Here is a 72089-nt window from a genome sequence, read left to right as displayed (position 1 = left end):
GGGGACCACTGAGTAAGAGTAGGGAGGTGATTTTTCCCCTCTGTAAATGGCATTGGTGAGGCTGATATTGGAATACTACCTACAGTCCTAAAGTCATATAGCCAGCTGGTCTGGTTGTCAGGCAGTGGCTTCACAGTTTTTTAGTTTGTCCATCCTCAAGTGGGCCCTGCCAGGTTATATACAGAAGGCTTTATTCTCCCCTATGTGTCCTTTGTCAAAACAGAGGGAGGATAAGCAGGATACGGGAACCCAGGGCCTCCCATTCCACCAGGTCCTGACCCGGGCCTAAAAGGGGTGTTGCAATGTCCAGACCACTCAGTGGCCTACCCCAAGTTACATCCCTCCCCCGTCACTTCTGACCAGGCTATGGCATCCCCATTTGGGACATTGGCAGAGTCTTAGTAGTGTCTCCCAGTGAACAACATCCCATTCTTCAGTGCCCCTCATGGGTTCTCTGCTCCAAAGAGGGTTGGGGAATATGGATCACTGATTCTGGAGTGGCCTTACCAAGACTGCAGCTGCTGTTCTCACAACTCCAGGCATCAGCCATACTTCCTGGTGCAACCCATAACTCCTTTCCCCTCTCAGTGGGCTACCGGTGCCTGCTATAAACTGTCCCTCTACCTGGAGCATGCCGTACAGCTATGTCTTAGTCTGGTATAGTGTGGGGGCTGTAAACCCCATCATGTTCATATTTGAGACCCAGATATTTAAAAATTGTGAGTTGAGAAAAGAGCCACAAAAATTATTTTAAGGTTGAAGAAAATGTCTTACAGTAAGAGATTTAAAGAGTTCAATCTGTTTAGTTTATGAAGAGGTAACTTAATTACACTATCCAAGTAGAATCATAGAATATCAGGGTTGGAAGGGACCTCTGGAGGTCATCCTTGGCTTAACCACGAGATCTTGCATGATCTAAAAAATAAAAAGGAGTCATAAAAAATGGAAACTAGGACAGATTACAAAGGATGAATATAGGCAAACATGAATGCAGGGGCAAGATTAGAAAGGCAAAGGCACAAAATGAGCTCAAACTGGTTACGGGAATAAAGGGAAACAAGACGACTTTTTATCAATACATTAGAAGCAAGAGGAAGACCAAGGACAGGGTAGGCCCACTGCTCAGTGAGGAGGGAGATACAGTAACAGGAAACTTGGAAATGGCAGAGATGCTTAATGAGTTCTTTGTTTCGGTCTTCACAGAGAAGTCTGAAGGAATGACTAACATGGTGAATGCTAATGGGAAGGGGGTAGGTTTAGAAGATAAAATAAAAAAAGAAGCAGTTAAACATCACTTAGAAAAGTTAGATGCCTGCAAGTCATCAGGGCCTGATGAAATGCATCCTAGAATACTCAAGGAGCTAATAGAGGAGGTATCTGAGTCTCTAGCTATTATCTTTGGAAAATCATGGGAGACAGGAGAGGTTCCAGAAGACTGGAAAAGGGCAAATATAGTGCCCATCTATAAATAGGGAAATAAAAACAACCCAGGAAACTACAGACCAGTTAGTTTAACTTCTGTGCCAGGGAAGATAATGGAGCAAGTAATTAAGGAAATCTGCAAACACTTGGAAGGTGTTAAGGTGATAGGGAATAGCCAGCATGGATTTGTAAAGAACAAATCATGTCAAACCAATCTGATAGCTTTCTTTAATAGGATAACGAGCCTTGTGGATAAGGGAGAAGCAGTAGATGTGGTATACCTAGACTTTAGTAAGGCATTTGATACAGTCTCGCATTATATTCTTATCAATAAACTAGGCAAATACAACTTAGATGGGGCTACTATAAGGTGGGTGCATAACTGGCTGGATAACCATACTCAGAGAGTTGTTATTAATGGTTCCCAATCCTGCTGGAAAGGTATAACAAGTGGGGTTCCACAGGGGTCTGTTTTGGGACCGGCTCTGTTCAATATCTTCATCAACAACTTAGATATTGGCATAGAAAGTACGCTTAAGTTTGGAGAGGATACCAAACTGGAAGGGATTGCAACTGCTTTGGAGCATAGGGTCATAATTCAAAATGATCTGGACAAATTGGAGAAATGGTCTGAGGTAAACAGGATGAAGTTTAACAAAGACAAATGCAAAGTGTTCCACTTAGGAAGGAACAATTAGTTTCACGCATACAGAATGGGAAGAGACTGTCTAGGAAGGAGTACGGCAGAAAGGGATCTAGGGGTTATAGTAGACCACAAGCTAAATATGAGTCAACAGTGTGATGCTGTTGCAAAAAAAGCAAACATGATTCTGGGATGTTGTGAGCAAGACATGAGAAGTCATTCTTCCACTCTACTCTACACTGGTTAGGCCTCAACTGGAGTATTGTATCCAATTCTGGGCACCGCATTTCAAGAAAGATGTGGAGAAATTGGAGAGAGTACAGAGAAGAGCAACAAGAATGATTAAAGGTCTAGAGAACATGACCTATGAAGGAAGGCTGAAAGAATTGGGTTTGTTTAGTTTGGAAAAGAGAAGACAGAGGGGACATGATAACAGTTTTCAGGTATCTAAAAGGGTGTCATAAGGAGGAGGGAGAAAACTTGTTCACCTTAGCCTCTAAAGATAGAACAAGAAACAATGGGCTTAAACTGCAGCATGGAAGGTTTAGGTTGGCCATTAGGAAAAAGTTCCTAACTGTCAGGGTGGTTAAACACTGGAATAAACTGCCTAGGGAGGTTGTGGAATTTACATCTCTGGAGATATTTAAGAGTAGGTGTAAGAGGGTCCAGACTCACCCCTGCGGTGCCTCCTGCTGGTCATCCAGGGAATTAGCTCTCCAGCCTCTGGAGCACCCTCTGCAGGCCAGTGATCCACCTGTCCTCTGCACTGGCCCCCCATATCCCTCCCAGGACCCTGGTGCCCCTTGCTCTGGGTGCTGCCCCCTGGCAATACCCACACATGATGGGTCTCCCCTCCCAGGGGAGCCCCCAGCCACTATCCCCACCTTACCTCAGGATAAGGCTACTGCCAGTCCCCATCTAGCCCCCACTCTCTGGGGCAGACTGCAGTATAGGCCACTCATCATCAGCAAGGTTGGGTTTGGACCTGCTGCCTTGGCCTAGCCCTGGGCTGCAACCCCCCAGTACCCCTTGACCTATTACCAGGCTGCAGCCTGGGGCTATCCAGGCTGGAGCTCCCCAGCCTTTCCCCAGCCCTGCACCACTACAGGTACCCTGTCTAGCTCCCTACAGCCAAGCCCTTCTCTCTCTGAAGGCAGAAAAAGACTCTTGAGTTCCTGGCTCCCAGCCTCTTTATACAGGCCATCTGGGCTCTGATTAGGGTGTGGCCCAGCTGCAGCTACTTCCCCAAATCAGCCAGGGTTTTACCTTGCCCAGCCCCAGCCCTCTGCAGGGCTTTTCCAACCCCTCAGGGCAGGAGCGAGTGTCCACCCCTCTACAGAGCGTGCTCAGTGTCCTCTGTGGCTGCCCTCCTGGCTGGAGCTCTCCCTTCCCCTTCTCCTTCTTCTCTCCACCTGCCCTGCTAGTTGGAGCTCTCCCTTACTCCCTGGGCTGCTGCTGCTGCTGCTGGCTAGAGCTCCCTCCCTAGACTGCTGCTGCTGCTACCACTGCTGCTGAGTCAGGGGTGGGGGGGCCTTGCCGGCCAGCCCCCCCTCCCCACCATCTCTGGAGGGAGAAACTAAGACCCCCCCCCTTCACCATCACCACTACCACCTGTGGGGGTCCTTCCTGCCTGGCTGCCAGGGTTGCTGGAGCTGCTGCTGCCGCCGGTGCTGTGCGTGTCCTGGGGAGCTGCTGGAGGTGGAGGAAGAGGACTGCGCGGTCCATCGGCTGCTGGGGGAGCGCTTGAGACTCTGGAGACCACTGTGGAGGGGGCTGTTTTGGACTGAGTAATTTTCGAACTGTGCTCTAGTGGTGGGGGTCTAGACTGTGTTTGTGGGGACACAGGGGGTGTGGCGTGGAGCCTGCCCCCTGGTCCATCTGTGTGTCCCCCCCCAAACCCCCACCACCACCGTTGCCCCCTCCACCACCAACCCCACAGCCCATTTCCCATCTGCCTCCGCTCCTGCCTCTGGGACTCTGCTGCTTTCCTGGCCTGCCACGCCCTACTGACAGCGTTTGGGCCTGCAGCGGCGGGCAGGCGGCCCGCACATTGACTTTTCGCAAGCGCTCGTGAGCGCACCTACCCCCCCCTTGGACTGACCCTTTCCCCTTTTGCAACAGCTTTGCCCCTTGCTGCCTACCCCCTTTGCCCTCTGTAGCTTTTTGCCCTTCCCCAGCTTCAGTTTGTTTGCCTGCCCCGCCCCTTTCCCACTGTAGTTTGATTTCGTTGTCCCACCCCAGCCCTGCGGTTAGCCCCTTGGTTCCTCTGCCCCATTCCCAGCCTCGTTACTTCCTTGCGCCCCCCTTGCCCTGATTGACCTTTCCCCTCGTGTGCCCATGCCCCCTCCCGTGCGCTTGTGCCCCCCATCACATTTTGGTTACTCACTGCACCCCCTTCTGTTATTGTGACCTTCCCTCCCTTAGTGTAACTAGAGGAGCCGGTGTCGGTGACTGTCCCCCCTTAGCCCTTGCTACTCCCGCATCTCCCTGCGTTTTGGTGCCCTCCTCCCCTGCCTGCAGCCTAGCGGGGAGGAGTGGTTGACCTGCCTTTCCTTTAGCCGCCCCCCCCTTTTTTTTTCTCCAGTGTGTTTTTCCCTCCCTCCCTGCTCAATATGGAGGAGAACACGGCGGGCGAGCCCCCCCAAGTAGGCCCCGCCACCCCTCCCCCGCCTGTCCCCTTAGCCTCTACCTCAACCTCCGCTGCCGAACCACCTGCCACCACTGCGGCATTGGCAGCGGCAGGCGACGGGGTAACCTCCGCTGCTGCCACGTCCCTAGCTCCCTCCAATTATGGGGGAGCTGCCCCAGCCGGCAGGAAAGGCCAGGGCAAGAAAAAGGGCCCCGCTAAAAAGACTGGGCCCTCCATGGCAGGGGCTGCCTCCACTGCTGCGGCCCTGCCACCGGCCGCAACAATCCTTCCCGCTGCTCCCTCCACCAGCTCTGCGGGTGCCCCTCCCCCAGCCCCTAGGGCGTATGCCCAGGTGGCAGCGGCCACCGGTATGCCATCTCGCCCATCCACCGCCACCGCTTCCAGCTATAGTGGCCTGGGCCCCTTCCCCACCTTGACTAGGAGGCATGGCATCCGTTGCCTCCAGGTGCCCGCCTCGCCGCACGTGGAGACCTACGTGCGGGCGTTGGCGACGGTGGTGGGGCCCGCGGCCATCGTGGCGGCCTCCAAAATGTATGGCAAGGTTGTCTTTTTCCTTGCCTCGGAGGCCGCCGTCCAAGAGGCGGTGGAGAAAGGCCTGGTGGTGGGGGGCGTATTCGTCCCCCTGGAGCCGCTAGAAGACCTGGGTGTCCGTGTGGTCCTTACCTCTGTTCCTCCTTACCTTCCCAATGTCGCCCTGCTGCCCGCCCTTTCCACCCTGGGGAAACCTATTTCCATCGTTCGCCCTCTCTCGCTAGGCTGCAAGGACCCCGCCCTCCGTCACGTCCTCTCGTTCGCCGGCACGTGCAGCTCCAACTGCCGCCGGCGGCACGTGCTGGAGAGGCACTTGAGGGGTCTTTCTTGGTCCCCTATCGGGGGACCCATTGCCGGGTGTACTATTCTACGGGGGAGGCCCGGTGCTACCTCTGCCGGGCGATAGGGCACGTCCGGAGGAACTGCCCCTTGGCCCGGCACGGAGGAGCGTCCGGGACCCCCGAGCCCTGGCAGAGTGCCAGCCCCACCATTGCTGGCGCTCCTAGTTGCCCGGTACCCGGAGCCGCCCCTCCTCCTTCTCGGACCACCACTGCTCCCGCTCGGGCTCAAGGGGTATCTCCCCCACGATGTCCAGATGAGCGAGAGAGCCCCGTCTCTGCTATGTGCACTGTGGCGGGGCCTGTAGAGGAGGGTGCGGTGGGGGTATTGCCGGGCGCGAGAGAGGGCCCTCCCCAGGGAGATTCTGCCCCCCCTCCTACTGCCCCATTGTTACCTCCTCAGGTCCTCAAGCCGTCATCTCTGCCCCCCGACCCAATCCCTGTCACCCAGCCTGCAGACGATGCCATGGAGGGCTGGACCCTAGTACAGGGAAAGCGGGGCAAGCGGAAGGCTCGAGCTCCACTCCTGCCATCCGGTGCGGAGGCCCCCCGGAAAACCAGGAAGGGGGCCTCCGCTGCTGAGCCTTCCGCTTTGCCCGCGGGCGCATTACATCTACCCTTGCCGGTTGGGGAAGCTGTGGCAGCACCGGAGGATGCCGCCATCCATTCTCCGCGGTCCTTCCTCGCGGAGGCCCACGTTGCGGCCCCTCCTACCCCCTTACCACCTACACCCTCTGCGATGCTCGAGGCAAGCGTCGCCTCGGGTGTTAGCGGGGATGATCCCGGGGTGGTGGGAGGTGAGCTGCCCTCTATCTATGAGGAGATCGAGGCCCTGGGTCTGACCCCGGTCACCCAGGGGGAGGACGACCCTCTGCCAGCGGGCCTTGATCTAGCCGCTCTCACCTCAACCCCCCCTTCTGCGTCTCCTGTTCCCCTGACCGCTGCTCCTGCCTTCGAGGAACCCCTGGACTCCTTGCCCTGCCCGGCTGCGGGTGACACATCGCTGACGGCCGCCGAGCCTCTTCAGGCGACGGCCGGTGCCTCGCGGCCGGGACTCGAGTTACCAGGGGTATCCCTTGTTGGTGTGGGGCAACCGAGTTCCTTCCCGAGTGGGGGCCCCATTGCAGATTGTTCACCACCTGCTGCCGTGGCTGTTCCATCTGCCGTAGAGCCTGAGCCCGGCATCCCTGGGGACCCCCTCTCTAACCCTCAGACCCCTGGGCCCGACCGAGAGGAGCTACCTTCCAGCTGTCCAGCTCCTGGGGCCCAGGATCCCGCCTCTGTCCCTCTTCCCGACCCTACTCCTGCCCCCGGCCCTACCCCTACTCCTGACCCCAGCCCTGTCCCCTCCACCTCCCACGATGCCATTGCCGCCTCTGGGGATGTCTCTTTCTCTTTCCCAGAGGGTGACCCCCAGGGAGCGGCCTTTGTGTTCCCCAGTCCCGACCCACTAGGGGCTGCTCTTCTCCCTCTGCCGCTGCCCCCCATTAAGCCGGGGTCTGAGGCGGACCATGTGGCGCCGGTCCATCGGGCGCCACGTCGAGGGTCCGCCCCTTGCCTGCCCGTCTCAGTGGGCCACGGGGCCGAGCCAGGGGCCCCAACGGGGGATGATCTGCAGCCAGTGACCCCACGCCCCCATATGCTGCGAGAAGAGCTGCGGGAGTTTTTAGAAGATGTGCGTGGCTCCCGCAATAAGGTGCCGTTCGCTCTCCAGCGATGGGGGGATTTCCACCAGATCCTCCGGGCCGCGAGGGCCCTCATGGGGGAGGGCAAAGGACCGGGAAGCAGGGTGCTGCGGCTTACCAGCGGGTCCGCAGCTTCCGTGACTCCTTGCTCACCTTCGGGGTGGGTCACGGTTTGCTGCGCGGCCCAATGGGGGCCGCGAGCGTCCCTGCCAGCGAGGATCCCCCCCAGCCCTCCTCATGCCACCTATCTCTTTTGCAACATTGAACACCCGGGGCTGTAGGGTGGGTCTCCGCAGGTGCCAGGTGCTCTCCTTCCTTCGGGAAGGGGGGTACTCTGTGATTTTCCTGCAGGAGACCCACACGGATCCGGCCGCCGAAGACAGCTGGCGGCTGGAGTGGGGAGACAGGGTCTATTTTAGCCATCTCACAGCTCGTACGGCTGGAGTGGCTACCCTGTTCTCTCCCGACCTACGGCCCGAGGTGCTGGGGGTTGCCGAGGTTGTGCCGGGCCGCCTGCTACACCTCCGGGTCCGTATGGAGGGGCTTGTGGTCAATCTTGTCAACGTCTATGCCCCGACATCGGGCCCGGAGCCCACTCCTCCGCCGTGCGGCCGGCCCCCTTTTCCGATCACCATTTAGTCACCGTGACGGCCTCTCTATGTGGGGAGAGGCCGGGGCCGCCTATTGGCACTTTAACAATAGCTTGTTGGAGGATGTGGGCTTCGTGGCGTCCTTCCGGGAGTTTTGTCTGGTCTGGCGAGGGCAGCGGCGTGCCTTTCCCTCGGCGCGGCGATGGTGGGACCTAGGAAAGGTGCGCGCCCGGCTCTTCTGCCGTGATTACACCCGGGGCGCCAGCCGACGGAGGGATGCGGCGATAGAGCAGTTGGAACGGGAGGTCTTGGAGCTAGAGAGGCGTCTGGCCGCCAGCCCTGAGGATCCATCCCTTTGCGGAGCGTGCCGGGAGAAGCGGGAGGAGCTCCGGGCCCTCGACGATCATCGGGCCCGGGGTGCTTTTGTTCGATCCCGCATCCGCCTCCTTCGGGAGATGGATCGCGGCTCCCGCTTCTTCTACGCCCTGGAGAAAAGGAGGGGGGGCCAAGAAGCACATCACCTGCCTTCTAGTGGAGGACGGCACCCCCCTTACGGATCCGGTGGAGATGTGCCAGAGGGCCAGGGCCTTCTACGCACACCTTTTCTCCCCGGATCCGACCGACCCTACCGCTTGCAGAGTGCTCTGGGACGGACTCCCAACGGTCAGCGCAGGTGACCGGGACCGGCTGGAGTCACCTCTCTCTCTGGCCGAGTCCCGGTCTCTAAGCTGGGGGGGGATCCTTTAGCAGCGAAAGCCCGCCCACTTCCCGGAACCCAATATGTACAGTAGGTTAGATAAATGTCTATCCGGGATGGTCTAGACCAGAGGTAGGCAACCCATGGCACGTGTGCCGAAGGAGGCACACAAGCTGATTTTCAAGGGCACTCACACTGCCAGGGTCCTGGCCACCGGTCTGGGGGGCTCTGCATTTTAATTTAATTTTAAATGAAGCTTCTTAAACATTTTAAAAATCTTATTTACTTTACATACAGCAATAGTTTAGTTATATATTATAGACTTATTGAAAGAGACCTTCTAAAAATGTTAAAATGTATTACTGGCACGCGAAACCTTAAATTAGAGTGATTAAATGAAGACTCAGCACACCACTTCTAAAAGGTTGCCAACCTCTGGACTCTAGACAGTATTTGGTCCTGCCGTGAGGGCAGGGGACTGGACTCAATGACCTCTCGAGTTCCCTTCCAGTCCTAGAATCTATTAATCTATTAATCTAGTCCAACCCCCTGCTCAAAGCAGGACCAATCCCCAACTAAATCATCCCAGCCAGGGCTTTGTCAAGCCTGACCTTAAAAACCTCTAAGGAAGGAGATTCCACCACCTCCCTAGTTAACCCATTCCACTGCTTCACCACCCTCCTAGTGAAAACATTTTACCTAATATCCAACCTAAATCTCCCCCACTGCAACTTGAGACCATTACTCTTTGTTCTGACATCTGGTACCACTGAGAACACTCTAGATCTATCCTCTTAGGAACCCCCTTTCAGGTAGTTGAAAGCAGCTATCAAATCCCCCCTCATTCTTCTCTTCTGCAGACTAAACAATCCCAGTTTCCTCATCCTCTCCTCATAATCATGTGCTCCAGCCCCCTAATCATTTTTGTTGCCCTCTGCTGGACTCTTTTCCAATTTTTCCACATCCTTCTTGTAGCATGGGGCCCAAAACTGGACACAGTACTCCAGATGAGGCCTCACCAATGTCGAATAGAGGGGAATGATCACATCTCTCAATCTGCTGGCAATGCCCCTACTTATACAGCCCAAAATGCCATTAGCCTTCTTGGCAACAAGGGGACACTGTCGATTCATATCCAGCTTCTCGTCCACTGTAACTCCTAGGTCCTTTTCTACAGAACTGCTGCCTAGCCATTTGGTCCCTAGTCTGTAGCAGTGCATGGGATTCTTCCATCCTAAGTGCAGGACTAAGTGCGGGTAGTGATCAATCTATCGGGGGTCGATTTATTGTGTCTAGTGTAGACGCGATAAAATCAATCCCCAATCGTGCTCCCCATCGACTCAGGAACTCCAGCTCATGAGAGGTGGAAGCAGAGTCGATAGGGGAGCGGCAGCGGTCAACTTGCTGCCATCCTCACAGTCAGGTAAGTCGACCTAAGATACGCCGATTTCAGCTACACTATTCGTATAGCTGAAGTTGCGTATATTAGATTGACCGCTCTGCTAGTGTAGGGCTCAGAGTTGAAGAGAAGCAGCAGCTAAACGGAAATAAAAGGGGCAAATCTAACATCCTAGATTAAGAAAGAAAATAATAATCTTCTTAGCAGACACCGACATTTAGGTAGTCTCCCTTCTTCACCACAAAGATTTATAATTAGTCTTTTCAATATTAATAAACATTTTGGAAGAAAAAAGAGACTAGATAAAACTATAGGTGTTACTACACCTGGTATTAGTGCTGTATTCCTGGCATATCACTAATAAAGTACTTACCTCTGTTGCAACATCATGGGCCTGTTTGTGCTCCCCATTCTGCCTGTACCACAACACAACAAATATCCCACAGTTTTTCTTAGCAATTTGAAAAAAAAAAAGGGACATAAAATATTCTCAAAACTGTTTTCATTATTAGAAAATATACCCCCATCTTATGTGAGTTTACAAAATGTTAGATCAGAATTGTGATCTAGATAATAATGGATTTTCTATTTCCTCTCTGCTTTACTGTATCAGTGCCAAAAGTTCTGAGATTCTGAAGGTCATCCTGACAGCCTGCTAAATCACTCCAAAGTCTGAACCTCAGACCAAAAGGCAGAGGTTATCCTAATATGCTTTTAAATTATATAGAAATACAAGTTTTTTTAAAGTAACATTTTCCTAAAAGCAATGGCTTAAATGAAATGGATATACATAATATGAAACTCAAAAGTTTGGGAAAACTGAAAACTAAAAAAAAGATTTGCAAGTTGCACTAAGCCCAGAAAAGCACCAAGTTTCCTTGAAAGTTCAACAGTATTATAAATTAAAGCATAAACTGTATTCATTCCCATGATAAACATGGGTAATAATGTGTTCTGACTAGCTGTATGATTAATCTTTTTATTTGGTACAAGGCCCAATCAAACTCCAATAGTCTTCACTGGGAGATTGAATTGATTTTCAAAGACTGCTTCCCCTGGGTGTTACAAAATTTCATAGTGAAAGTCCAAATTCAGCAAATCTCCTCCTACTGACAATTATATTTTCTTCAACATTACTGTTTTGTTTTGTTTTTCAAACGACACAGCCTGTCTGCTCTCCACTTTCCATCTAAAAAAGATATAAAAATAAAAACATACTTTCTTAGATATTTAATTATTCAGTATGAATTAGACTAAATGTGCTAAAGTGTAGCTAGGTTTAAGTAATGGTTAAATGAATTCTGTTAATGCTACTTGTGCTGTCTAGCAGGAATATTCTGTATCATTCCTGGGTTATTACTGAATTCATTTATTTAGATATGTGAGTAAAGTGCTCCTAAGAACCAGGAAAAAATCTTTAATAGCAAATATGTGTACCCTTTAGCTGGCATGTACAGAGGGGGCATTTGTATGATAGTTTAAAAATGTCAAACTAAGGTATGAAGTTTTGCATTGAAAAAAATATGAAACCGGACCATTTTAAGAACAAATATTAGCATTTGGAATGGAAAGAGTGCTTTAAATTGTTGAAAGCAGAATCTAGAATATTCTAAGTTTTTCTTTGAAATATATGCATAAAAATTAGAAGAAACAATACTTTAAACAAAATATGTAGATTTCCTAGTTGTATTGCTAAGAAGTGTGTTCAAATATTTGTTTTAAAAACATTTATCTCACAGATTTGCCTGATGAACTATCAGTTACTTTGGCAGATAGGAAATAAATTAGAATGAACAAAGACTTTGCATAGTTTTGCCCAGATATTTCTGAGATTTTATCTACATGGAATGTGACTCCTACTTAGCAACGGAAACTTGCCCAAGATTCAGCGACATGACACAGTAATAGTTCACAATAATGGCTTGGTGGTAGTTCATATTAATTACAAACATCCTTCTACTAATGACATTCTCCTCATAGAATTTTCTGCAGTGAACCCTGGACAGCTTCTGACCTTCTCTAGATTACATTTGTATGTCACAAACCACATAGCCTATATGCAACCACAAATTTTATCACACAATTTTACACATTAACTTTTGCAGATTTGCCACTGAACATCACATTATAATATAAAACAATGTGCTGAAAATTCATCACTATTCACTGTTTTTTCCAGTCTTCAAGAAAAATCTGCCTCTTTTATATGTTGGTTTGCCTCTCTTTACTCACAAAATCTTGGACTGTATCTTTTCTATTTCAAGAGGTACTGAGTACCTGACTGGGAGGAAAAAGCCTACGAGCTCCATTATCCATGTCCTATTGAGTTACCTTTCTCAGTATGGCTTGTGTTATGTCACAATCTGCCTCTATTGATATCAGATCATTTGAAAGAATGACATCAACATGTGCAGAACTATTATACTGGACAATAAGTTCCTCATTGTAGTAACAATATTTATACAGTCACAGATCCGTTCCCCACCCTCTACCCCAGGTAACTGAGCTTGATACTGGGAAAAACTGAAGGAAGAAAAAGAAGCAGAAAACTTCCTCCCAGACCAGCAAGCAGAATAGTATTGTTAAGCTGCCACATCTTGAATCTGTGCCCTTTGCATGTGGAGAGGAGAAAAAGGTTAGAATTAAGTGGGAGAAAGAAGGAACAAGTCCCAATACAATGAACTAGCTCAATGTGTATATGAAGAACGAATGGTGGGGGGAAGGAAATAGATTTAATTCTGTTAAATATTTATTAATCGACCCATGGATTTTTGCAATTAAAATAATGCAATTGAAGCAATCTGAATTCATTCTACTAAAACAAAAAGTAGAGTGTATAAAAGGTGAAGTGTAAGGTTATACAGATGTGCAAAACCGAAAGAGTACAATATATCTTCAGCCAAATTCTGGCACCCTTACTCACTCTAAAGATAACACCTTATTCTATAAGTAGTCTCACTGAACTAAATTCTCACATGATTGAGAATATACAAATAAGAATAAATAAGAATGCCTTCCAAGCAGCAGAACCAGCAAGAGCAGAATAATTTGAATTTAAAGATGATAGAAATATTTCCATTTGGTTAGCTTCATTCATTTGTTATAATTTTTATTGAACAATATTATTATTTATTATTTATATTACTATAGCATGTAGGAGCCCCAATCAAGAACCAGGTCCTCACTGTGGTAGGTGCTGCACAAACGCATAACAAGAAGATGGTACCTGGCATAAGGATTAAAGAGAATAGTTGACGGAACATGTTGTTCTGTCCCAGAAGTAGAAGAGAACATAATAGTATCTAGATGCCTCAGATCTCCTTGACCCTTGTCAATCTGTGTATAGACTTTGGTTTTGTAGAGCTGATACCTTTGTTCTTTAGCCAGTGATCTCCTCCTAGAGATGGACATTGACTAGTGTCCATGCAGCTGTGGTTATGCTGTAATAGTCTAGAAACATTGGGGGAGGAATATCTCAGTGGTTTAAGCTTTGGCCTGCTAAATCCAGGATTGTGACTCAATTCTTGAGGGGGCCATTTAGGGATCTGGGGCAAAAATCTGTCTGGGGATGGGTCCTGCTTTGAGCGGGGGGGGGGTGGAGTAGATGACCTTCTCAGGTCCCTTCCAAAACCTGACATTCTATTCTATAATGTAATAAAATCTCATTGTATGGGCAAGTTAGTGGTAGAAAGGTAAGGGAGGTATCATTTCATTCATAATAATTTACAGAATCATTATTTCAATGGTGTCACCATCCATGGCATGACAGAGGGCAGGGGGGATGTGCTCCCAGCTGCAGGTCCTCTGTTTGGTGGAAATTTTGATAATATAGTATAATTGGAAATGGGCCAAGTTTTGTATCATTCAAAAGCCCTTTCTCCCACAAATGATGTGGAACAATTATGTAAATATACTTTTGAGCAAATGTTTAAAAATCAACTTTTGTTTTATTATACTTTAACACAGGAATGCATTGTTTACATAAGACATTAATCTTTGGCAATCCTAGGGAAGGTAGCCTTGACATGTAGGGACTGAAAACATTTATTCAGCAAAGTCCTCATCAACATCATCTCTGTCTAGGGTACCACTGCTAGACACATTGTCACACTGATCCTTGTCCATGCCATGTTCACACATCTCTGTACAAAGCAGGCTGCTGGCCAAACATTTGCAGGGTGGTGAGCATCTGGTCCTTGTGCACAAGCATTTGATTAGCTGAAGAATTTATTTGGGACTGCATAGTATTTCACACATAGCTGGTGTGATCAGTCCATCCACCGAGACCCATCCATGCCAATAGGAAGTGTAGTTTTGGATGTGCTCTATCATCCTGGATCCATTACATTGCTTGATCATTTGCCTTCCTGATAGCAGGTATAAATGCACCACTTGTTGGTGGCAATTTTTCTCCATTTCCCTGCTTGGAAAACATCTAGCAGTGTAGCCCAGCGAGTGTTGTAATGTTGGCCTTCAAATGGTAAACTTGACATATGAATGCCTCCAGTGCATTTATTACCTCATCATTCACTGTTCTCAGTTGTTACAAGCACCTTCAGATCAAGAAGACAGTCTCCAGAGGCTGAATCAAATGGATTCCAGTAGTGTCATCTCCTGAAAGGGCATAGCAACTTGGCAGTGCAGAGGCTTTTAATGGTCTGAGTGATAGGAACACATCTCTGATGGAAAAACAGCATTTCTGTTCCCCAACAATAGGCACAAAAACAGAATCTTGTGGGAATCTTGGGTAGCATCTCACAGAGAGCACTAGAACATCTGTGTCTTGTGCAAAAATCTGGACTTTAGTAGCACCTCTTTCTATGACACTGATGACATGCAAGATTATTTTAGTTTCAGCCTCCTCAGGGAAACTACAAAGAAACTTCACTGAACAGTGTGAGATAGCAGCTTCAATTCTTCTAGCAATTCTTCACATGCTGGACCATTTTTCCTGCAAGGTGTGTGGTTAACCTATCCTTTTGTGAATATGAGATAGTAGCTTCTCCTTAATCGTGACATTAGAGAGGTCTGTGAGGTTAATGATTTTGTATTGGACTGGTAATATTTTTAATTGATTCCTCTTCTTATGTGTCTAAAACAAAGTGGACTTTGTTATAGGTCCAGTATTTTCTCTGTAGCCTCATAATGAATTGTTCAGCCAAATCTCAGCAGATATTAACAGTTTCTGGTTTGTCAAGAGCTTATACCCTCAGCCATACCATCTATAACTGCTATGCTGTACAGTCTTTGCTGGCTTAAGGTTCTGGTCACATTGTCAGTAGGTGCCAGCTTAAGAAGACCACACAATATGTGTATTAGTTTTCTTTTTGCCTGGCACATACACATTGTTCCATCACATTTAGACATCAACTGTGGTATGCAAAGAACTCAAACTTTTCCAAAGTTTCACATAGATCAAAATCAAGCTGCGATCTGGACACAACCAGGAGATGAGCAAACAATGACCTGTTTTGTAGTTTGTTCTATAATAGTCCCTGCCACTGTTCAGCTTTAGTCTGATCATCTTGATTGGAGCCCATAGATTGACAGAGCCTTGGATAATTCTTTGTGTTTCGAAGGCTTCACACAAGTAATGGACCCAATATATCTTTTCGGCTGACATCTTTAACTAGCTCATCATTGAAGACTGCTTAATGTCTTGTTCAAAAATTGATGGGGTTCTGGGATTGCCAGGAAAAACCAGGAGAGAGTATTTGGATGCTGTGTTATGCTTACCAATCCCTCAACAACTTTAATTGCTCCATTTTCATGTTCTAGTGGTTTATCTGAACCAATTGCTAAAAACTATATCCATATCTCATCTTCCTTAAGAGCCTTTCTCTTAAGCATCCTCTTCAGTCCTATATATGGCACATATTTCTCTGTACTTAGCCTTTGAATCACCACTTTCTCATCCATTAGAACCTCTGCAAAGCAATTTATGAATTCCAGCTGAATCACGCAGTTTGCAGTAGTAGAATAAGTATTTGTTTCTGTTGCTTATACTGTTTGATGCAACACATTATGTGCATTCTTGGTATAGCACTCAGTGTGATATGCAATGTTGTGTTATGGACATGTTTTGGGTAAATGAACCCACTTTACTTTCCAGGCAATGTTCTTACTAAGAGTGACAGCTACATACAGTATTTCATCTGTCTAATGTGTTGAAACTGAGCTTAATGGATGTCTTTGGGCTTACTGTAGAAGAAGCAGTTGTTCATCTCAAAATGCATGCCCAGGGACCTAGTATAAGGCAAATCTCCCCCACAGTTAGCACTTGTCCCAGCTTCTTCAACTTTTTCCTGATGCTTGATGTACTTTCTCTCCAACCTTATCAAATTTAGTTTATGATACACTTCTTATAGCATTTAAGATGCCACTGAACGTTGTGTTTAACCAGATACCCTGTGGTAGTATTCTCCAAAGATTCAACTACTAGTTGGTACTCTTTGTCTCTCCATTGATGCCTAAAAGTAATCAAGACAAAAGTAAAACCAAGGATTTTTGTATAAATTACTTTGGGATTATTTATTGATTATGTTATGTAATGTATATTATGCAACTATGTGCATACCATTTGTGGATGGATTCCAGTAGTTTTTGGCCGGATGCTGATGTGTTAACCAATGCCTCATTCAACTCTTGGCATAATAAATAAAGCTGATAATCAATGCCTCTGAACGGCTTCTCTTTTGCCAGTGATGGCAAATCAACTGGAAGCACTCTTTCCATTTACAGTAATCTGTAACACTAAAAAAATTTAGTATCATGTTCTGAGCATTAACTGATAACACAGTACTGTCAGTTGAGGGCCACAATTTAACTTTGTGAGGACTGCATGTTTGACATGCCTGTGTTAAAGAATAATTTTAAAAAGTTGAACTTTCAATACATTTTCTCTAATAGGTATTTACATAATTGTTCTCAGTTCGGCATGTTTCTTACCATCGTGTTTGTGGGAGAAACTGCTTTAGAATGATACCCAACTTGTCTTATTTCTGATGACGTATTATCAAAATTTTCAGCAACTGGAGGACCAGGATCTGGGAGCCAGGGAGGGTGGGTAGCGAGTCTCTCTCTGCCATGTTGCAGAGGCTGACACCATTGAAATAATGCTTTTGTAGTTTTTCACGAATCAAAGGACACGTCCTTTACCTTCAGAGGGGTAGCCATGTTAGTCTGGATCTGTAAAAGCAGCAAAGAGTCCTGTGGCACCTTATAGACTTAATGTGTCATGAGCATGAGCTTTCGTGGGTGAATACCCACTCCTTTACCTTCCTACCATTAAGTTGCCCATTGAATTACACGTGCTTCCAGACTACAAAGTGTTGCTGACACACTTGAAGTCTCAGGTAGGAGTGGCTTGCTTGCTTCCTCACTGAGAGGTCCCAAATGTGTGGTATCAGACACCCACACTGTAATTTTGCAGGATCAGGACCTAAACTGTTAATTCAATGTAGGCAGTAATTATCTCATTGCGCTGAAATATTTATTATGTTCAATCCATACTTCTGTTGTGGATATTTGTTTTTGCTTAAATTAATTTATTAATGTCAGAAAAAAGGATTCTAAAAACATATCTAACTTTGTATAATTTCAATAAATCAGCACATTTCCGTAAAACCATCATAGTAAGAATTTGGAGAATATATCCCAGAAATAACATCAATTTTTTTAACATCAGATCAAAAGATTTTCACTTTGAGGCCATCCCAGAAGAAATGACACCGGTTCCCATATCACAGTATGGCTGAAGCTCAATTTTGTTGTGAATTTTGTGTGTGGAGGGGGTTGTTTGTTTATGCTTGTTTTATAATTTTTTAACCACAAGGAAAACTCATAACACTGTGTAATTTTAGTGAAATATTATTGGTTTTGGAAAATGTCTTTGGTGGCATTTACCAAAACTATATTCAGATACCTGTGGTATTGTAAAGGACAATATATTCCTTAACCCAACTGATGTGAAATCAATTATGTGGTAGTCTGGAGCACCGGGCTTCTAAAATTGGAGGCACAGAAACTGTGATACAAGGTAAAAAGATAAAGGTTTTATGTTTAAGAATGGAACTGATAGCTCATCCTCACCACCACCATTACTTATTTGCTGCCAATTGACTTTGATATGAGCAATCTATAACCAAAAATCTTCACTGGTCCTGGGTTGAGAGTTATCAAATATCAAAACTATTTTTCAGGCTTAAATTCATGACTGAAATGCATGTATTATGGTCATTCACAGCAAAATGAGAGGCCGAGGAGAGGGAGTTCAGATTTATGCTGCATTTATGCTTACTTGTACAAATATAGAAGCACTGATATTTCCTGAGTAGAGATTTAGTCTGATTGATGCAGATGTACTGCTCTGGAAGTGGGCCATATAGTATGATCAAAGCCAATAAAATCAGAAAACAAATCACATCTTAAATTGAACAGAATACATATACTGTTTAATGAACACTTATTAATCAGTAACCTGCCATTAATGCAGGGATTCTCAAACTGGGGATTGGGACCCCTCAGGGGGTCACAAGGTTATTACATGGGGGGTTGCGAGCTGTCAGCCTCCACCCCAAACCCTGCGTCACTTCTGGCATTTATAATAGTGTTAAATATAAAAAAAGTGTTTTTAATTTGGGGGGCGGGTCATACTCAGAGGCTTGCAGTGTGAAAGGGGTTACCAGTACAAAAGTTTGAGAACCACTGTACTTATGTAACTATGGCTTTTTACTTTGTCTTGTCATAGCTCTAAAAAGCAGTTTTGTCAGTACAGCTGTGAATGAGTATAACATGATTGTTAACAGAACTTGCATTTTATTTAAAGCTAAATTAAATCATTTATTTAAATTGGCAAATTTAATAATTGGATGAAAAAAGTTCACTCGGTTTAATATGAGCTTGGATTTCAATAATATGATATTAAAATCCAGTCCTTCGTGACATAACAACACATAGTTCTTATATAGTGCTTATCATGAGTAGCTCTCAAAGGACTGTACACAGGAAGGCATTATACAGATGGGGAAACTGAGGCACAGCAACCTCCCCACCCCCCCAAGGTCACCCAACAGAGATCTCCTGAGTTCCAGGTACAATGCTCTATTGACTAGACCATATAATCTATGGCATATAAGAGCCTATCTTATTATTTGTTGTACAGTTGGGGAGAGTATCTGTAAGTCAAGTTTTAGGATGCCTGTTTTGTATCATGGCCAGTACTTCTACAGGTGATTGCAGTTGAAGCTTGGTATTTCACTCAGATAACTGGTAAGCTGACAAAATGTTGTGGAATAGTAAACTATAAACTGACCCGCTAAAAATCAGCAGAAAGCAAGGATACTGCATCACAAAATATACTCTGTTCGTTTAGGTCCAGATTACCCTGCCCTTTTGTATACTGAGTACAATTTCATTGATCAAATAGTCCCATTGATTTCAAAGGGAGGTGTATGATGCTCAGCTCTTTTGGAAGTACTGTCATTTATAAGAGATCTCAAATAAGGATTTTGGAGACTAACTTTTGTCAGAGATTAAGGACACCTTAGAATCTCAAGAGCTAGATAGAGAAAAGATCTATTACACTGCAGAGTCCAAGCATTGCTTTTCTAATGTGGCATAAATTATCAAGCTCAAGTACAGGACATGCTGCATATTTATCAGATAAAACTGTTTTTTTATAAACTGTGTTGGACATCAACTTGGCTCAGATGCTGTAAAACATAATTGTCTACTATAATTTTATAATATAAATTAGACATGCAAGCCATGATGCAACATAACACTTGACTCAGATATAGTAGTGATAAGTATGGTATAGGGAGAGAGATATGAAAATCCAGTAGTGCTTATGTTAAACCAGGTGGAATTTTTAGTTTACCTCAAATTTAAATTATTTTAGAAAGTTCTAACTAAAATGCAGCTTTTTCAACAAATATAAATCTGATGGTTTAATGTAGAAACTTCATGTTAGGCACCAAACAAAGATACATTTCATAGTTTCCAATATTATTTGATTAGTCTTAGATGTAATTAAGATAATTCTTACTTTATCATTTGTGCTTAAAGCAGATAGGTACCTGCTAGTATTTTGAAATAAAATGTAGAACAGTCAAAATGCTTCACTATGAAAGTCTTACTTCTTGTTGTTTTTATTATTGTAATTGAGGATTCATGGTTGAATAGGAGTATGAATTCAATCCTGGTGTAAAAGGGTGCCATTTTTGCATGTGATTTCATTGACCTTGCATGTGCTTATAGAATGTTTGAATATAGCCAAATGCCATTAAAATATGAGACATTTTATAATGGCTCCATTGGACCCAAAATTTTGCTCCTACAGCCTGGAGAAATCTCAGTTTTGCAATTTAATATTGGTTACCAGGCAGTAACATTAAGAGCTAAATTGTGGCATTAAGCCAAAGATCTGTGTTGGGGAAATGTGTAGCTGTAGGACCCTGACTGGAGGGTTTTGCTTAGGGAAGCACACCTGACAGAGCTCCTGGGAGTGTAGTTGCTGTATCACCGGAAAAGGAATAACATCTACTCTGTTCAGCAGCTGGCTGTCTTCACCAAGCTAGACTATGTGGAATCCTTGCATTCCCTGTGATCAAGGACTTGCATTGTGGCCAGCCCCTAACCCGCCTTTGTGCACCCATGTAGGAAAGCTCAACAGAGGGTAGTTACACCAGAAATCCTAAGAATATACTTGTCAAGATCATATATAAATGGACAGCTTCTCTAATTTTGTATCTTGTACTTTTTTTTCTTGCTATATTAGTGCATGGTAATAGAATTACATATGTTTTTTTTTAATTAGAGGGAAAGGGAGAAAGAAAACATAAGTGGCAAAATGTGGAAGGAGAAATATAGAGGAGAGAAAAACTATCATAAGGTAAGCAATGGAAATCTCAGAGCTGGGTTGATGAACCGGTTAAAGGGGAAGTTAAATATTGGCCAAAGTCTCCAATATATGTTCGGTAAAAAAGTTGATTTCAGAATCGGATTGTGGGTGGCTCTTGTGTGGGTATGCAAAAGAGGGACTGCTATCCTAGGAGAGTGGATAAAAATCTATGATATAAATAAAATCTGCTTTTTAAAAATTAATTTAAATTAGATTTTTTCATTTAATTGTTTATGTTTAAATTAAATATCCTTTTATTTTAAAAATTAAACCTTTTTAAAATTAAATTTGAAATGATCACAATCTATGTTAAGGCTTATAGACTTAATATAATTATAATCATTTAATAAATTATATAATATTTATTCTACATCAGTGATCCCAACTCAAATGTTAATTACTCAAAGGGTGCTTCTTTTTAATTTATATAAAGAATCAGGGGAAGCATCTTTAACTTTTGAGGTCAACTCAATCTTTATAAGTATATCACAATGTGATGCACTGCGTTAACTAAGTATTGATACTATTTTTGTCTTTACCATGATATTTCCTTTTTTCCAAATGGAAGTACCGTATATACTCGTTCATTAGCCCGTTCGTTTATAAGATGGTTAGGTAAAAAAGCAAAAACTGTATGACCCTTTCATAAGCCGACCCTATATTTCAGGGGTTGGCAAACTTTGGCTCCTGGCCCATTAGGGTAAGCCGCTAGTGGGCCTGGACGTTTTGTTTACCTGGAGTGTTTACAGGCACGGAGCCTTTGTTTCTTGTATGCAGAAAATGTTTTGTCTTAATTAGTTTTGGTTTCAGTTAAGTACCAGGTTCAGAAAAATATTTTTGATAGACTTTTTTTAAATATAGGCAACACATTTAAGGTCATATTATTTAATGGATAAAAAACAAATTTTAAAATGCTGTTTTTGTACACATATATTAAATTCCAATTTTCATCCAAACGCAACTTGACACAAATCCCAAATAAAAAAATATTGTCTAGTAAATGAGAAATGTATCATTCACCATTTTTTAACATATTAAATGTGAACAAATTAAGAATCTGAATAAATATATGTTAAGCTATATAGCTGCTTAAATAAAGTTGTATTGATATTGTGTATTCTCCTGGTTAACAAAAATAAGTATCAAATTTAGTATAAAGGCTATATTTGGTTGCAAATCAATATGTTTTAATGGTTAAAATGTCCATTTTGTATCTTTAGGAAAATAACTAAAAAGTACAAATTCAAAGCAAGATTAAAATTGATGATTTAAATCAAAGTTTGCTGCCTGCTGATTTAAATTATGCTTAAAATCAACCTGCTGACCATTCTGGGAGGGCAAGCCTAGAGGGAGGAAGTAGATTTGTGGCCCTGTTCCCTCCTGCACACTAGCCAGCAGAGATGCTTTAACTAAAGAATAATGCAGCAAAAACTAGAATTGGGTGATTCATTTTTTTTTTTTTTCAATGCATTGTTCAGGGTACTGAAGCTGTTCATGATTTCAGTTTGAATTTGGTGAATAGTTCTGGCCAAAACAAAAAAAAAATATTAGAAACTGTTGGCGTGTCTGTTTTCAACTTTTTCAAAGTGAGCCATTGTGAAGGGACACACCCTCACTCTGGCATGGAGGAGACTAAGGAGCTCTTCTGGACCTAATCAGTACTAATGAGGTGCACCTGCATTGTTCAGTCTGGAGGGGGAGGAACTTTAAAAGGCAAACCTGCCACAGGAAGGGGTGGTGACCAGGAAGAACGCTGCTCCACGTCAGAGATGGTTGACAACAGAGACAGGTCAGCTGAGGAGATAGTCACAGGCTGCACTGCTACTGAAGCTGCACTGGCTGGTGGCAAAGCAGTATGTCCCAAGAGGAGGGGCAGAAAGTAGGGCCCACGAAGGGGCAATAGACTCTGATCAAACACGTTCATAGAGCTGAATCCCAAAAGACTGCCTGAGAGACAGGCCACCTTTGCTTTTATTCGTTTTCACCGAGGTTCTCCACCCTTACAAGGGAAGGAGAGGGGAGAAGCCTTTCTTTTGCTTGAGTGTTTGACTCAGATAACCCCTCATGTGCTATAAACTGAGGGTATGATGGATCATAGGGTCTGGAGATGGGTCAAGAGAGCTCCTGTCTTCCCCCCCCCCGCCATTTCGATGTTTTGTTTCAAAACATTTTCTAAAGGAAATGTCATTTGAAATCAATGTTCGAAACATTTGTCTGACCCGAATTATTCTTTTTTCTCAATTTTTAATTTCAGCAAGAAAAAACAATAATAAAAATTCAGCTCTGGTTTGAAATGAACCTCCCACACCCCACAGCTTTTTCAGTTTGGCCACCAAATTAATTATTCGCTTAATTCTAGTAGGTGCCTTCCATCCACTATATGCCAATTAACTCCAGGGGGCAGCATGCCTCCCACTGTTCCTTTGAATAGCTGCCTGCTCAGAGCCATGCCTGTCATGCACAATTGACCCCTAGAGCAGAAAGGTAGGATAGGTATAACATGAGTGTTTGTCCTTTTAATGCACACAACTGCTTCCTGAGAGTGTTTTCCTGCTGTTAATTCTTCTTAGTTAACAATAATCCCTGTACTGACAAAGAAGAGCAATAGTAGGGCCTTTTGGGGGAAAAAACAGCTATTTTTTTGGTAAATAAATGACTCTCGAATTAAAACTGAAGGTGAATTTTGTGGTACTGGGGGGTTGGGGTCAGAAGGATGGGAAACAGTGAGAAGTGGCAGTGATTGAGCAAGCGAAACAAAAATGAGTCACAGGACACAGAATGCTACATGAGCGTTTCCATAAGACTCCATGGAGCAGATGTTGGAATGGCCCCCTACTCAGCAATTGTCCTTTAAACATTTAGGAGGTATAGAAATCCAGCTTCTTGGCACCATTTTTATTTGTGCACATAATGACAGTACATGAAATGTAGAGTTTAGTAGTTTTGAAAACCTTATGTAAGCCAAATATTAAACCCTGGCTTGTGAAGGTTTGAATTCTTGTTAAATACAAATAGAGGGTTTGTAATATATAGTGGTGAATAATTACAAATCCTGGTGTGTCCAGTTGGATACAAGCAAATCAATCCTACCACCTTCAAGCAAACAAATCTTCCATCACAGGTTTATTCATAATAAATGTACACAAACTTTAATTAAATTCTTAGCATACTTCACTTAAATGTTCAGAATAATAAAAAATACAGTAAGAAATCTTCATGATAACATTTATTTTAAACCTTAGAACACTGAAGATTTGCATATATTTTTATTTAGTTAGATTTTAAAAGCGCTTATATTGACCCAAGATGGTTAACATAATAAAATTTGCAGCCAAAATGACTTTCCACAACCAGGGCTGCCCAGAAGATTCAGGGGGCCTGGGGCAAAGCGGGGGAGCTGCAATGCTTGTACTCAGCTGGCGGCGGTCTGGGTCTTCGGTGGCATTTCGGCGGCGGGGGGCCCTTCAGTCGCTCTGCGTCTTCGGCAGCACTGAAGGGCCCCCCACTGCCAAAATAACGCAAAAGACCCGGACCGCCGCCAGGCCAGGGCTCGCGGGGCCCCTGTGGGGCCCGAGGTCAGGGGCAAATTGCCCCACTTCCCCCCCCCCCCCCCCCCCGGGCAGCCCTGTCCACAACAAATTAACATTGTTGTAAAAGTGCCATACAGCCATACATTTTTTTGCCCTCCCTCTGTTAAGGACATTAACAAAAATAACTAATGCCCACAATGACTTCTTTCCTATAAAGGCATGGGGGGAAACTTTAGCCTTATATTATGAGGCCCAGATGGTCAACAGCTCCAGTTTCTGTCATAGTAGAAAGGGAAGTGAATCCTAGAGTTGAGGTCTTTTCCTGGAGAATACACTGCTGGCATCAATCTGTTTTTATATCAAAAGGATACTAATTTAAATACCTCCAAAGATGACTACTGCCATGACATAACATAAGGAATCTCAGTAAATGTTAACAATTGCAGATCAAGAGGGTATTTTTTCTAGAACAGATTTTTATTGTCAAAATGAGCAATATAAAATAATTCAAGTTAAAAAAGAACAATGGAAAATACACTGATCTCTAGTTAGTCTTGGAAATGTTCAGAGAAATGTTTAAAAAGAGCATTCAGTGACTTTTTAGGACTATGCACAATGAATATTAACGAAATCCATAAAGTTCATGGTACCCATGCCTTACAGCTCTTTATTCCCCATAATGAGCAAATGACTTTTAAGACAAATATTAGGGATGGCCTTTATTACCAAAATATTAAAAAGCATACATACACACAAGCATAAATAAAGGAGTTAAACTTGAATTTGTCCATGTTCAGACATCTAATCAGGAGACCTCTGTCAAAACACATATATGAATATCTTAATTCCTTTAGAATGATTTCATATATCTCAAAATTACTCTAATAAATGGGCCTAAGGTTAGGCTCTTACATCCATATTTAGGCATCCAAGTGGAGGGATTTTCAAAAATGCTGAGCACCCAGCAGCAACCTCTGATCTAAATAATATTAGTATGCAAATATGCTGAGGAATATACTGTGTATATTTGGTTTTGCCCTGAAGTGAACTGGTGAGCTGCAGTAAAACTATTAAAGTATACCAATCAGAGAAGGACTATTTATATACTTAGTTAGGGTGTCTTCTCTCTTTCTCTTGCTGCCTTCAGTTCTGGTGTGGCTGTGTTGGTTTGTCACCAAGGCCATTTCTGGTGTGTTTTGGGGGATATAGATGACTGATTGTTGTTCTGTGTAAATTTGTCTAAAAGGTGAACAGTATTTTTAAAGTTTTTAAAGGTTTAAAATAATTTCTGAAACTCAGAATGTATCTGAGTTCTTCTGTCCATAGTAAAAATAAGAAAATACATGTAGGTTTTTTTATCAACTTATTTGAAAGAGAAATGCTATTGAAAATTAAACGTATTTCAGTTACATGCTGAAGGGATTGTGCTAAAGGGTCTTACTGTATAAATGGAGCACACACGCCAAAAACAATACAAACGTTTAGCTGCTGGCTTTATTCAGTCTCTTTCACTGCAAATCATAATTGCTTTAGGACTTTCTGAATCCACTTTTGAATTCAAAGCTTCAGACAAATAATTGGATTTCCTGAAAACATGCTGAGCTATGTTGCTCTCCCTGTCTTGCTTTGTGTCCTCAGGGCTTCAGTCTCTGCTTTATATCAAGCTGCACCTAGTAGGCTAATTGGAGGGATGGGTAGATCACTCTGCATTAAGATGTCCATCTGTATTAAATAAAATCTCCTCAACAGTCTTTATCATCTTCAACAGAATTATCACTGTAGAGCTGACGAAAAGGAAACTAAGTAAAAATGGCTTTGTAATTTACCAGTGGCTTTGGTGTGTTAGCCCCATAGACCTGTGATCCAAGCCAATTATATTCTAGCTGACTTATTTTTACAACACTTTGACATTGTATACTCACTTCATGTGTCTCACTGACTGCAGGGCAGCTTAAATAAAAGAAGGTGTTGTCTTTTTATCATTGTTATTTTACATTAATAGCATGTAATAAGCTGAGGACTTTTTTACAAGTGTAAAACCTGAATAAACAAACTAGAGTTGCTAGTGGGACAAGAAACTCACACATACTCTGCAAAGCTTGAATCTCCACTGTTTGCCTTGCACTATGTGCAGTCTGTTCCATTTGGCAAAGTGAGTGTGAACTCTACTATTGTGATTTGATAGTGCTATACAAACTCTTTGTATTCACTTTGCATTGGTGATAAATGACTATTCAGGGTGCAAGGTGCAATCAAGAATCCTGACTTTTTTATTTAAAAAAACAAACTGTTCTCTAGATTATAAAGCTTATGTTGTTCTTAATTAAAGCACTTTGCTATTTTAAAATGCACATGCTCCTCTTTAGAGTTGTTCTTTTATGATTCTTCATGAAAAATGCAATTAGCATTTCAAGCAGGGGTGCCCAAAATATTATCTCTAGATAAATGTTGCTCTAAAGAGTAGAAAGAAAAGCTTATTTAGATGGCGGGGGGAGTGGGGCAGTTGCTTTAAAAAATGTAGGCTAATACTTTTAACTATGTCCTGTTTCAAAATACATTAAGTTCCTGGGATCACCTATAGACTACCACCAACATATAACACATTTTTAAAAACATGTTCGCACCTAATATAGAGAGGTTTTAGACCCTTAAACAGCACTTAATTATAATGTGTTCACTAATAGACTTTTAAAAAAAAAAACTCTTACCCTAGACTAGACAAGGCCAAAGGGGTAGATCCTTGGTGGGTGTAAATAACATAGCTGGTGCAAGGTTTGTATTACAAACACAGGGCAACATTTTAAAATGTGGGTGCCTAAAGTTAGACAAGTCAATCCATGTTTAAACCTGATTTTCAGAGGCCCACAGCTCCCATTAATTTATTGGGAATTGTGTTAACATAGCATGCCTCAGGATTTGGCTCAATATGACCTAAATTTTCCTACTGTGACAGAGCTTCATTCATTCAAATAAACAGTAATTTTTGACAAGCCTTAATCATGTTCTAGAAGTCCACTTACTATGGAATGAACCATGAAACTGAATACAAGTATCAGTGACCAAAAAGCCACTTTCATCCTTTCTATGTACTATTGTTTTATTTGACTTTGTCTGGTTATACAGTAGTTGCACAAAGCCGATGCTAAATGTACATAATGAACATTATTTTGTATCTTCCATATATAAAAGCAAATGTTTCAGAAAACACATCTAAATCTAAAGAAGACTGTGCCACTCTGACAGAGTCAGACTTAGCCAGACTGATTCACATATGCGTAACCTTCAGACTTGATTATTCTAATTCCCTATAGCAAAATGGAAATGCATGAATATGATGGCCTAAAAAGCTACACTTTGGTTCAAAACAGAGCAGGGATATAGATACGAAGGTATGAACATACATGAGAATGGACAGGTATGTGAGGGGATGGAGCTGGGGCTCTGAAGGCATGATCCTCCACCACACAAGTGCTGAGTGTTGTGAGTAAGACACAACACAGGGTCCTGTGGCACCTTTGAGACTAACAGAAGTACTGGGAGCATAAGCTTTCGTGGGTAAGAACCTCACTTCTTCAGATGCAAGTGATGTTCTTACCCACGAAAGCTTATGCTCCCAGTACTTCTGTTAGTCTCAAAGGTGCCACAGGACCCTGTGTTGCTTTTTACAGATTCAGACTAACACGGCTACCCCTCTGATACGTGAGTAAGACAGGGAACCCAACCTTCCATGAATGAGCATGCTGATGCATGTTTGTTAATTTACTCATCCCCAGAAGTAGGAGTATGGTATAAGACCAGATTGTGCCTTTAAAGGACAGGCCAGTGTTGAGGGCAATATCAGGGGCAGCAAGTTTGTACAATTTTTGGTGGTACCCAGAACCGTTCCAAGTCGCGCCCCCCCCCAAGGGTCTGGGAGGAAGTTTGGGTGCAGGAGGGGGGAAGGGGCTCTGGGAGGGCGTTTGGAACCATGGGCTTTCATGTTTACTGTCTCCCAGGGCCAGATTCTGCCACCCACAGGACTTTTATTAGAAGAAAAGAAGTAGCAGTACTCCGCCAAACTCTATCCACAAACCATGCTCCACCCACTTGAAGCAGAAAGGAGATGCAACTCACAGTAGATTGTGCAGCTGTTCAAAATATGATCGTGCATATTTTGCTGTGCTGCACTGGTAGCCTTATACCTGATGTCATCCAGAGACACATTTGGACACAGGCTTGAGGTTGGCTGGATTTAGGCCAAGGTACATACGTAGGGCACTGGCTCCTAGAGTGATGTGCTGATGTGAGAGTCTAAGTTTCATTTTGAAAAATTCTGCTTCTAACTCTTTTGAAGAAAAGCCTGGAAACCTGAACAGAATATACTGAGGCAATGATATTTGCCTGAGACTGCAAATGGCCAATAGCAGAAAGAGAATGGCAGCCTTCAGAGTGAGATTGGAAGTCACTTAGCCTCACACCCACCATCCATCAGAGCAGACCAGGCACCTGGCTGATTTGGGGGAGGCACTGGATGCTTGATCATTGATGGAGCTTAGATGCCCCCCAGGCTTTGTTCCTTTCCTCTTTTCTTTGGTCTTTTGGCTACATGGTTTATATTTTGTGAGGAGGGGAAGAAGTCGTGTTGTTCTTCCAAGTGTTATCCACTCACAGCCCAAGAATGAGCTGTAGATTTATGAGAATTCACACATTAATAGATTTTTATAGCCAAAAGATACCATTATGATTATCTAGTCTGACCTGATCCCCTGTATAACACAGGCCAAGGAATATCACCCAATGATTTTTTCATTAAATCTGCAATTCCTGGTTGAGCTAGAGCATACTTTAGAAAGACTTTAGGTGAATTACTACATCTCTGAATAAATTGCTCCAATCATTCATTACCCTTACTGTAAAAAAAGTGTCTCAATTCTAGTCTGAGTTTATCCAGTTTAAACTTCCAGTAATTGGATCTTGTTATGCCTTTGTCTGCTAAGCTACAAAACCCTCTATTATCAGAACTCTTTTCACCATGTGGGTACGTAGGATACCATAAGATCCATGATCAAAACTACTCTTAACATTTTCTTGGATAAACTAAAGCAACTGAGTTTCTTTAGCCACTCACTGTAAGGCTGTTTTTTTCTGATCTTGAATCATCCTTGTAGCTCTTTTCTGAACCTTTCTAAGGGTATGTCTACACTACGAGAGTAGTTGGATTTTACTTAAATCGAATATGTGGAATCGATATTACAAAGTCGAACGTGTGTATCCACACTAAGGACAGTAATTCAACTGTGTGAGTCCACACTAATGGGGCAAGCGTCGACATTGGAAGCGATGCACTGTGGGCAGCTATCCCACAGTTCCTGCAGTCCCCGCTGCCCATTGGAATTCTTGGTCGAGCCCCCAATGCCTGCTGGGGAAAAAAATGTGTTGAGGGTGGTTTTGGGTAACTGTCGTCATCCAACTGTCACTCCCGCCCTCCCTCCCTGAAAGTGCCAGCGGGCAATCAGTTCGCGCACTTTTCGGGTGAGTGACAGCGCGGACGCCACAGCACTGCGAGCATGGAGCCCGCTGCGACCATCGCTGCAGTTATGGCCGTTGTCAACACCTTGCACCTTATCATCCACCTTTTCCAGAGGCAGATGCTGAGAAATCGGGCGAGGAGGCTACTGCAGCGTGGTGAGGACATGAAGTCTGAGAGAGGCACAGACCTCTCACAAAGCACGGGACCCCGCGCCGTGGACATCATGGTGGCAATGGGTCATGTTGATGTTGTGGAATGGCGATTCTGGGCACGGGAAACAAGCACGGACTGGTGGGACCGCATAGTGCTGCAGGTCTGGGATGAATCACAGTGGCTGCGAAACTTTCACATGCGGAAGGGAACTTTCATAGAACTTTGTGAGTTGCTGTCCCCTGCCCTGAAGCGCAAGGACACCCGGATGCGAGCAGCCCTGACTGTCCAGAAGTGAGTGGCCATAGCCCTCTGGAAGCTTGCAACGCCAGACAGCTACCGGTCAGTCGTGAACCACTTTGGCATCGGCAAATCTACCGTGGGGGTTGTTGTGATGCAAGTAGCCAAAGCAATCGTTGAGGTACTGCTGTCAAAGGTAGTGACCCTGGGAAACGTGGAGGTCATCATAGATGGCTTCGCCGCATGGGATTCCCAAACTGCGGTGGGGCTATAGATGGAACTCACATCCCTATCCTGGGACTGGACCACCAGGCCAACCAGTACATTAACCGAAAGGGCTACTTTTCAATGGTGCTGCAAGCACTGGTGGACCATAGGGGAGGTTTTACAAACATCAACGTCGGATGGACGGGCAAGGTTCATGACACTCGTGTTTTCAGGAACTCTGGTCTGTTTAGACAGCTGCAGGAAGGTATTTACTTCCCGGACCACAAAATAACTGTTGGGGATGTGGAGATGCCTACAGTGATCCTCGGGGACCCAGCCTACCCGCTAATGCCCTGGCTCATGAAGCCCTATACAGGCGCCCTGGACAGTAAAAAAGAACTCTTCAACTACCGGCTGAGCAAGTGCAGAATGGTAGTGGAGTGTGCTTTTGGACGTATCAAGGGGAGATGGAGAAGCTTACTGACTCGCTCTGATCTCAGCGAAACCAATATCCCCATTGTTATTGCAGCTTGCTGTGTGCTCCACAATCTCTGTGAGAGCAAGGGGGAGACCTTTATGGTGGGGTGAGTGGTTGAGGCGAATAGCCTGGCTGCTGATTACGCCCAGCCAGACAGCCGTGCGATTAGAAGAGCCCCGCGGGACGCGCTGTGCATCCAGGAGGCTTTGAAAGCTAGGTTCCTGAGTGAGCAGGGTAACCTGTGACTATTACGTTTGTTTATAGAGAAGCTGAACCTGCCCCCGTTTCTTTACCCAGTGAATGTTCACTATCCTCTCCAGTTTCATACCCCGTTCACCCCCTTCCCCGCCTTCCAACACACATTTAAAAATAAAATCACTGGAAATTTGTTAATGAACGCTGTTTTCTTTATTACTGTTTTCACGGTGAAGTGTTGAAACTGGGACGCAGACTGTGGTGGGGAGCGGGTGTAGTGTAGTGATGCAAAGGAGGCTTCTAAACTCGAGGAATGACATGCTCCTGCTTCTAGAGTGGTCCGCACTGGTGGACTGGTTGTTTCAACGGAGCCTGCCACCCCTCCTGTTTGGGACTCTGTGTGTGGGGGCTATGTGACTTTCTGGCAGGGGGAGGATGGTTACAGATCCCCTGCTGCGTGGCTCTGTGATCCAGGATAAGGACCGCTGCATAAGATCTCTAACCGCCCTCCCCCGCCACAAAGTCACATAGCCTCCCTCCCACAGAAAATGAAAACCACCTCCCAGACTGACCAGGGTGCCTAGTGACTGCAATGTGTGTGTGACCTGCTGCTGAACCTGCCCCCGTGTCTGTACCCTAGTAAAGGTGACTGTCCTGTCCAATTACCAACTCCCTTCCCCCACTTCAAACAGACTGTCCTCTAAAAAAACATGATGGAAACAGTAATTAACAGAAATGTATGTTTATTAGCAACTACACAGTTAGGGGATGAAACTGGGATGGGGGCTTGGGTGAGGCGGGAAGGAAAGGACTTATCAAATTTTGGGGAATGACAGCCTTTTGGTACTTGAGCAGTCTGCAGGGGTGGAGTGACAGTTTTCATGGACTCTGCCGCCCCTCCTTCTTGGTACTTTGGGTGAGGGGGGTATGGGACTTGGTGGCAGGGAAGGGTGGTTACAGATAGACTGCAGCGGGGCTTTGTCCTCCTGCCTCTGGTCCTGCAGAACATCCACAAGGCGCCGGAGCGTGTCCGTTTGCTCCCTCATTAGTCCAAGCAGCGTTTGAGTCGCCTGCTGGTCTTCCTGCAGCCACCTCTCCTCCCGTTCGCTGTGTGCTCGCTGGTATTGCGACATGTTCTCCCTCCACTGGGTCTGCTGGGTTGCCTCGGCTCGGGACCAGCCCATAAGTTCTGAGAACATGTCATCCCGTGTCCTTTTCTTTCTATGCCTAACCTGTGCCAGCCTCTGGGAGTGTGATGCCAGGGTAGGTCGGGAGACAGTCACAGCTGTGGGATGGGAAAAAGGGAGTGAATTCCTCAGAAAGATACATTTTTTGGTGAACAAAGAACATAGTCTTTCTCTGTGAACAAGACCATGCACAGCACCTATCACATGCGCACTCAGGACAAGGTCGAATTTTCGGCCTTCACATTCAGTGCCTGGGGTCTTGCAGTGCAGATCAGACAAGCGCGGCCGGACAGCGGAATTTGGGTAGCAAAGGCTTTCCAATTACCTCCAGGAGAGCTTCATGGAGATGTCCCATGAGGATTTCAGCTCTATCCCCGGACATATAGACCGAATTTTACTGTAGCTGCACTGGCAAGGACTAAACAGTAGAGCGCCTAGGGCAAACCAATCATGATAAACCGGACATTGTTAGATTTTTTGGCAGTAGTTGCACTACCAAAGACTAAGACTTCAAGCACCTAAGGCAAAGTAATCATGAAAAACCAACTGTTAATATTAATGTTCTGTTCAAAATAAATCTTTGCATGTTTATAACACTTACCGACTGATCCTTCCCCTCATTCTGGGTCCGGGTTAATGCCTGGGGATGGTTGGGAGGGGATCTCGGTGAGGGTGATGAAGAGATCCTGGCTGTCTGGGAAATCAGCGTTGTAAGCTCTGTCGACTGCCTCGTCCTCCTCATCTCCTTCCTCATCTTCCCCGTCCGCTGACATCGCCAAGGAAGCGGGCATCGACAATATCCCATCCTCTGAGTCCACGGTCAGTGGTGGGGTAGTGGTGGCGGCCGCACCTAGGATGGAATGCAGTGCCTCGTAGAAACGGCATGTCTGGGGCTAGGATCCAGAGCATCCGTTTGCCTCTTTGGTCTTCTGGTACCCTTGTCTCAGCTCCTTGATTTTCATGCGGCACTGCGTTGCATCCCGGCTGTATCCTCTCTCTGTCATGGCTTTTGAGATCTTCTCGTAGATCTTTGCATTCCGTCTTTTCGATCGCAGCTCCGAAAGCACGGACTCATCGCCCCACACAGCGATCAGATCCAAGACTTTCCGATCAGTCCATGCTGGGGCCCTCTTTCTATTCTGAGATTGCATGGCCATCTCTGCTGGAGAGCTCTGCATCATTGCCAGTGCTGCTGAGCTCGCCACGATGTCCAAACAGGAAATGAGATTCAAACTGCCCAGACAGGAAAAGGAATTCAAATTTTCCCGGGGCTTTTCCTGTGTGGCTGGTCAGAGCATCCGAGCTCGGACTGCTGTCCAGAGCGTCAACAGAGTGGTGCACTGTGGGATAGCTCCCGGAGCTATTAGCATCGATTTCCATCCACACCTACCCTAATTCGACATGGCCATGTCGAATTTAGCGCTACTCCCCTCGTTGGGGAGGAGTACAGAAGTCGAATTTAAGAGACCTCTATGTCGAACTAAATAGCTTTGTTGTGTGGACGGGTGCAGAGTTAATTCAATTTAACGCTGCTAAATTTGACATAAACTCCTAGTGTAGACCAGGCCTAATTGTCAACATCCTTTTCAAAATGTTTGGACACCAGAACTGAACACAATACTCCAGTAATGGAGACACTAATTGATGTGATTGGGTAATTCAGAAACCTCAGAGCTTTGATGTCATGCTTTCTGCAAACACAGGCAACAACGAACGCAGTTACACTTGGTTCACATTTTGAAGCTTTTCTTCACAACTATAAAAGATAGAGAATTTAAAAAATGAAGCTGAGATTATGGGGAACAAGGTGACAACCCCCATAACCATATTATAAGAACCTACAGGACTAGAATGTGGGCCCCTGGGGGTTCTGGGTCACTGGTGCCTCCACATCACCGTTGTTAGAGGCTTAGGCTGGTCCCTGGAAGGACCCTGCAAAGCTAAGTTTAGCAGGAAATATCTCCTGCAGGATCTGTGTAACCTTATCTATAGATTATGTATTAATTATATTGATTCCCAGTTATTATTTTTGAGGGTTGGTAGGTTCTTGTCCCAAGATCAGGCCCAGTATTATTCAAATAATTATATAGTTGGGAACCTCCCTGTGCACAGCTGCAGCAGGAACTCTGCTAGATTTACAAATAATGTATTAATACATTTAGCACAGTCATAAACTCTCCAACTCAGTAAGGTAGATAGAGACACTACAAAATGTACATCTGCACATCCATCCCTTGCAGAATAACCTAAAATGTTAGCCATCAGCTTCCTCATCACCATCATTTCCCCCCTCATCACCAGAGACCATCACTTCCAAGGGTTACCACTCTCTCACTCCTACTGCCCATAGGCAGGGATCCAACTTTTATAATATGTTACTCTGACTCCACTATGTCTGATGCATATTCAGTAGGGGTTTCTCCTCTCTTCCTTATTCGTATTTCCTCATGCTACTAATGTTGAGGTGCCCTTCTCCTATAGGCTAGTTAGTATATCAATGATCTCAACTTATTATATATGTAAATTTGTTGCCATGCCACTCTTGTGGCCAGTCATCTGATTGGATGTTGACTCCTGTTCCTGTGATTGGTAGGTGTCATTATGGTAAATTCCAACACAATTCCCCCATTCACATTCTATTTTCAGTTCCACGGAATTTATGAAAAGTAACAGAGGGTCCTGTGGGAAGAAGTGAGGTTCTTACCCATGAAAGCTTATGCTCCCAATACTTCTGTTAGTCTTAAAGGTGCCACAGGACCCTCTGTTACTTTTTACAGATTCAGACTAACACGGCTACCCCTCTGATACGGAATTTATGGGTGATCATTAGGTCATTTATCTGTGCCAGAGTTCAGAGGCCTCAAACCTTATGCTAACTGCTGAAGCGAATGTGTCACAGGATAGAATAGAATATTAGGGTTGGAAGGGAGCTCAAGAGGTCATCTAATCCAATCCCCTGCTCAAAGCAGGACCAACACCAACTAGATCATCCCAGTCAGGGCTTTGTCAAGCTGGGCCTTAAAAACCTCTAAGGATGGAGATTCCACCACCTCCCTAGGTAACCCATTCCAGTGCTTCACCACCTTCCTAGTGAAACAGTGTTTCCTAATATCCAACCTAAACCGCTCCCACTGCAACCTGAGACCATTGCTCCTTGTTCTGTCATCTGCCTCCACTGAGAACAGCCGAGCTCCATCCTCTTTGGAACCCCCCTTCAGGTAGTTGAAAGCTGCTATCAAATCTCCCCTTACTCTCCTCTTCTGCAGACTAAATGAGCCCAGATCGCTCAGCCTCTCCTCATAAGTCATGTGCCTCAGTCCCCTAATCATTTTCATTGCCCTCCACTGGACTATCTCCAATTTGTCCACTCTCAGGGCTGTAGGTTCCTTGCATTATTGCTGAATATAATGAATATAATATATATGAATATAATGAAGCCAAAGCAGTGACTATAATAAGGCAAGGTAGTCCTATGGGCTACAATTCCCCCGCCCCTCCGATAGGGCAGTTGTTAATGAGCCCAATTACATAAATTTAGGTCCTTACTCTTGGTTTAAACCCATGATTTTTATATAACAGAATAGATGACAGATAAAGGGGAATTGCCATCTGTTGAATTAGCATATGTGCCTTTGTGATGTAACAAAAATTTTGGCCCAGTGACTTTGCACTCCAATTGACCATAAAAATATATTGATATTTGTTATTACACAATACTGGCCATTTCCACTATATGTCACTCTTCTTATAAGGCTCTTCCTGTTCCATTTTTTAAAAACAGTTTTTAACAATACAGTTTAGCTACTGCTAATCTTTGATTACATGTTGGACCTTACCCAATTCTAAAATTATAGGATGGTGCTACTTGTGTATACTGTATGCAGAACTGATTTATGCCATACTGTACCCATTGCTACTCCTGGTATAGGTGTAGCCACCTCCCAGCCCAGAGTTATTGATTTTCCCAAGTTACTAAAGATGACATTGTTACATCCACTATCTCATAGCTGAGGGTATACTTTCACCTGGCATATCATATACAATATGCACAGATGTAACTAAATCTCTATTACCAGTGATGCTGTGTGAGATGGAAAGAACTCTCAGAACTGCTGCTAAGTTTGCAGGGCTGGAACTTAGGGGAAAAAAGGAAATCCTTTTACTTGTAAGTTGAGCACTTATGATACACAACTCAATGAAAGACACATTTTACCATCTTTATTCATGATGAATAGTACCTTATTCCAGAAATGCACCGACATTAAATCCAAGTGAGGCTATTCACAGATTAAGGTACTACTTGAGATTTGTAAAAGTGACCAGGGCTCAAACTGGGCTTAGTAATGTTGGGTTGGTGACACAGCATGTGTCACAACCGAGATGTGGGCAGTCTGACTGAGTTTTCAGAGCAAGAAGCAGGGAGGGTCAGGTTAACATGAGATCAAGGTCAGGTGCCAGATTACATACAGCAATCAGAGAGTGAAGTCAAGGACATACCAGAGTCAGAAGCCAGAATCTAGGTTCTATCATATAGTAGGGTGTGGAGCAGTCGCTGAAGCAAGCAGGCAGTCTATGTTGTTGATCAAACAGCTCCTCATCATGGCTTCCTGGTTTATATACTGGTATCAAGCAATCAGTGGTCTGTAAGGGGCTGCAGTTAAATAATTCCCTATTGTAAATTCTTAGCAAACCCCTGTCAGGGTGAGGTTGCAAAGAATACATTGTACTTTGCATGCAACACAATTAAAAATTAATCATGTTATCTAGCTGTATGGGTGTACCATGTTGAATAGTTACATTATATTAACACATTCTTTCTTTTGTGCTTTAAGACGTATTATGACTTAGTTAATTATTAAACAGTAAAGAGATGGTCCAGGTGGAAACTAGAGAACAAGTTCACATCCAAATTAAGGTGTTTCTTTTGTATTCTGCTCAAATAACAATGGCACTGAAACACTGAAAGTGCACAGTGATAAGCGTGTACCTTCTCATCTTTACAAAAACATTTTTTAAGTTTGCAAAATTTCCTCTTAACATGGAAAGCAACCCCATGATGGGGAAGTGGAATAATTCCTTCCCAAATGTCTTACTTATTGGATTAATGTATTGTAAGCAAAAAATATCAATGGAAACAGCAGAAAAAATTACTGACTTTCTTTCTCACATGCACAAAAAAAATGTACTTGTCATAGTTAGGTTATGCATGATTACACTTGTAATGCAAAATCTTATTTTTTCTTAATCTGTATAAATTGTGTTTATAGCAGCTAATGATAGAGTGAAAATGTTTACATATGTCTATACATAAATCACTTCCAGAACCCATTATCATAAGAAATCTCTTACAAGATTCTTATTATTAGTCTTTTGGCAAGATAGGTAGTTTTATTTCATTAAGGTGTTAAGTGAATTAAAAATGACATCTTTAGAGAGAAATGGATGATTGGTTTGGAAGTGGGTTAATGGCAGTTTTACAACAAAATCCTGAGAAGTGCCTGAAAGAATATTCATATGAATTTATGAAAAAAATCAGTTTATGTAATTAAAAGAAATTATAAAAGTCAAGGTTCAAAATCCTGAATATGCCCTTTTTTCAAATGAAGAAACATATGGCGTTCATAGTGGTATTAATATAGGAATTATCAGGGCCGGTGCAAGGAAGTTTCGCACACTAGGTGAAACTTCCACCTTCCACCACCCTCCCACCTAGCTAACCCCGCCTCCCATGGCAGCTAACCCAGCCCCACACCTGGGGAGCCCGCCACCCCCCCTCACCCAGGGAGCCCCCCCTCCGCAGCAGCTAACCCTGCCCAGGGAGATTCCCCCTCCCCTCCCCCCCGGCAGCTATCCCTGCCTGGGGAGCCCGTCCCAGCTCACCTCCGCTCTGCCTCCTTCGCTGAGCACGCCGGCGCCGCTCTAATTCTCCTCCCCTCCCAGGCTTACATTGCCGATTGGAGGAGACTTGGGGGGTGCTGAGTGCTCAGCGGAGGAGGCAGAGTAGAGGTGATCTGGGGCAAGGAGTAGTTCACTTGTGCGCCTCCTCCCCCGTTACTGCAGGCAGCCCTCCCCGCGCCAGCTCACCTCCACTCCACCTCCTCGCCTGAGCGGGCTTTTAGGCGGCCCCAACCACTAGGCATCCTAGGCGGCCGCCTAGTTTGCCTAAATGGTTGCACCGGCCCTGGGAATTCTGAGTTTTGTATTGAACCATTTCATCATTGTGTTAATCCAAATGTTGGTCTTCTGCAGTCTACAGAACATTGGGGGCATATTTAGTATTGACATTCGTATACAAAATAGAATGAAAAAGTACACATTCACACGTAAGTGGGAATTTACCAGACTGTGCCAGGTTTCATCACATATATGTTTACTTTATCTTCTTCTGTGATCTGTAGTGCAATCCTAATGTAGAGCCTGACTTTGATTCAGCAAATTACTTATGTGCATAACTTTAAGCATATGAGTAGTCCAATTTACCTTATCCCCTTGCATTAAGAAAAACAAACGAGAACAAAAATAAAGTCTTCATGACAGAGCACAGAGTGTCTCTTATATAACATGGTGTATTAATACTGTCTCACAACAGTCTGATGAAAGGGAAAATGGCCAAAGCAATTTTGGAGGCCATGTGCTCTCGAGGAGTAGGAGGAGGTGTGGTGTGATTTAGGAAAAAGAAGATAACAGCAAATCAATGGTACTCTCCCCAAGCTCTGTTCCACAAAAGAAGTTCTGGCGATTTGAAATACCATTCAGAGTAGATTGGGAAAATGCTCAAAATATGATTGCATGTGCTCTACTGGACTCCTGAGGCTCGCCTCCCTGTCAGAAGTGGTTAAGATACATTTATGGGCAGGTATAGTTTAAGGTATAGATACAATAGACACTTGCCTAAGACTCTGGATCCCAGCGTCCTATGATGAAGTCAGAATCTAAGTTTCTGGTTTTTTGGTTTTGGTTTTGTTTGTTTAATTCTTTAATTCTATTTCTAGTCTTCATGTCAAGGCTGATTCCCCACTCTGGCACTTCGAGTGCAGAAGGTGGGGGCCCACAAGGATTCTAAATATTAATACTGGCCACTCCAGGCTTGTATTAAACTCCCAAGGTTACAGCTTCTCTCTGACCTGGATGCTGCTACCACCCTCCAACCAATAAGATATAAACAGAAATAAACCTAATTGCATCATTCTAGACATTTTCTGATTTATGAGTAGGTTTTAGGTATGATCTGATGATTTCCATACCCGACAAAAAAGCTTTTTTCAGCATAGTCCCAGCCCTGTCTCTGCTCTGTCCCCTTTCTCCGAAGAACAACAACAGAGCAGACAAAGGGAAGTTTTTCCCAATTTCAAAAAGGGAGCTACCTCCCCCGCCCCCACCTTCATTTATCACAGCTGTAATGAAAAAAAAATCAAAACATGACTTAAATATAACTGATGCAGTCATGGCTGCCAGATTCTGAATCTGCTCTGTGAAACCCTGATCTGATCTGGGGGTAAAGGGATTTAGATACTCCACTGAGCTCTGCAAAATTGGCTTTCTCTTGGTGGAGCTCAGATGCTCCCTGTGAGTGCTCCTTTCCTCTGGCCTTTTTGCCTTATGGATCAGAATAGGAGAAAAATAGTGGCATTCTGATAAGCATCATCCACTTATGGCACTTGAGGTGACAGTCACAGTAAATTATGTAGCTCTTTCTTTTGTGCATTCATCAGCACTGAAATAGTTAACAATATTGAAATTTAAATGATCATCATTGGACTCTTGTGTTAACACCACTTGATACAAAAGGGAGTATAACCAGCTTCTAAGCTTTTGTTCCAAGCTCTCTGCAAATTGAGGCAGACATCTCTGCCTCCATTTAAAAAAAATACACCACCGCTACAATATGAGATTCTGGAGAACAATATGGTAGCCTCAGAAAAAAAACAACACAAGGTACCAACCTGGTGTAGTTCAAACAAATTTGATCCTTCGGGTAACCCTCAGAAAAGAGTCTGTAAATTTGAGACTGTAGAGGTCAATATTCCTACTTAAATGTAAGGGTAAGACATGTTTTTAATTTTTTTTTAATTTTAAATGTATATTAATGCATTATTTTAATTGGGATAGTAATACACACTAGTTTTAATATTTTAAAATATCCTTTTTATATACATATGTCCATTTTATAATAATAATGATTATAGACAACTGCCTCCACCTAACAGGACATCCAGTGTGTGGCAATTCTTAATATAACACACATATACTCTTGTGCCTTATTAAATCATTACAATCAGGGGCAGGCAGAGGAATTTAAATTTGATCCTTTTTGGAGGGACACCGCAAGTTCTGTGCCCCTGTGCAGCCCCTGGGGCCAGGAGGAGCTCATGCCTCTTTCGTTCTCCCTCTCCCCCCTCCATGCAGCCCCTGGGGAATTCTGTGCCCCAGACAATTATTTGGGAGGCCTGTGCCCCTGCTTGCCCCCCTTTTTGTGCATTTTCCTGATTGTTGAAAATGATTATCTCAGCAGTAATAAAAATATTGAGTAAATAATGCAAAAAATAATTTGCAAATGTTTATTCACAAAACAAAACACAGCAAATACACTTCAGTGATACTATTCTTCAAAAAGTAATGTGAGCAAAATTTTATGGCATATGCATTTGCAGTACGATTTGCACCAGGACATCTTGAAAGCTCTTAGTGGGGTGGAGAGGGATTTGATCAGGAAGCAGAAACAATATTTTGTGATGTAGGAGATCACAAATAGCACATTAATAATAGTGAATTAATGAGGATGCTTCACCTAGAACTCTGAATATCTTTGCTGTTGTTATTTTCTCCAATGATAACTACTTCTTTAATGTAGTTTGTGACTTGTGTAAATGAAATGAAGGTGTTTATATCTTGTATGAAAATACATAGTTATGTAATGAAGAGTATACATTTGTCTGAAAGGAGAACTGGTAAATATAATATTAATTTATTAGCATGATGTAAAAGATATTTTTTTCCATTCTGCTGTATTAAAAGAAAAAATAATAGTTATTCTGTGACAATGCTCCACATGCTCTCAGTTTTAAGAGAATCTTTTTGGCCTACCATAGATCAGCATCAGCTTTTATAATCCTGACATTGGAGTGTGAAATTATAACAGATGCTGATTTGGGGGAAAAACTGTAATGAAAAAATTCAAATATTTTTTCCTACAGAACATTACCTCAAATTGGCATCTTCCCTCCCTCACAAACCCAAACAACACCCTTCCCCTACTCCAACAGAGAAAAAGTGCAGTAGCAAAAATGGGTGGGGCTGAAAAATAAATATTGGGTCCCTCAACACAGATGGAGTAGTTTAAATAGCCAGGTGAGAACATAAGAACATGATAATGGCCATACTGGGTCAGACCAAAGGTCCATCCAGACCAGTATCCTGTCTACCAACAGTGGATAATGCCAGGTGCCCCAGAGGGAGTGAACCTAATAGGCAATGATCAAGTGATTTTTCTCCTGCCATCCATCTCCATCCTCTAACAAACAGAGGCTAGGGATACCATTCCTTACCCATTCTGGCTAATAGCCATTAATGGACTTAACCTCCATGAATTTATCTAGTTCTCTTTTAAACCCTGTTATAGTCCTAGCCTTCACAACCTCCTCAGGCAAGGAGTTCCACAGGTTGACTGTGCGCTGTGTGAAGAAGAACTTCCTTTTATTTGTTTTAAACCTGCTGCCTATTAATTTCATTTGGTGGCCCCTAGTTCATATATTATGGGAACAAGTAAATAACTTCTCCTTATTCACTTTCTCCACACCACACATGATTTTATATACCTCTATCATATAGTCTTTTCTTTTCCAAGCTGAAAAGTCCTAGCCTCTTTAATCTCTCCTCATATGGAACCTGTTCCAAACCCCTAATCATTTTAGTTGCTCTTCTCTGAACCTTTTCTAAAGCCAGTATATCTTTTTTGAGATGAGGAGATCACATCTGTATGCAGTATTCAAGATGTGGGCGTACCATGGATTTATATAAGGGCAATAAGATATTCTCTGTCTTATTCTCTATCCCTTTTTTAATGATTCCTAATATCCTGTTTGCTTTTTTGACTGCTGCTGCACACTGCGTGGACGTCTTCAGAGAACTATCCACGATGACTCCAAGATCTCTTTCCTGATTAGTTGAAGCTAAATTAGCCCCCATCATATTGTATGTATAGTTGGAGTTATTGTTTCCAATGTGCATTTCTTTACATTTATCTACATTAAATTTCATTTGCCATTTTGTTGCACAATCACTTAGTTTTGTGAGATCTTTCTGAAGTTCTTCACAATCTGCTTTGGTCTTAACTATCTTGAGCAGTTTAGTATCGTCTGCAAACTTTGCCACCTCACTGTTTACCCCTTTCTCCAGATCATTAATGAATAAGTTGAATAGAATTTGTCCTAGGATTGACCCTTGGGGAACACCACTAGTTACCCCTCTCCATTCTGAAAATTTACCATTTATTCCTACCCTTTGTTACCTGTCTTTTAACCAGTTCTCAATCCATGAAAGGACCTTTCCTCTTATCCCATGACAACTCTACAGCTATAAAGTGGAGGTGAGGTAGTGCAGCGAGGGAGTTGCTCCCTCTTGGAGGAGTAATAATCCCTTTTACATGAACTGTCCAGGTCCTGTGCACCTGTTTACTCCTTGGACCAGAAGGGGTGGGCAGGGAGTAGCAAGAAATGGATGGAGTTTGGGCTCCACCACCTAACACATTAGCAGTGCACTAAACCAGTGGTGGTGGGATGTTGTTATTTATTTCTGGTATAACTCTCCCCTTCCCTGGATCATGGAGGGGGTAGGGAGGGAATTGTACCTCACAGAGATGTGTCTGAGGCACAGTCTATCTTATTGAAACTAGTGGGATTATTCACAGAGTATAGTACTGTTCAATGTGAGCAAGGATGGCACAGTGGGGCTCAATATCATTAGTTCATCCTGTGGCTTTGTCTAAAGAGGAAAGTTTTACCAGATATACCAACATAGGACTTGGTGACTTCTTGAGGTCCCTTCCAGTCCTACTTATCTATGTGTATAAATAATACTCAAAAATACTGATATAACCCTCCCCCACCCAACCCTGTTGTAGACACTCTTATTCCAGTATAAATGGCTTCTGCTGGTGGCAGCTGCAGTCCAAACCCAACAGCTAAATCTCTCAGTTACAGCCTCTAGGGATGAAGCCAGAAAAGTATCAGTAAAAGCTCAGGCACAAGCCCTGATCTGTGAGGAACTTCTCATGAGAGGGCAATTTTAATGCCAAAAATTGTAGCACATGTGAAAGTATAATGAAAGTTGGAAACCGTAAGAGTATGCAGCACTTCAAAACCACTCCTTCCCTGTAAAATTGTACAGACTATGCAAAAAATTAGCTGAAGCTGGAAACTGGAGCTAAAAAGTAACCTACAAACAGTAGACTTTTTGCTAACCTGGTTTATTTTGTTTTGTTATATTTTCTTGTCCTATTCATGGAATTATAGAATGAGAGAAGATTAGGGTTGGAAGAGCAGGACCAACCTCAACTAAATCATCCCAGCCAGGGCTTTGTCAAGCAGGACATTAAAAACCTCTCAGGGTGGAGATTTCACCACCTCTCTAGGTAACCTATTCCAGTGCTTCACCACCCTCCTAGTGAAATAGTTTTTCCTAATATACAACCTGAACCTCTCCCACTGCAACTTGAGACCATTGCTCCGAGTTCTGTCATCTGCCACCATTGAGAGCAGCCTAGCTCCATCCTCTTTGGAACCCCCCTTGAGCAGTTGAAGGCTGCTATCAAATCCCCCCTCACTCTTCTCTTCTGCAGACTAAATGAGCCCAGTTCCCTCAACCTCTCCTCAAAAGTCATGTGTCCCAGCCCCCTAATCATTTTCACTGCCCTCCACTGGACTCTCTCCAATTTGTCCACATCCTTTCTGTAGTGGGGGCCCAAAACTGGATGCAATACTCCGGATGTAGCCTCACCATCGCCGAATAGAGGGGAATAATCACTTCGCTCAATCTGCTGGCAATGCTCTTACTAATGCAGCCCAGTATGCCATTAGCCTTCTTGGACCAGTGGACAAGAAGCTGGATATGAGTCAACATCATGCCCCTGTTGCCTCATATCCAGCTTCTTGTCCCCAGGTCCTTTTCTGCAGAACTGCCACTTAGCCCGTCGGTCCCCAGCCTGTAGCAGTGCATGGGAATTCTTCTGCCTTAAGTGCAGGACTCTGCGCTTGTTCTTGTTGAACCTCATCAGATTTCTTTTGGCCCAATCCTCCAATTTGTCTAGGTCACTCTGGACCCTATCCCTACCCTCCAGCATCTCTACCTCTCCCCCCAGCTTAGTGTCAGCTGCGAACTTCCTGTGGGTTCAATCTATCCCATCATCCAGATCATTAATGAAGATGTTGAACAAAACCAGCCCCAGGACCAACCCCTAGGGCACACTACTTGATACCAGCTACCAACTAGACATTGAGCCATTGAGCACTACCTGTTGAGCCTGATGATCTAGCCAGCTTTCTATCCACCTTATAGTCTATTCATCCAATCCTTACTTCTGTAATTTGCTGGCAAGAATACTGTGGGAGACCATATCAAAAGCTTTGCTAAAGTCAAAGTATATCACGTCAACTGCTTTCCACATTGATGTAGTTATAGTTCATTTAAAATGTGCTATTTTATGTCGGGAGTTATAAGAAAAAAATCTTTCAGGTGGATGAAATACCATTAAAATAGGTCCCTTTTTGAAACAGCAAAATGGTCAGTGAAATTGCATTGCGGAAAAACCTCTGCTTATATATGTATAAAAAGAATGAAATCGCCTGTACTAATCCCCCACTCCCCAAAAATGTTTCCACTTTGATGAAAAACCTGAGGATTTTGAAGTTTGTTTTCAAAGTTACAGCAGTATTTTTATACCAAAGAAACTGAAGAAAGTCACAAGATCCATTTACCTAATTCTGGTTGGAAAAAGATATTTTTGTTGTCCTAAAAGACTTACAAGAACCAGGTGAAACGAGGACTTGTGTGAAATGATTAAAAAGCAGTATGTACTACAAGCAAACTTCCTAGGTGGTAGATAGATATAAGTTTCATTTAAGGAACCTAAAAGAAAGGAAAAGTATATCTTATCTTCTTTCTAACTAGTTTAAAGAAGTTGTCCATGGCCTCTCATTTTTGGTAATCATCTTCCATATGTCTTTGTGGATCTGAAATCCAAAATTAAGAGAGAGGTTACAGAATATTGGTCACAGAAAAGCTCTTAACTTGAAAGGAGCAGTGAATATCTTGGTGTTTGAGCCCCCTTTAGAAAAATATACTCCAGTTAGAGAGTGCACTTGTGGGTACATGTTATGTAAAAGAAGAAAGGTACTTGCCTACCAAGGGGACAACAGCAGTAAAAAATTCATCTGTAGAGTTTAGTGAAGGGGATAGCAGCAGTAATAATAGAAAACATGTAAATTCCCGGGCTGCCCCCCTCCCTCTGGAGCAGCCGAGGCACGGGCTGCACCTCCCCTTCCCCCACGAGCAGCAGCAGCACCCTGGAGTCCCTCAGAGCACCTAAGATTTAGTCAGGGGTATTTATAATACAAGGTATGGGCAGGTCACAGGCTGTGAATTTTTGTTTATTGCCCGTGACCTGGCTATGACTTTTACTAAAAATATCCGTGACTAAAATGTAGTCTTAGTTTTAATCTCCTTTGCAAGGTCCAACTCTGCGTGGTTTTTAGTAGTTCTTGTTTACCTGCCTGTTTAAGAACATGGGGTGGGATCCACAAAGGGACTTAAGTGTTGCAGTGCTAAGTGTCGCAACAGATAACTTTTAGGAACCTAGAAAATCAGAAGAAACAACACTGTTCCCCACAAAGCCTGAGTTAGGCACCCAGTGGGTTGAGATAAACTGTGATCCACAGAACTAGCACATTAGGCAGGGGCCACCTAAGATAGTCAATAGAAGATGCTGACCACAGAGGGCTTAGGCTTTCAGCTGCCTACCTTCCCTGCTTTGCAAAGTGAAAGCCTAAGCCACATGGCAGGTGCCCTATTTAGTAGGTGTGCTCAGAGGCTACCGACTGGATTGGGTCCCTTGGCTGGGTTCACATAAAGTGGCTAGGAAGCAGATTAGACTTCCCTTATATCCTTTAGCATTTTTGATAGGGTACTCACCCAGAATATGGGAAAATCCTGAATCAAGTCCCCCCCCCTCCTCCTTGAAACAGTAATTTAACAGGGATCAGCCACCTTGCTGGTGAGTGCCCTGAGCATTAGGCTATAAAATCTTTCTAACTCTCTCACTGGTCAATTCATAATTATTCAATTATACAATTAAAATAGAACAACTTCAATAGGAGAAATTGTGGGCGAGAATAAAGCAGAGTCATATTTGACTCCTGCTGTGACCAAATCCTGATCTGAATACCAGCGGAAGGACCTCTCAGTGAAGGCAGTCACATAGAAGGCAGACAGAGGGATTTTAGGCCAGACTCAAATGCTAAGGTACAATTGACTACAGAGGAAAGATATAAGAACACAGCTCTGACTTCCTGAACTATACAGGTTTGAACTCTTCTACCTGGTCTGTGTAATTTAATTTTCTGCCCAGCTGGGGAGAGAGAAACCCCTGTCCAGATTACTGATCTATTTCTCCTACCAAGGAATAGGTAAAGAAGCTAATTAAATGTCTGCTAATTGCATGGAGTGCCATTTTTTGGCTGCTAAGGAGGGGTCACATTAATCCCTTTGGTCCTGAACCTGCTTATGGGGACCCTCTTTGAGTTAATAGGGATAGACTTAGTGGGGCCCCTGAGAAGACTGCAGCAACCACCAATATATCCTACCACAAAATAGCTCTAGACAATGCCAGCATGCTTTAGAGGTTGTAGCTATGGAAGCTCCTTGTCTAGATAGAGGTATCATCTGAGATCTTGATGAATCAAGGGACCAGTTTAAGGGGACTTCTGAAGGAAATTATCGAGATAAAGAGTAAAAGGGCCTCCAGTTAGAGGAAAGGCTCAATCAAACCCTAAAACATCTGCTAAAAAGGTTCCTTATGCCTGACCCCTGCCACTTAGACCCACTGCTGTCATAACTTCTCTTTGCAGCCTGAGTGGTTCTTCAGTCATTTATTGGCTTCCTTCACTCTGTTACAGTATGAGTCACAGACCACAGGGATCATAGAGCTGGTGAAGGACATGTGGGAGTGCAGTGGGTTTCACTTGGGGGCCAGCAGGCCTATAGGGCAGGCCATGGCTCAACAGTCCCCAAAGTCCTGGGATGCTCTTGCTGAGTGGTCCACAGGCATAGAGGATGAGTAATGGTCTGTCATTCCCCAGTACTCCCTGACTTCTCTCATCTGGATGGGGAAAATTTAGGGGGATGCAGCACGCAGGCCCTCCCTCTCCACTGGGTCCTGGCCCAGAGCCAAAGGAGGAAGGGGTGAGGAGTGTCTCAGGGTATGTCTACACTACAAAATTAGATCGAATTTATAGAAGCCGGTTTTATAGATATCGGTTTTATACAGTCGATTGTGTGTGTCCCCACATAAAATGCTCTAAGTGCATGAAGTTGGTGGACCGCGTCCACAGTACCAAGACTAGCGTTGACTTCTGGAGTGTTGCACTGTGGTTAGCTATCCCACAGTTCCCTCAGTCTCCGCTGCCCATTGGAATTCTGGGTTGAGATCCCAATGCCTGATGATGCAAAACAGTGTCGCAGGGGGTTCTGGGTACATGTCATCAGGCCCCTCCCCCTCCATCAGAGCAACGGCAGACAATCGATTTGCACCTTTTTACCTGGGTTACCTGGGCAGACAACATACCACGGCAAGCATGGAGCCCGCTCAGCTCAGCTCAGCTCACCATCACTATATGTCATCTGGGTGCCGGCAGACGTGGTACTACATTGCTACACAGCAGCAGCTAATTGCCTTTTGGCAGTAGATGGTGCAGTATGACTGGCAGCCTTCATAGGCTATTTGGGTGCTGTCAGACATGGGGCTGCATTGCTACACAGCAGCAGCCCCTTGCCTTTAGGCAGTAGATGGTGTATTACGATTGGTATCTGTGGTCGTCGTATTCCAGTTCAATCATAGACACCTGGGCAGACATGCTTTGTCTCCTGGAGACTCAGTCCTGCCGGCAGTCCTATTGAACCGTTTTGACGATGATGGCTAGCAGTCGTAGTACAGTATCTTCTGCCAAGCACCCAGAAGATGCCGAGGGCTATCAGTCATGCTGCACCGTCTGCTGCCAGCTTAAGATGTAAAAATTAGATGGACCAGATTTGTTCTATATTCATTTGCTTCCCCTTCCCTCCATGAAATCAACAGCGTGCTAAACCCAGGGTTTTGAGTTCAATCTTTGGGGGGGCCATTCTGTGTGACAGTTGTTTGTGTTTCTCCCTGATGAACAGCCACCTTTGTTGATTTTAATTCCCTGTACCTGTACGCCATGTCGTCAGTCGCCCCTCCCTTCCTCCGTCAGTTTCGCGCCTTTTTTCAGACCAGACGCCATAGCACTGGGATCATGGAGCCCGCTCAGATCACCGCGGCAATTATGAGCACTGTGAACACCATGCGCATTGTCCTGGAGTATATGCAGAGCCGGGACATGCGAAAGCAAAACCAGGACCAGCCGAGGAGGTGATGGCAGTGCGGCGACGAGAGTGATGAGGAAATTGACATGGACATAGACCTCTCACAAAGTACAGGCCCCAGCAATGTGCAAATCATGGTGTTACTGGGGCAGATTCATGCCGTGGAATGCCGATTCTGGGCCCGGGAAACAAGCACAGACTGGTGGGACCGCATCGTGTTGCAGGTGTGGGACGATTCCCAGTGGCTGCGAAACTTTCGCATGCGTAAGGGCACTTTCATGGAACTTTATGACTTGCTTTCCCTTGCCCTGAAGCGCCAGAATACCAGGATGAGAGCAGCCCTCACAGTTGAGAAGTGAGTGGCGATAGCCCTGTGGAAGCTTGCAATGCCAGACAGCTACCGGTCAGTCGGGAATCAATTTGGAGTGGGCAAATCTACTGTGGGGGCTGCTGTGATCCAAGTTGCCAGGGCAATCAAAGACCTGGTGATATCAAGGATAGTGACTCTGGGAAACGTGCAGGTCATACTGGATGGCTTTGCTGCAATGGGATTCCCAAACTGTGGTGGGGCGATAGACGGAACTCATATCCCTATCTTGTCACCGGAGCACCAAGCCACCGAGTACATAAACCACAAGGGGTACTTTTCAATGCTGCTGCAAGCCCTGGTGGATCACAAGGGACGTTTCACTAACATCAACGTGGGATGGCCGGGAAAGGTACATGATGCTCGCGTCTTCAGGCCTGTTCTGTTTCGAAAGCTGGAAGAAGAGACTTTCTTCCCGGACCAGAAAATAACCGTTGGGGATGTTGAAATGCCTATCGTTATCATTGGGGACCCAGCCTACCCCTTAATGCCATGGCTCATGAAACCATACACAGGCAGCCTGGCCAGTAGTCAGGACCCGTTCAACTATAGGCTGAGCAAGTGCCGAATGGTGGTGGAATGTTCATTTGGACTTTTAAAAGCGTGCTGGTGCAGCTTACTGACTTGGATAGACTTCAGCGACACCAATATCCCCATTGTTATTGCTGCTTGCTGTGTGCTCCACAATATCTGTGAGAGTAAGGGGGAGACATTTATGGCGGGGTGGGAGGTTGAGGCAAATCGCCTGGCCGCTGATTACGCGCAGCCAGACACCAGGGCGGATAGAAGAGTACAGCAGGGCACGGTGTGCAACAGAGAAGCTTTGAAAACCAGTTTTGTGATTGGCCAGGCTATGGTGTGAAACTTCTGTTTGTTTCTTCTTGATGAACCCTCCGCCCCCGCCCCCCCGGTTCACTCTACTTCCCTGTAAACCAACCACCCCACCTTCCCCTTCCCCCTTCGAGCACCACTTGCAGAGGCAATAAAGTCATTGTTACTTCTCATTCATGCATTCTTTATTAATTCATCACACAATTGGGGGATAATTGCCAAGGTAGCCCGGGATGGGTGGGGGAGGAGGGAAGGAAAAGGACACACTGCAGTTTAAAACTTTAAAACTTTAACACTTATTGAAGGCCAGCCTTCCGATGCTCGGGCAATCATCTGGGGTGGCGTGACTGGGTGGCCGGAGGCCCCCCACCGTGTTCTTGGGCGTCTGGGTGAGGAGGCAATGGGACTTGGGGAGGAGGGCTGTTGGTTACACAGGGGCTGTAGCGGTGGGCTCTGCTCCGGCTGCCTTTCCTGCAGCTCAACCATATGCTGGAGCATATCAGTTTGATGCTCCATCAGCCGGAGCATCGACTCTTGCCTTCTGTCTGCAAGCTGACGCCACCTATCATCTTCAGCCCGTTACTTGCTCTGTTCACCCCACTATTCAGCCCGCCACCTCTCCTCTCATTCATATTGTGCTTTTTTGCACTCTTACATTGACTGCCTCTACGCATTCTGCTGTGCTCTTTCAGCGTGGGAGGACATCTGGAGCTCCGTGAACATATCATCCCGAGTCCGCCGTTTTCTCCTTCTAATCTTCGCTAGCCTCTGCGAAGGAGAAACATTTGCAGCTGGTGGAGGAGAAGGGAGAAGTGGTTAAAAAAGACACATTTTAGAGAACAATGGGTACACTCTTTCATGTTAAATTTTGCTGTTCACATTATACAGCACACGTGCTTTTGTTACAAGGTCGCATTTTTCCTCTTATATTGAGGGCCTGCCCGTTTGGTGTGAGAGATCACTCACGCAGTGCCAGGCAACAGAATTCGGCTTGCAGGCAGCCATGGTAAGCCACAGTCTTTTGGCTTTTTTAACCTTCTTAACATGTGGGAATGGTTTCAAACAGCAGCGCCCTCATTTCCCATACCAAAGACCCATTGGGTTGGCCATTTAAAATGGGTTTGCAATGTAAAAGGAGGAGCTGGGGTTTCCGGGTTAACATGCAGCACAAACCCAACTACCCCCACCCCCACCCCCACAATTCTCTGGGATGATCACTTCACCCCTCCCACCCACCGCGTGGCTAACAGCAGGGAACATTTCTGTTCAGTCGAGCAGAAATGGGCACCTCTGAATGTCCCCTTAATAAAATCACCCCATTTCAAACAGGTGACCGTGAATGATATCACTCTCCTGAGGATAACAAAGAGAGATAAGGAATGGATGTTGTCTGCATGCCAGCAAACACCGGGACCATACGCTGCCATGCTTTGTTATGCAATGATTCCAGACTACGTGCTACTGGACTGGCATGGTAAAATGTCCTACCATGGCGGATGGGATAAGGCAGCCCTCCCCAGAAACCTTTTGCAAAGGCTTTGGGAGTACATGAAGGAGAGCTTTCTGGAGATGTCCCTGGAGGATTTCCGCTCCATCCCCATACACGTTAACAGACTTTTCCAGTAGCTGTACTGGCCGCGATTGCCAGGGCAAATTAATCATTAATCATTAAACACGCTTGCTTTTAAACCATGTGTAATATTTACAAAGGTACACTCACCAGAGGTCCCTTGTGTGCCCTCAGGGTCTGGGAGCACGCCTTGGGTGAGTTCAGGGGTTACTGGTTCCAGGTCCAGGGTGATAAACATATCCTGGCTGTTGGGGAAACCGGTTTCTCCACTTCCTTGCTGTGAGCTATCTTCATTGTCTTCATCATCATCATCTTCCACATACCCCGAACCCGCTTCCCTGTTGCATATTTCTCCATTGATGGAGTCAAAGCACATGGTTGGGGTAGTGGTGGCTGCACCCCCTAGAATGGCATGCAGCTCCGCGTAGAAGCGGTATGTTTGCGGCTCTGCCCCAGACCTTCCGTTTGCCTCTCTGGCTTTGTGGTAGGCTTGCCTTCTCTCCTTAATTTTCACGCAGCACTGCTGTGCGTCCCTGTTATGGCCTCTGTCCTTCATGGCCTTTGAGACTTTTTCTAATATTTTGCCATTTCGTTTACTGCTACGGAGTTCAGCTAGAACTGATTCGTCTCCCCATATGGCGAACAGATCCCGTACCTCCCGTTCGGTCCATGCTGGAGCTCTTTTGCGATCCTGGGACTCCATCATGGTTACCTGTGCTGATGAGCTCTGCGTGGTCACCTGTGCTCTCCACGCTGGGCAAACAGGAAATGAAATTCAAAAGTTCGCGGGGCTTTTCCTGCCTACCTGGTCAGTGCATCTGAGTTGAGAGTGCTGTCCAGAGCGGTCACAATGAAGCACTGTGAGATAGCTCCCGGAGGCCAATAACGTCGAATTTCATCCACACTACCCCAAATCCGACCCGCAAAGGCCGATTTTAGCGCTAATCCCCTCGTCGGAGGTGGAGTAAAGAAACCGGTTTAAAGGGCCCTTTAAGTCGAAAGAAAGGGCTTCGTCGTGTGGACATGTCCAGGTTTAATTTGATTTAACGCTGCTAAAGTCGACCTAAACTCGTAGTGTAGACCAGGCCTCAGTTTCCTTTTGCATCAGACCAACCTTCCTTACACCACTTTCTATCTCCCGGCTCTATTTTCAGTCTGGGACATGGTCACAGCACTCTGCCCCAACGCAGCAAATAGTTCCAAATCAATCTCAACAGTTCAGGTAGCCAAATGGGTACTTCTCAGCTCACTTCTCAATGTCCAGTTATTCTCCCTCGTCAGGGAGCAGAGGTGAGAAAAGGGTCAGCTCCTGGTCAGGGCTTACGCACAGTCCAGATGCTTCTCATCTGGATTGCTTTGTCCCAGAAGCTGAAAACTGGCTTCCTCCCTGCAGACAGCCTCTCCTTCACTCTACCCTGCTTGACTTCCTTTTAAGCAGGTCCTCCATTTGGAGCATGCACCATAGCTGCTGGGGGGCAGGACACTGTTGGCTCAGGACAGCCCTATTACACCCCTAACCTATTGTGCGGTCTGTAAACCCCATTGCAGGAAGGAACAGATTCCCAAGACTGGAAACGTCATTCAGTACCTACTTTAACCGTGGGAGAGATTAGGTGTTCAAGGTGCTTTGGCTTGGGAAAATTTACTTAGTGAAAAGCAAGCTAGGTATATAAAAATAAACTGTGATTAAAATGTATATTAATCTATTATTATCAATTATTTGTATTTTTGTAGTGCCTAGAGATCTGCTAGGCATAGTACAAACAGCCCCAGAGAGCTTATAATTTAAATATACAACATATACAAAGGCTACATCTACTTTCTATTCCTGGCTCAGTCTTTAATCTGTTGACCTTTGGCAAGTTACTTAGTCTCCCACTCTTCGGCTTTGTCTACACTACAAGCTGGGGGTGTGATTTCCCTGCTCATGTACGCATACTCTCAGTAGCTCTCATTGAGCTAGCATGAATATAAATACTGTGTTGCTACAGTATCATGGGCAGCTGCAACGGAGGCACAGCTGAGCTGTACCCACTGGTTTCAGGCAGATTTGTACTTGGCATGGCTAAATCATACCACCGCTGCTTGTGCTACCATGGCTACACTGCTACTTGTGCTTGCACTAAGTCGATGAGAGCTACTGTGAGTATGTGTACATGAGCACGGGAATCACATCCCTAGCTTGTAGTATAGACAAAGCTGAAGAGTAGGAGGCTAAGTGACATCCCTAAGGTCAACAGGTTAGAGATTGAGCCAGGAATAGAAGGCATGCCTTGTTTCATGCATAATAATGGCCTATCTATTGGACCACACTGCTTCTATCACCCCCTTTCCTGAATCTATATCTCTTTAGAACTTTATTTCTATTTTCTTTTCCTCCCTCTAATTTTAATGATATGACAAGGAGCTAAGATCATAGTAAAATGAATTATTTGACAATGTATGGCATACACAGTTCATGCCAAAATACCTTTGAAAACTAAAGGCACTGTAATTCAGTTACTAAAATCATTGTTATGTAGGTTTGATTTTTTTACTTCAGTTTCTTTCTCTGACATTTGTGATATCACTTTCTGAATTAATCCAGTGGACAATCTGGTTTTTAGAAGGGCAGTGTTATGATTTTTTAAAGTGGAACATCTGACAGCAGGAACACCTACCTGTACAGTATGGTGTCTGTGACCTACATGATTTTCACCCACAGACTCACTTCGATCTTGCAATCCTTCTCACCCAGACAGCACTTGGCTGCTGCCCACCAGTGGTGCATTACAGGGAATACATGAAAAAGAAAAGAGAAAAGCAGTATAATAATTTTATTACACTGTGACATATGTTATACCTAAGATTTTATTAGTTACCTCTCTGTCAGAGAAAATCAATAAGGAAAATATAATAAAAATATATATTTAATCACTACATAATTCTCATTACATTTTCTTTGACATTTTGGTTGCTAACTTCTTTTCTACAAAGACATTTTGATTTAAGGCCATTAAAACAATACTTCTGAACACAAACCAAAGTTGCTATAATCTCATTTGTTATGTTTTCATTTTCCACATTATTTGCCCAGTAATTGATATGCATAGTTCTGTGGGTTACTGAACTACTATATCACTAGTCAAGCAAAGATTGAGTATCTTACTTGCTATTTAAATATTGGAAGTAATCAAATCTTTATATTTAGGAAAATGTTTCAGTCATTGCAAATACTGGAAAGACTAATAAACTTCTCAAACTTTTCTAGGCTGCTGGCTCACTAGCTCTGTAAATAAACATCCTAATAAATCACTGTGCAAATATTTTAGAAAGTAAAATATTAAACAACAAAATAATTCCCATAAACTTCTTTCTATTCAGATTTACTAATCATATAGAAACAATCAATTTTTACTAATGCAAAGAACGACTTATGTAATTCATTAAGATTTACTCATATCTCTATTTCAGATGTATATTAATAATCAAAATGTCCATTGTTTTCAGGATTAAAGGCCTGATTCTTCACTGCCTTGCTTCATGTGTAATCATTTATACTTTTCCTTGTATTGATCTGGATGTAAGTATTAATATCCAGAAAAAATATAATTTATTTATGTAAACAAAATTTGTTTCACCTTCAGTTTGTGTCACCTTCCAAATGTGTGATTCTGTCCTATTTAGGTACACAATAACCATAATATCTGAATGCCTTCCAGTCATACATTAAGACCTGGTCTACACTGGCGGGGGGGGGGGGGAATCGATCTAAGTTATGCAACTTCAGCTACGTGGATAACGTAGCTGAAGTTGATGAACTTAGACCTACTCACCGTGGTGTCTTCACTGTGGTGAGTCGACTGCTGCCACTCCCCTGTCAACTCTGCCTGCGCCTCTTGTGGCGGTGGAGTACAGGAGTCGACGGGAGAGTGCTCGGGGGTTGATTTATCGCGTCTAGACTAGATGTGATAAATTGATCCCCGGTGGATCGATCGCTGCCCTCCGATCCAGCGGGTAGTGTAGACATACCATAAGTGACTAACATCTGTCATATGTGGTTTGGTTTCTCATCTTCCCCCTATGGAGAGAATTACATGTGCAGTGTAGTGTTTTGTTTTGGTAGGGTTGGGAAGTGCACTTTTTGAAAGGTGAACATTAGTATCTATTTGTGTTAGAGAAGGCAAGGATGAAGATGTATGCCTTGTACTTGAAGTAGAAGGTGATGAAGTTTGTTCCACAGTCTCAGACCAACCCCCAAAACAGATCTGTCTCCTGCACAGGTGAGCTTTCTCAAGGCAATATACAGAGAAAGAACAATACCTTGTTGCCACCTACCTGATTTAAAACCAACATGGCTTTCTTTCTCCTGGGATATACAGGGCAAACATCAGTCACTTAAGACATAGACTTGGAGGTTGAAGTAACTGAACATGACCTTCCAATTCATGACACCCAGCAGCCAGATCAGGAAGCACGATCAGTGCAAATGCAGCAGGGGCAAAATGTTATTGTATTAATGCTGATGTAAAAAGATTATTTTGAGATAGCCTAGCGTCTCAGAGCTCATCAGCATTGATCCATGTCCTCCTAATGAGCAGTCTGCAGCTGATAAAGCATTCTGGGTATTGGAGTGATACCTGCAAGATTCCACAATGGAGTCCATTGAGTTTGTTCCACAGTCTCAGACCAACCCCCGAAACAGCTCTGTCTCCTGCACAGGTGAGCTTTGCCCTTATGATGAAGTTCTTTGTGCCAGAGAAGTGGAGTTGTCGATCATAGTGTTTATCCCAGAGCACTAGGTGATCTTTTAGATATGCTGGGCCCATGCCACTGAGCACCTTGAAGATAAAGACTGAGACCTTGAACCTGACTAGATATCTATGGGAAGACAGTGTAGAAAGTGGAGGACAGGTTTGCTGAGGAGAAGTACCTGAGTGTTGTGTACTATATGGAGTTCACTAGGAGCTAATGTTGTCATGCTCAGATACATTGCATTGCCATAGTCCAGATAGGAGGTTATGAAAAGACGTGTAACCAGGGCCAGATCATCATCCACCACGATGGGATGGAGTCTCCTAGACAACAGGACATAATGGAAAGTATTATTCATGGATGCTGCTAAGAAATAACTTAGCAAGCATGTTAGCAATGCCTTATGAATGGAGGATGCATATAGGATGACCTACGATTTTGCCCTTAGACTTCATAGTACAGATTCTGAACAACAGCTAACAAATATTTTTACATTTCTGAATCAAAGTTGTTCTGAACTTTCCATTCCCACACCGCAAAAATAGTAATTATTTTTTTTAAATCACCCTTTCATCCTGATTCAGGATGCAAACAAGTTTTGAAATATTGGAATTTCCTGTGGGACAGAAATTCTGATGTTAAGTTAGCTGTATTACTGCCCTACCTTAGCCACCCTGGGAATGGCATTAGTCATAGCTCCTATCGGGGAGAGGATGTGGAAAGGGATTTGCTGGGAGCATTAGGGATGAAGGCAAAGCTCTTCCAATCTGTCATTCTCAGCAGCAACCATCTGCAACTGCAAACTTTGTAACCCAACATGGAACACGAATGAGGTAGACATCTTCCTGGGTGTGGAATTATTTTAAAATTGATGACATGGAAAATACAAGGCCAATGTGTCACAGTGCAGGTTTGAGGTCAGTCTTGGTTGTGACCTCAAATGCTTAGGGACATCAAGCATGATGAAGCACATAGTAGAACATGTCCTGGGTCCACAGAGCAGCAGGTGCCAGTGCAACTGCTGCTCAGAAGGATGCCATCCAATAGTTCCAACAGCAATCACAGATAATAACTGGGAGCCAAGGCTTTGTCATGCCAATCCTTAAAAGCCTCTAAGGATGGAGGTTCCACCATCTCCTTAGGTAACTGTAGTGAGGCCGTATTGGCGAACCGGGAAGTGGGCGGGCTCAGCCGCCCACTACTAAAGGCCCCTCCCCCAGCCCAGCGGGAGGGACCACTGGACCCAGTACCAAATGATTACGTGGGACAACTAATAAAAAAACAGGGAGCGAGGTGACGGTCAAAGATTCAAAATCAGGGAACCAGATGGGGACACCGAGCAGAGAACCCCGGACAGCGCCCACTGCTCCTCGAAGGTGGCAAGGGAGCCAGCGGACGCTGCCCAGTGGAACTCCGCCCGGAGACGTGAGTCCAAAGAGGTATGAAAGTAGGCCCCACAGTCGCAGAGCACCCCCCCGTCCAACATCTTCTCCCTGGTATTATAGATGGTGAGTTTGGCCAGGGCCAGGAAGAGGTTGACGAGGAGGTCCCGCGACTTAGTGGGGCCACGGACAGGGTGTGCATAAATAAACAAGTGCGGGGAAAAGTGTAGCCAGAACCTCAACAAGAGGTTCTGGAGAAGCCGGAAAAGGAGCTGCAGCCTGGCGCACTCAAGGTAAGCGTGCGCCAGGGTCTCCCTAATGCCGCAGAATGGGCAGGCCTCAGGAATAGGGGTGAACCGCGCCAAGTACACGCCCGTGCTCACGGCCCCATGAAGGAGCCGCCAACCAATGTCCCCGGCGGGCCTTGGAACTAAGGTAGAATAAAGGCTGGCCCACCGGGGCACCTCACCCTCCACAGGTAGCAAATAGTCCCTCCACTTGGTGTCGGGGCGGGACACGAGGGTGAGGTGATGCAACGTGTGAAGCACGAGCGTGTACAGGTAGTCCCTAGGCGCGGTTCGAAACCGGACCGGCTGCAAAGCGCGCAGCCGGCTCGGATTATGGGAGCGGGGGAGCCGGGGGAGCTCACGGAACAGGGGCCCAAGAAAAAGGTCCGGAGGGCCCGGGGTGAGGGGTGGGCGGGGAGCACCCTCCCGCAGGGCCCGCCACAGGAAGCCGAGAGCAGGAGGTGACAATGCAGCGCCCACCTCCTGGAGTACACGCAGAGGGGTCGCGAGGGTGGAGAGCCCCATGCGCCGACCAAGCGCATGGGGATCCACCCAGTCCCCTCTGGTGTAGTCCAGGAGGTCTCCGACTCTGGTGGTTGCCGCCAGGACCAACCTCCGGCTCACCGAGGGTGACTCCGCCACCTGCACACGGAGATCAGGATTGTGTAGCAGGGGCTCCACGAGGAGATCCGCACCCTCGGTGGCCACAATGGACCTGGTCGCCGAAAAAAGCTTCCAGGTCCGGAGAAGGTCCTGGTAGAAGACCGGCAGCTCCGAGAGGTCTCGCGGAAAACCTCTCGGATGAAGAAAAAAGAGCTGCCAGTCGTGTCGGAGCCCTCGGAGACGGCGGAGGAAGGCGTGCGCTAATGTGCTCCATGCTGGACTACCTTCACCATAAAGGAGCCTCTGCAGGGCCTGGAGGCGGAAGACATAGACCTGGCTACGAAGGCAGACCAGGCCCTGTCCCCTCTCCTCCAGGGGAAGACTCAGAACCCCTGCAGAGACCCAGTGCAGTCCGGGCCAGAAGAACTCCAGGGCTATCCTCTGGAGCCTGGCCAGGAGTCCCGGGGTCGGGCTCAGGGTGTTGAGCCGGTGCCAGAGCATGGACAGGACGAGCTGGTTCAGCACCAGCGCCCTCTCCCGCAGGGAGAGACACCGGAGCAGTCCCGTCCATCTCCGCAACCGCTCACGCACCCTGGCCTCCAAATCCAGCCAGTTCTCCAGCGGAGAGGGATGCGTGGCGGAAAGATAAACGCCCAGATAGAGCAGCGGACCCGCGCTCCACCGAATGGCTTGAAGCGCGGGTGGGAGGGAGCCCGCCTGCCAACCGTCCCCGACCACCAGGCCAGAGCTCTTGGCCCAGTTGACCCGGGCGGAGGAGGCGGATGAATAAACGGCCTGGCAGGCCTCCACCCGCACCAGATCCTCAGGGTCCTGGACCACGAGGAGCACGTCGTCGGCGTATGCCGACAGGACCAGCCGCAGCTCCGGCTCCCGGAGCACCAACCCCGCTAACCTCCGGCGGAGAAGGCAGAGGAAGGGCTCGATCGCCAGAGCGTACAGCTGGCCTGAGAGGGGGCACCCCTGCCGTACTCCCCGCCCGAAGCTGACCGGCTCGGTCAGGGTCCAGTTGAGCCTGACCAGACACTCCGCCTCAGCGTACAGCACCTGCGGAAAGCCCACAAACTGGGGCCCGAAGCCGAATGCCCGCAGAGTGCCCAGGAGGTACCCGTGGTCCATCCTGTCGAACGCCTTCTCCTGGTCCAGAGACAGGAGGGCGAATGACAGACCATCCCTACGTCCCAGCTCTAATAGGTCCCGGACCAAGTACAGGTTGTTAAAGATGCTCCGGCCCGGGACGGCGCAGGTCTGGTCGGGGTGGACCATGTCCGCCAGCACGGACCCCAGCCGCAGCGAGATGGGCTTCGCTACGACCTTATAGTCCGTGCTGAGGAGCGAGATGGGACGCCAGTTTCGTAAATCGCGGAGGTCCCCCTTCTTCGGCAACAGGGCGAGCACTGCTCGCCTGCACGAGAGAGGGAGGACCCCGTTCTGCAAGGACTCGGCCCAGACGGTGACGAGGTCTGGGCCGAGGACGTCCCAGAACACGCGGTAAAACTCCACGGTCAGCCCGTCCATGCCTGGAGATTTGTTAGTGGGCAGGAGCCGGAGGGCCGCCGAGAACTCAGCCAGAGAAAGAGGCAGCTCCAGCTGGTCTCGGCCGCCCGCGCTGACCGTCGGGAGCTCGGTCCAGAGCACCCTGCGGGCCTCGGCGTCGGTCGGATCTGGGGAGAAAAGAGTGGCGTAGAAGGCCCTGGCCCTGCCACGCATCTCCTCCGGATCCGTGAGGGGGGCGCCGTCCTCCGCCAGGAGGCAGGTGACATGCTGTTTGGCCCCCCTCCGTTTCTCCAGGGCGTAGAAGAAGCGGGAGCCGCGATCCATCTCCCGAAGGAGACGGATGCGAGATCGAACAAACGGGCCCCGGCCCGGTGGTCTTCCAGGGCCCGGAGCTCCTCCCACTTCTCCCAGTACGCCGCGCAGAGGGGTGGATCCTCGGGGCCGGAGGCCTGACGCCTCTCCAGCTCCAAAACCTCCCACTCCAACTGCCCTAACAACGCATCCCGCCGCCGGCTGGCGCCCCGGGTGTAGTTCCGTCAGAAGAGCCGCGCGCGGACCTTCCCCACATCCCACCACCGCCGCGCCGAGGGAAAGGCGCGCCGCTGCCCCCGCCAGGCCAGCCAGAACTCCCGGAAGGACGCCACGAAGCCCACGTCCTCCAGCAAACTATTATTAAAATGCCAATAGGCCGGCCCCGGCCGCTCGGAACTGAGAGAGGCCGTCACGGTCACCAGGTGGTGATCTGAGAACGGGGCCGGCCGGACGCTGGAGGCATGATGAAAATGGGACAGATAAATGCGGTCCAACCGGGAGTGGCGCGACCGGTCGTCCTCCACCCAGACATAGGTGAAGGTGGTGTCGTCGTCCGGGTGGTGTTCGCGCCAGACGTCCACCAGGGAGTGATGGTCTACGATCTCCCTGAGGACGCCCGCGGCTGCCTGGGAAGACTCAGGCCCGGAGCGGTTCCGGTCCTCGAGGGTGGTGTTAAAGTCCCCGCCCAGGACCAGGCACTCGCGAGAATCCAGAGTGCCGAGGAAGGCTGCCGCCCGCTGATAGAAAGGCACGCGTTCCGAGCCCGTGGTCGGGGCATAGACGTTGACCAAGTTCAGAACCAGCCCCTCCACACGGGCCCGGACGTGCAGCAGGCAGCCCGGCACGACCTCGGCGACCCCCAGCACCTCAGGCCGCAGCCCCGGGGAGAACAGGGTGGCCACTCCAGCCAAATGGGCGCTGAGGTGGCTAAAATAAACCCCGTCTCCCCACTCCAGCCGCCAGCCAGCCTCGACGGCCGGAGCCGTGTGGGTCTCCTGCAGGAAAATCACAGAGTACCCCCCCTCCTGAAGGAAGGAGAGCACCTGGCTCCTGCGGAAACCCACCCTACAGCCCCGGGCGTTCAATGACGCAAAGGTGGTAGCTGTCATGCGGAGGGCTGGGGCAGAACCTCACGGGCGGAGGGATCATCGGCCCCCAGCGGGCCCCGCAAGATCCCGGTCTCGACTCCGAAAGACAAAAGGGAGTCAAGGAATTTGCGGGCCCGCCGATAGGCCGCGATGTCCCGCCGACCGGACCCTCGCCCCTCCCCCAAAAGCGCCTTCACGGCCCGGAGGACGAGATGGAAGTCCCCCCAGCGCTGAAGGGCGAGCTGCACCTTACCCGTGGAACCACGGGAATCCGAGAGAAAGAGGCGCAGCTCATCCCGCAGCGCGGAGGGGGAGGCAGCGGCCAAGCCGCCGCCGTCCTCCGGCGGGGCCCCCGAAGGGTCCCCGCAGCCCACGGTGACAGATAAACAAGGGGCCGAGCCCCGGCGCTGTTGCGCCGGGCAGCCCGTCCCCATCCCTGGCAAAGGAGAGGGCGGCTGAGGGAACAACGCAGCCCCCACAGTGGCGGGAAGGGGAGACACAAAAACTGCCCCCTGAGGGTCGCTTGCAGGCATCGGAAATGCGACAACTCCCGGGGCAGCAGTGAAACCAGAGGTGGCAGAAAGAGACACCTCGGGAACAGGAACAGGGATAAGGGCGGGAGTAGGGCGGGGCTCGAGGCGGGAACAGGGACTTGGGCAGGAGAGGGGACAGGATCAGGGACGGGGACGGGAACGGGCTCCCCACCCCCCGCTGCCAAGCTGCTAGACTGCGGCTCCCCTCGGCCAGGGTCTGCATCCAAGGGGACAGAGGCAGCAGGGACAGGGGAAGCCTCAGGGGCAGGAACGGTGGAAGGGGCAGGATCGGGGGCAGGAACCGGCCGTTCAGCAACAGCCGTCGCCCCAAGGGGCTCGGCGGCCGTGCACGAGATTGTAGTCGCGGCCGGGCTGTCAGGTAGGGCCAAGGGTTCCCTCAGGACTAAATCGGGGGTGGCGGAGTGGGGCGAGGAACCGGGAGCAGAAGGGGGGGCGGGACTAAACCAGCGCCCGGATCAGGGCCCGTCGGCGGAGGGTCGTCCTCCCCCTGGGTAACTGGGGTTAGACCCAGGGCCTCGATCTCATCGAAGATGGAGGCGAAAGCAGTCCCCTTGGCCCCGGCGACCTCCCCGCCAGTCACGGAGACAAAGGCCGCCCTGGCATCGGCAGCGGCGGCGGGGGGCACAGACGGAGCAAGGGCCGGGAGAACCGCTACCAAGGCCTCCTCAGGTGGGGGCTCAGCAAAGGGGACAGGAGTGTCCCCAGCCGCTGCCACGGCATCCACGGTCTCCATGGCCGGCGCCTCCTGCTGGGCACCGGCCGGGGGTGCGGTAACAGAACTAGCAACGTCGGCCCCCCGCGGCATCTTTCGGGGGGCCTGCTCTCCCTCCTTGTCAGAGGGGAGGGAGAGCGCCCGCGACCTGCGGGCGCCGCGCTTCCCCCGGATGGTCACCCAGCCCCCCGAGTTGGAAGAGGAGGTGGAGGGCCGGTCAGCAGGGGCAGGGCCAGAGGGCAAGAACGATGGCTTCGGGGCTCGGAGCGGCAGGGGCGGAGGGGCAGCAGGGGGGAGGGAAACCTCCCCCTGGGGTGGGCCCTTCCCTGCGGCCGGCGGAAGCCGCCCCGCTCCCTCCTCCACATGCCCCACCGATCCAGGGTCGGCGACGGCAAGGCCCGCCCGCTCGGCCGTCTCCGTGGCCAGAGCGGGAATCGTGGCAGAAGGAGGAGGGGCGGCGGCAGCAGCAGTGGCCAAACCGCCAGGGTCGCCGGTGATGACAGAGCCGGCACCCTCCCGGGCCCCGGGGGTCTCGGACGCCCCTCCAGGCCGGGCCAGGGGACAGTCCCTCCGGACATGCCCCGGCGCCCGGCAGAGGAAGCACCGGGCCTCCCCCGTCGAATAGTGGACCTGGTAGTGGGCCCCCCGGTAGGGCACCAGGAAGGACCCCTCGAGCGCCACTCCGGCACCCGCCGCCGGCGGCAGCTGGAGCTGGACCTGCCGGCGGAAAGACAGGATGTGCCGGAGAACGGGGTCCTTACAGCCCAACGAGAGAGGGCTCAGAACAGAAATGGGCTTCCCCAGGGCGGAGAGGGCAGGCAACAGGGCGGCGTTGGGGAGGTAGGGCAGGACGGAGGTCAAGACCACCCGTACACCCAGGTCCTCCAGAGGTTCCAAGGGAACAAACATGCCTCCCACCGCCAGGCCTCTTTCCACCGCCTCCTGCGCGGCGGCCTCCAACGCCAGGAAGAACACGGCCTTCCCGTACATTTTGGAGGCCGCCACGATGGCCATGGGTCCCACCACCCTCGCCAACGTCCGCACATAGGTCTCAATGTGGGGCGAGGCAGGCACCAAATGGCAACGGACGCCGTGCCTCCTAGTCAGCGAGGGGAAGGGGCCGTGGTCACCAGGGACGGGTCCGGAGGCGGCGGTCGGGGCGGATGACGCGGCGGCATGCAGAGAGGCGGCGGCCACCTGGGCGTACGCTCTGGCCCGAGGCGGAGCGCCACCAGAGCTGGTGGAAGGGATGGCAGGAGAGGGAGGGGCCGTGGCCGGTATCGGGGCCACGGTGGGGATCGCAGCCCCGCCCGCAGGAGGCCTGGCTCCATGGGCGGGGCCCTTGCCCTTCTTCCTCCCTTGGCCCTTCCTGCCGGTGGAGGGGGCAGCCGTGGCAGCGGCAGTGTCCGGGACAGGGTCAGCGGAGGGGCTGGCCACTGGGGCGGGCGGGGACAACAGGGCAGAGGAAGGGAGCGGGGCAGGGGCAGGGGCAGGGGCAGGGGCAGGGGCGGGGGCAGGGGCAGAGTCCCCCGCCATTACAACCTGCAGCTGCTCCTCCCCTCTAGGCAAAAGACAGAACGAGGGAAAGGCAACCACTCCCCCCCGCTAGGCTGCAGGCTGGGGAGGAGGGTGCCAATGGAGAGGGCACACAGGAGCGAAAAGAGAGGGGTTGGGCACAGGTGCCAAAAAAGAAAGCCGGCTCCCCCGGCTACACTGGGGGGGGGACTACAACAACAGTAAAGGGGGCGTGAACAGTGCAAAGGGGGGGGCAACGAAACGGGGGCACAAGCGCACGCGGGGGGGCGGGAGGGGGGCGCACTGGAGCAGCGGCTCAGAAACAGAATGAAATGTTCAGCCAGCTGCAGCCCAAGGACAAGGAGGGGTAGGAGGAAAAACTCCAGCCAGCCGCAGCCCAAGGACAGGGCCGGGAACACAGCCAGCAGGCTAGGAACGGAGGGGGGGAGGGGAACCAAAAAAATAAACCGAAGGGGCTAAAAGGAGCGGGGTAGGGTAGGGCTAACTAATACATGGGGGCTACAGGGAGGGGACCCCACCAGCTAAACGCAGTCGGGGGGCAGGAGAAGTCCAGGGCGTGGGAAAAGGTGCACCCACGGCGCTCGTGAAGCGTAGGCTCCGCCGCTCACTGCTGCAGACAAACAGTCCCGGACGGTGGAAAGGCGGGGGGAGCAAACAGCCCCGCCGAGGGGCGAAGAGCAGGTCCAGGTGGCACGCGGGGTGGTGGAGGGGTCGTCGTCGGCTGTCGGCGGTGGGGGGTGGCGGCAGAGGGGGAGCAGGTGGACGAAGGGGGGGACCGCACCCCCCCCGCACCCCCTTCAACAGTCCGTTACGGGGGACGGGACAGCAGGATCCCAAGTCGACCTCAGAGTTTCCTGGCAAGCGACGGCTTCCACTCCGAGGAATTACGAGTGAGAGGCTCAGGTCCGTCCACACTCCTTACGCGACCGGGGGCACCACCACCCCAGGAGCAAAGATGGCAAAGTCACTCAAAACACAGTCCTCACACAATCCCCTCCACAATCTCCCGAACCAGGGACGCAGTCTCTTCGCGCTCCGCGACGGAGGCAGCGGCTCCCACACAGGAACAGCAGCAGCAGTGAGCGGCAGTCAGCTGGCCGGGCAGCCGGCCAGGCAGGCAAGCAAGCAGGCAGGTGGGCCCCCAGATGGTATCGATGTTGGTGTTGGGGGGGCCGGTGCTTCTTCCTCCGGAGGCAAGGGCGAGGGGGGGGCAGGCCGGCAAGGCTCCCCCCACCGCACTCACTCACTCACGCACGCAGCAGCAGCAGCGACAGCAAGAGCAGCAACAGCAGCAGCAGGAGAGGGCCAGGGAGAACGGAGGGAGAAGGGAGCACAGAAAACTCCAGCCGGCTCCCGACGGCTCCTGAGAGGGAGGAGCCTGAACTGGCACCCAAGTGGGCAGAGCCACCGCCACCTGTTCCCGCCCCCCGGAAGTTAAGGGGCGGGGCAGGAAGTATAAAAGCCAGGCCCCAGCTCTCAGTTGGAGCCCAGCGGCCGGAGAGGACAGACGTGCCGGTGCGAGCTCCGGCTAGACCGAGTCTTTGCAGAGCCAGGTACCACGACGCGGATGGACTGAGCCTCCCCAGAGCCAGATACCCGGACGCTGACCGACTGAGCCTCCCCAGAGCCAGGTACCCCGAGGGGGATTGGCCGGGCCTGCCCCGAGCACGGTACCCCGACGTGGATTGGCCGAGCCTGCCCCGAGCACGGTGCCCCGAGGAGGGACCCAAGCGACCCCTGACCCGAGACCGGAGGAGCAGCCCGACCCAGACGACCCTCTGCGAGCTGAGGAACCCATGGTGTGGGACCCCGCTGCCGAGCCCAGCGATGAGCAGGTACCAATGGAGAGGGAGATGGAAAGTAGCCCGGGGGTAGCTGACCCCAGTCTGGCTACAACAGAGGAGCCAATGTCGGTGTGTTGCGGTCAGGACCCCACCGACACAGCGGCAGACTGACTGCCGCTCTTAGGGCCCCGGGCTGGGACACAGTGGAGTGGGTGGGCCTGTGTCCCCCCGCCACCCCACTTACGGGTGGCAGCCTCCCTCTCCAGCCAGCACTCCAGCCTCATACCTGAGCTATTGTTTGTTGCCCCGCCCTGACTAAGGGCTTGGGGCATCCTGAGTCTGTTAGTGCTCAGCTCCTGATACAAGGCCCTGAGCCCCTGAACTATTATTTGTTGCCCCGCCCTGACTGAGGGCCTGGGCTTACTAACTTTGTTAGTCCTCAGCTCCTGCGACCTGGATCTGAACCCCCCTGAACTTTTGTTTGTTGCCCCGCCCTGACTAAGGGCCTGGGCTTACTAACTTTGTTACTGCTCAGCCTGAAGGAAGGTTCTGAGCCCCCCTGGACTATTGTGTGCTGCCCCGCCCTGATTGAGGGCCGGGCCTTAACCCCTGACTTTCACTGCTCAGCCTGAAAGAAGGTTCTGAGCCCCCCTGGACTATTTTGTGCTACCCCGCCCTCACTCAGGGCTTGGGGCGTCCTGAGTTTGTCAGTGCTTAGCTCCCGATCCACGGACCTGAGCCCCCCAAACTATTGTTTGTTGCCCCGCCCTGACTAAGGGCCTGGGCCTAGTGACTCTGTTAGGGCTCAGCCTTCAGGAAGGCCCTGAGCCCCCCCCTTGGACCCTTGTGCGTTGCCCGCCCTGAGCTAGCGCGTGGGCTTGACTGACTTTGTGCTTCCCAGCTCCGGCAGTGAGAACCGGAGCCCGGACCAGGGTTGCTGCCTAGCCCTGATGGAGGGCGGTAGCCCATTGCAGAGGCCGTATACCTTTGGCTTAGCCCCTGCCAGAGGGGCGAAACCCCGAGACCCTCGAACCCCGAGACCGACCCAGGCCGTGTAGTGAGGCGGCCTGGCTCCCGACGGCCCCTGAGAGGGCATGACCCCCGCACCGGACTCTTACAGTAACCCATTCCACTGATTCACCATCCTCCTAGGGAAATAGTGTTTCCTAATATCCAACCTAGACCTCCCCTACTGCAACTTGAGACCATTGCTCCTTGATCTGTCATCTGCCACCGCTGAGAACAGCCTAGCTCCATCCTCTTTGGAACCCCCGTTCAGGTAGTTGAAGGCTGCTATCAAATCCCCCCTCACTCTTCTCTTCTCCAGACTAAATAACCCCAGTTCCCTCAGCCTCTCCTCATAAGTCATGTGCCCCAGCCCCCTAATCATTTTCGTTGCCCTCTCCTGGACTCTCTCCAATTGGTCCACATCTCTTCTGTAGTGGAGGGACCAAAACTGGACGAAGTACTCCAGGTTTGGCCTCACCAGTGCCAAATAGAGGGGAATAATCACTTCCCTCTATCTGCTGGCAATGCTCATACTACTACAGCCCAGTATGCCATTGGCCTTCTTGGCAATGAGGGCACACAGCAGACTCATATCCAGCTATTTGTCCACTGTAATCCCCAGGTCCTTTTCTGCAGAACCTCTGCTTAGCCAGTCAGTCCCAAGCCTGTAGAGGTGCATAGGATTCTTCTTTCGGAAGTGCAGGACTCTGTACCTGTCCTTGTTGAAGCTCATCAGATTTCTTTTGGCCCAGTCCTCCAATTTGTCTAGGTCACTCTAGACCCTATCCCTACCCTCCAGTGTATCTACCTCTCCCCCCAGGTTAGTGTCATCTGCAAACTTGCTGAGGGTGCAATTCATCCCATCATCCAGATCATTAATAAAGATGTTGAACAAAACTGGCCCCAGGACCGACCCCTAGCCCACTCCACTTGATAGCATCTGCCAACAAGACATCAAGCCGTTGATCACTACCTGTTGAGCCCTACAATCTAGCCATCTTTCTGTCCACCTTATAGTCCATTCATCCAATCCATACTCTTTTAACTTGCTTTCAAGAATACTGCGGGAGACCGTATCAAAAGCTTTGCTAAAGTCAAGATATATCACATCCACCACTTTCCCCATATCCACCGAGCCAGTTATCTCATCATAGAAGGCAATCAGGTTGGTCAGGCATAACTTGCCCTTGGTGAATCCATGTTGACTGTTCCTGATCACCTTCCTCTCCTCCAGGTGTTTCAAAATGATTCCTTGAGGACCTGATCCATGATTTTGCCGGGGAATGAAGTGAGGCTGACCTGAAGTGAGGTCTGTAGTTACTTGGGTTCTCTTTCTTCCCTTTTTAAAATATTGGCACTATATTTGCCTTTTCTCCCAGTCGCCACAAATTTTCAAAGATAATGGCCAATGGCTCTGCAATCACATCAGCCAACTCCCTCAGTACCCTTGGATACATTAGATCTGGACCCATGGACTTGTGCACGTCTAGCTTTTCTAAATAGTCCTTAACCTGTTCTTTCACTACTGAGGACCGTTCACCTCCTCCCTATGCTATTTCCCAGTGCAGCAGTCTGGGAGCTGACCTTGTCTGTGAAGACTGAGACCAAAAAAAATTGAGTACTTCAGCCTTTTCCACAGGGTACATCTGATCACAGACGTGAATCTGTGGTCGGGTCATAAGAACATAAGAATGGCCATACTGGGTCAGACCAAAGGTCCATCTAGCCCAGTATCCCATCTTCCAACAGTGGCCAATGACAGGTGCTTCAGAGGGAATGAACAGAACAGGCAATCATCAAGTGATCCATCCTCTGTCGTCCATTCCCAGCTTCTGGGAAACAGAGGCTAGGGACACCATCTCTGCCCACCCTGGCTAATAGCCACTGATGGACCTATTCTCCATGAACTTATCTAGTTCCTTTTTGAACCCTGTTATAGTCTTGGCCTTCACAACATCATCTGGAAAAGAGTTCTGTGAGTTGACTGTGCGTTGTATGAGGAAATGCTTCCTTTTGTTTTTTTTTAAACCTGCTGCCTATTAATTTCATTTGATGACTCCTGGTTCTTGTGTTATGAGAAGGAGTAAATAAAGAGGTCACTATCCAGCACTGTACATTGGTGAGCAGCAGCAGCACATGCTTCATCACACTCAGTTAACAGCACACCACACTGCATGTGTGGTTTTGGGAAACAACACACCTCAAGTAACATGTTGGAGAAACTTGAAGCTGTTACTAAAGAGCAGCTGAAGTTCCTTTCCATCACCTGGGTTTGTGGCTTCTGACAATAGTTTGCACATCAGAAAAGCAGTGTGTGATGGCTGTGTCTGACACATTGCTTGTCTTCCGCACTGTCTAAATTAGTGGTCAAGGAGTTCTTGGAGGCTTATGCTCTCTGTTGCCACAGCTGACAAGATCTGTAGTCACTTCAGAAAGCCTATGCCAAATAGCATTCATAGGCTATGTCTACACTAGGAGCTAAGAGTGTGATTCCCAGCTTGAGTTCACATAGTCAGACTAGGTCAGTGAGAGTCACACAAGTGTGACTAATAATGTAGCAGTGGTAGTAGCAGCAGGCAGTGGCAGCACATCTTAGCCGTACCAAGTGCAAACCCATCTGAACTCCATGAGTACATACTCACCACAGCTAAGCCGTGCTTCCACTGCTGCTGCCTGTGCTACTGTGGCTACCCTACTATTTATATGTGTGCTACTATGTGTACGCAAGCTGGGAATCTCACCCCTAGCTTGTAGTGCAGACATAGCCTCAGATAGCATCAGGTGACATTATTAAGGTCTTTTCACTGAATGTAGGTGGTGACAAGGTGGGATTCCACCTTTTATGTTAGACTGAGAGCAGAGAGCTGATGTATAGGTTTTGTATGTCATGGCTCTGCTCAGGCACAGACAGACCCATCTTGCAATTGGAACCCTCAGTCTGGCCAGTGATGACAAAGCCGAGTGACATCCTGTGGCATTTTAGTGAGGCCACAAAGCTCACCAGTAGGGATGACAGAGGTATCAGCAAGGTTATACTGTTTCTTTGCCTCTTGATAGTCAGGGCTTTCACCACCTAGAGTATGACACCACTGGCAAATCCCTGGTACAGAAATGCTTTTTGTGCTGATAGGCAATCTCTCTCTCAAGGCAATATACAGAGAAAGAACAATATCTTGTGGCCACCTACCTGATTTTAACCAACATGGCTTTCTTTCTCCTGGGAAATAGAGGGCAAACATCAGCCACTTAAGACATAGACTTGGAGGTTGAAGTAACTGAACATGACCTTCCAATTCATGACACCCAGCAGCCAGATCAGGAAGCACAACCAGTGCAAATGCAGCAGGGGCAAAATGTTATTATATTAATGCTAATGTAAAAAGATCACTTTGAGATAGCCTAGAATCTCAGGTTTCAGAGTAGCAGCCGTGTTAGTCTGTATCCGCAAAAAGAAGAACAGGAGTACTTGTGGCACCTTAGAGACTAACAAATTTATTAGAGCATAAGCTTTCGTGGACTACAGCCCACTTCTTCGGATGCATAGAATCTCAGAGCTCATCAGCATTGATCCATGTCCTCCTAATGAGCAGTTCGCAGCTGATAAAGCATTCTGGGTATTGGAGTGATACCTGCAGGATCCCACAATGGAGTCCATTGACACCAACCCCCTTCAGTAATGCCAGCTGAAGAGGGTTGCATAGCTGTCCATCTTCCACCTAACCCATTCACCATTCAGCATCTATTCAGAGCCCCTGTTTAGTATGGCAGGTATAATTGTAACAGATAGATGCACCTGCCACTCCAAAAGGGCATGGAGGGGATGCTTTAGAATGAATAGATATCCTCTACCCTGACAGTACACTGTTCAGGAACATGTGACTACCAGTAGCCTTGATGAAAAACAACAGGCCATGGATGGGGTGGGAGAGAACAGTATGACAAGAGATATTTCAGTACTAGTGGACTGAATCTGTGTCTACTAGTGTACTTCATACTCCCTGTAACCAAGTCCTTGGTGATTCCTCCCTTGTGGGGGAGAACATGATCATGCCCAGTTAGCTACACTGGTTGGTCATAAGCCAGACCCCACTTTCCCACTATTTACAAGGGAGGGTTCTGCCCTTTGTGGGCCTCCTTAACTCTTTCTGGCTGGAAGATCAAAATGAAAGTCATAAACTCCCACATAGTCAGGGTACTCCCTCCCTGCAGTCCCAGCAAAGGCAGGCAGGGAGGGTGGCGAATCTACAGTGCTGCCAATGTTACAGCCCCAGCACAATGGGTATGGGGAAATTGTACTGGCTGGGTCTCTGAGACAGCCTCAGCCTGTCTGTCTTACCCTAGGAGTCTGCTGTATTCTCCTCGGGATGGGGTGAAGGTTTCCTGCTTAGGAGTTCCAGTTACAACTTTTGGAGTCATTCCTGCAGTCTACTGCTTTGAGCAATCCTGCTCCTTCCCCCCAGCTGACTGCAGCGTCTTCACTTTTAAAGGCCTCCTCCCTATCATACATGATTGACAGGAGAGGTAGGGTTATCTTTGCTGCCAGGGCCCTTCTTGCCTCATCCTCATCCGTGTGGTGCCTATACACCCCATCACATTCCCCGTCCTATAATAAAGACAGCATGTGGAGTGACTCTCATCAGTGACTACCTTAGGGCACATAGATGGACATCTCAGAACATGGTAACATCATGTGGACTGAATTAATTATTTATATTTCTTTAAGTGAGGGATCCTAGATTGAAAGTGAGAGGGACAGACAGGTTAGTTATCTGCCTATTTGCTGTTTCTCTGACCCTCTCCCACTTTGTCTCCAAATCTGTTATTTGGGGGAGTACAGAACA

Source organism: Malaclemys terrapin, chromosome 2 (assembly GCF_027887155.1).
Source record: "Malaclemys terrapin pileata isolate rMalTer1 chromosome 2, rMalTer1.hap1, whole genome shotgun sequence".
Classification (NCBI taxonomy): Eukaryota; Metazoa; Chordata; order Testudines; family Emydidae; genus Malaclemys; species Malaclemys terrapin.
This window is presented reverse-complemented; position numbering follows the sequence as displayed.